General features: G+C 43.3%; 1 protein-coding gene and 1 pseudogene across 1 annotated transcript; one reads left to right on the top strand and one right to left on the bottom strand.

The window, feature by feature from the left end:
• The first annotated feature begins 20,531 nt into the window (after window positions 1-20,531).
• Window positions 20,532-48,423, top strand: LOC115776587 (alpha-2,8-sialyltransferase 8F-like). The gene is made up of 7 exons (XM_030724313.1): window positions 20,532-20,693; window positions 44,176-44,250; window positions 44,371-44,445; window positions 45,540-45,684; window positions 46,285-46,397; window positions 46,472-46,564; window positions 46,642-48,423. Exons 1-7 carry the CDS (start codon window positions 20,593-20,595, stop codon window positions 47,117-47,119), a joined length of 1,080 nt encoding a protein of 359 aa, XP_030580173.1. The 5' UTR covers window positions 20,532-20,592; the 3' UTR covers window positions 47,120-48,423.
• A 5,944-nt stretch (window positions 48,424-54,367) lies between these two features.
• LOC115776547 (low affinity immunoglobulin gamma Fc region receptor II-like) lies at window positions 54,368-66,274 on the bottom strand (annotated as a pseudogene).
• Window positions 66,275-72,089: the final 5,815 nt, after the last annotated feature.

A 72,089-nucleotide genomic window follows, 5' to 3' on the forward strand; every position in this document is an offset into this window, starting at 1 on the left:
TAGACGACTCTGGCTCTGGTTTAAAGTCTGAACACAAACACACAGTTCAAACAACAGGAAACATGATTACAAGCTTTGGAGTTCAATCAAACAGACAAACCTGTGGGGTTGCAAGATGGCACCAGTGTGTACACCAAATGGTCTATCACTCTACTTTGTTTGTTGTTCCTGTGCATCATAAAAAAAAGTCACGTCACTGTTAGTGTATGATCATCAAACACTACAGGAGCTTCGTCGGGTTGCTGGAAAACTTGGGCAATACCACCACGAAGGACAAGATTCTTTGTCCCCGCCCTTGTCAGGAATACCGGCTTTTCTCTACCGACCTCCAGGCCCACCTTACTGGAGGAAGTGTCACAGACGTCAGGGTAAGCGTGGTGGGCAGTTGGTGAAGCTAAAGGTCTATTTGGCCCACTCTTCCAGAGCTTTCCTAGCCCAAAATGAACCTAGTCCTCTTTTTTTTTTCTTTGTAGTGCTCTCTGGATCACGTCAACTCCTGGCTGGTATCTGTTGTTGCCCCGGATCAGGTTATCCGACCCCTGCGCTGCTACCCACTACACCTGCGCTGGTGAGGAGTGAACCTCCAGAACCAACGGCCTCTGGCACGTGCTCCCCCCACTAGTGCTGTTCTGGATCCAGCTCCCATCAGGATGGGTCTGGTGAACGCCAGATCTGTAACGAACAAAACTTTTATTATAAAAGATTTCTTCATTTCCCATGGACTGGATTTCCTCTGCGTGACTGAAACCTGGATGTCTCCTGGTGAGTCCCAGCGCCTTTTCTGAACTGTTGCCGCCTGACTGCTTGTACTTTTAGGTTTAGCGACTGTTTTCAAATCAAACTTTGAAGCAGACAACTGCTTACAGTCATTCTCTTATTCCAGCTTTGAGTCCTTCTGAGTTGGGCCGCTCTCCTGCACTGCTGTGCGTGGTGGTTTACCATCCACCAAAGTATAATAAAGACTAAGTGACTTCTTTGATCTCTTGGCTGAAATCATGCCAAGATATGACCAAGTTTTAATGGTTGGGGATTTTAATATTCACTATTTTGTCATGATCGTGGGCCAGTGGCCCAGTGTTTTGAGTTCTTTTTGAGAAGCTCTGTTTTGTTCTATTTCTAGTTTTGGTTATAGTTTAGTATCAGGATTGTAGTTTGTCTTTGTTTAGTTTTCCATGTTAGTCCTGGTCTTCCCAGTGTTCCTGTGTGTATTTTCTGCATCTTGGCCCTTTTGTGTTTGGTTTGACATCCCAGTGTTCCCTGTGTGTTGTATCTAGTTTTCTGTTTTGGTCTGGTTTAGATTCCCTCTGTTAAGTTTACATGTGTGTCTTGAATTGTCACTTCCTGTTTTATTTTGACAATCTTGTGTTCCTTGTTCTTTATGTTTAGGTTCACTTCCCCTTGTCTCGTCAGTGTATTTCGTTCACCTGTGTTGTCACCCGTTTCCCTTTTCCCTCATTATCGCTCAGTGTATTTAAGGTCTCTGTGTTGTTTAGTTCCTTGTCGCGTCATTGTTGGGTTTTCCCTGCTGTGTGCGTTATGCCACATTCGTGTTTATGCCACATTCATGTTTATGCTATGTTCCAGTACTTTTGGATTAAAGCTTTAAGTTATTGTTATCCTCCTCGTCTGAGTCCTGCATTGGGGTCCTCTGCCACGCTGGCCACAGCCGTAAACCTGACAGTACGACACGACCCGGAAATGGACCCCGCGGACTATGATCGACAGGAGCGCAAAGAGGTAATGGAATATTACCTGTGTGAAAAACAGAGGTGGAAGCCTTGGCTCGCCCCTGAATGCCAGTCAAAGTTTGTTGGCACTCGCCTGGCCCTGGGTGGGCCGGCTAGTTGGCAAAGGTCCTAGCAACGTCGCGCTCCACCTCAGCCTCGAGCCTAAGCCTCACCATGGCAGCTCATCGCTCCGCCAGCTGCAACCCCCTCTGCCTGTTTCGACGGCAATCACAGTGGGTGGCTACTTCTCGTCATTCCCACCACGGATTCTGCCATCCGTCAACTCGCCGCAGTCTCCGCCAGCTTCCGGGAGAAGGAAGCCTGGTTTTCGATGAGGGAATCGGCAGCCCTAGTCTGTCGCACCTGTAGGCACTGCAGAGCTCCAGTCTGACTTCGCTGCGAGGTCTGTGCACCCTCAGGACAATTTCGTTCACTCGCCCCTGTGTGGCGGCACCGGGCATTTTGTGAGTAACGCTTCTGTTTTGCCATATTCAGTGACTGATTTTGCAACAACTGAAATACCGAGAGGAAGACTGCAGTGTTATCAGAAAACTGTGAAAGCTGCTAGGTCGAAATTCTTTTCAGATATCATTGTCTCTAACTCCCACAAACCCGTGTGCTTTCTACCACACTGAACTCTGTCCTAAATGTCCATGAACCTGTCCATCTGGAAGTTTCCAGTGAAATTTGTGATCGATTCCTTCACTTCTTTTTAGAGAAGGTGATAAGCACTTGGGTGCCAATTTCACGACTTTCCCATGATCCATCTACCCTAATACTCTGTTCAGCTGAGTTTGACCACAGCTGGTTTGAAGCCATCACAGTCCCCATTTGATGTTGTTCCCTCTCAGCTCCTTGAACAAATTTTTTCCTACCCTTGGTCCATTTATTCTCATCATTATTAATAGTAGTTTGACCTCTGGTGTGGTGCCAAAAAGTTTTAAACGTGCTGTTGTGCAGCCCTTACTGAAGAAACCTGGCCTAGACTCTTCTGTTTTAGCAAACTTTAGACCCGTCTCCAAAATTGTTTTCACCCAACTAAAGACCTTCCTGGATAAACATGCAATTCTGGAAGGGTTCCAGTCTGGGTTTAAAACTCATCACAGCACCGAGTCCGCTCTGTTAAGGGTTTTTAACGATATTCTGTTAGCAACCAACTCTGGTGACTGTGTGGTACTTGTGTTATTAGACTTAACTGCTGCGTTTGACACTGTGGACCATGAGATCCTCATTTCCAGGCTAGAACAGTGTGTGGGCATCACAGGTGCCGCTCTCCAGTGGTTTAAGTCATACCTCTCTGGCCTCTGCTCTACTGTTCTCCTTATACCTGCTGCCACTTGACACTATTTTCTGGAAACATATTTCTTTTCACTGCTACACGGATCACTGAAGTTTATTTCCCACTGAAACAGAGGTTCGTGCTCTGCCCAGCCTCTCCTTGACTGCCTTAGGGATATTGAATGAGTTTGAATGAAACAAAGACAAAAATCAAGTTGTTTAGACCCAGTGGCACCAGCAGTACCCCCTGTGTTGACCTCTCCTCTCTGGCCCCATATTCTCACTAATTTAGGTGTGAAAATGGAGCCAACTTTAAGGCTTGACAGTGGTGACATCCTGCTGCTTTCAGCTGAGGAGACTGTCAAAAATCAAGCTTCTTCTTTCAAAAGGTGACGTTAAAATGGTAATACAGTGTTCAAGCTAGCAGTTGATCGCCGGGCATTGCTCCTTGCTGAGACGCTCTTGTGCTGGGCTGAGGATTTCACCGCTTCATTTTCGGAGCTCTGCTGTGACTGTATTCAGCGCACTCCACCCCAGCTAGGTCACTGCTATTATCGCCACTTGTGTCTATCATTTGGAAAAAAGAAAAAAAAATACACTTTAACATGAGTGGATTGCTGAAAAGTTGTTCCATGCCCCCACTGCTCTGTGCTGTACTGTAAGTGTGCATGTGTTGTGCTCACTATACAGAGAATGCGAGCTGTCACTGTTACTTTTTTCTTTACTTCAGCTGTAGCCACCAGAAAGGATTGCTATAACCAGCTGAGCTTTAAGGTTTGGCCTCAGGCCAGAAAGAATGCAGAAGGGCCTTTTGCAGGCTCTCTTGCTTCCATATAAGGCATGTCTACTATAGGTTAGGGGGTTGAAGCTGTTTTCATAGCCATATATGGAAAGGCAGGATGTGGGGGTTTGCCAACACTATGGTATATAATCTTTGTGTTCTCTTTTTTGGGGTGTGCAGAAGATCATTGGCTCTCTCTGTCACCCAGATGGCTCGAGGAGCGTCTGTTTTGATATTGTCTTTTTGTAATAAACTTTGTATATATGCATTAAGACTTTGTCAGCGAAGGATTTCTTCAAACACAACATTATGGCATCAAGATCAAGAAACAACAGCTGCAATTAACAGTAGCTATTGTTCGGTGCTGTTCAGTTTCACACAGAGAAAAACTGCAGTGCTGAAGTTAAAATATGCAGATGAACTGTTAAAACAGAAAATTATTTCTTATCCCATTACTTGATTAATTGATGGAGTAATCAATAGCATACTTGATTACGAAAATAATCAATAGTTGCTGCCCTATACTTGTATTCAGAAAGCCATAGTCAAATATTGGTTTTCAGCACCAGTGGAGCTGTGAAAGGCCTTCAAGAAAAACTGCAGGTGGCTGATATTCGAATGCAGGAAATGTTTTTAGCAGCTGATCAATAAAAATCTGGATTATGGTTTTTTTGTGTGTGTGTGTATATGCTTTTTACGTTATTTCTGCAAACCCATTAGTGGAAGGAAACGGCACTCTGGGACACATTAAATGCATGATATATAAGTTTAACTCTGCTAAATTATATGCAATAAAATATATGCAATTATATGCAATATGCCCCTCTTCCAACATGGCGGCGCACAGACACAGCAGCTCACGGCTCTTCCTTTCGGGGCTTTTTTTAAATACTTTTTGTATTTCTTATTTGTCAGTTTTTGTGCATCTGTCTCCGCGAACAACTACACTACACTCATAACATCCCAGACGACATAGCGAGACCACCGGGTGCTCCGTGGATTGTTATCGGGTCTGGAAGGTGCCGACAACGGCGGAGGGAGAGGAAGCAGAAGCGGGGCTGCAGGTCCGACCTTATGCTGAAGCTAAAACGCCAACCACACAGGTCTCCTCTGCTGAGCCTGTATTTCTCCAACGCCAGATCCATGGTAAATAAAACGGACAACCTCGAGTTAGAGCTGGCTGGAAATCGCTATGTTCGTGACTGTTGTGTAATGATTATCACCGAGACCTGGCTTAACCCGCAGATTCCTGATGCTAGCGTGCAGCTAGCAGGCTGCACTGTGCTACGCGGGAATCGGACCAAGGACTCCGGTAAGAGCAGGGGAGGGGGTCTCTGTATTTACGTGCATGAGGACTGGTGTAACAACGGAACAATCATAGACAAACATTGTTCCCCAGACCTCGAGTACATGTCTGTAAGATGTCGGCCTTTTTTTCCTGCCTAGAGAGCTAACAGTAGTGATCGTCACAGCTGTGTATATAGCTCCCGATGCTAATGTTAGCATGGCGCTCTCTCTCCTGCTGAACGCCATTAACGAACAGCAGCGGGTCCACCCCGACGGTGTTCTTATTATCGTGGGAGACTTTAACAAGGCCAACTTGAATGGTAAATGGACTAGTTCTTATATAGCGCTTTTCTACTCAGTCAGAGCACTCAAAGTGCTTGCACAACACGTTTACCTTTACCCATGTACACCCATTCATACAAGCACTTCCATGATTAATTAAGCTTTAATTAAGTGCTTTAATTATCTAACATTCACACACATTTATACTCCGACAGTTGCGTTGGAGAGCAACTTGGGGTTAAGTATCTTGCCCAAGGATACAATGGCATGTAGCCTGGAGTAGCCAGGAATCGAACCGCTGACCTTCCAATCAGTAGGTGACCTGCTCTACCTACTGAGGTACAGCCACCCCAAGACTGAAGACTGTACTCCCGAAATTCCACCAACATGTCAAATGTTCTACAAGAGGGGAGAACACTCTTGACCATGTTTACTCCAACATTAAGCACGCCTACAGAGCCAAACCCCTCCCCCACCTCGGCCAGTCCCACCATTTTTCCCTGCTGCTCACCCCAGCATACACCCCCCTCAGACAGAGAGCCAGGACTACTGTAAAAACCATTACAACCTGGCCTGAAAACGCACTCTCCGACCTACAGGACTGCTTCACACACACAGACTGAGACTTATTTGAACACAAGGACCTGGAAAAATTCACAGGGACGGTATACACATACACATAAACAGGGATGGCAACGATGACGGCTCAGCCTACAGAGAGGAGGTACACCAACTCATCAACTGGTGTGGTATTAACAATCTGCACCTCAATGTCAACAAAAAAAAGGAAATAATTGTAGACTTCAGGAAAAATCACAAGCCACACACCCCTCACTGTCCATAGCAGTGCTGTGGAATCAGTGAAAAGCACCAAGTTCCTGGGGGTGCAACTCACTGATGACCTGACATGGACGATCAACACCATCTCCCTTGTTTAGAAAGCACAGCAACGCCTCCACTTCTTACGCAGGATGAGGAGAGCCAATCTCCCCCCTTCAGCACTCACCACCTTCTTCAGGGGTGCCATTGAGAGCATCCTCACCAACAGTCTCTCAGTCTGGTATGGCAGCTGCTCTGTTGCTGACCAGAAGGCCCTACAGAGGGTGGTGAGAACAGCAGAGAAAATCACCAGATCAGCCCAACCTTCCATCCAGGACCTATACCTATACATCAACATCATCAAAGTCCACACACACCCTTCACATGAACTGTTTACCCTCCTACCATCTGGCAAGAGCTACAGCAGTTTGCGCTGCAGGACTACCAGACTCAGAAATACCTTTTTCCCACAGGCCATCAGGTTGCTCAACTCACTCATGAAAACACGCATAAAATGACCAGTAAACTGTGTAAATGGCAGACACAACATCTGAAAAATACTCTTTTTATGCACATATGTTACTAAAACCCAGCTATCTCCATGCTGCTATTCTGCACTTTGCTATATTGCACTTTGTATTGTTGTATGAGTGCTATTACCACTGCACTCGAGTAACATACCTCAACCTGACTACATTCTGGTACACTGTGCTAGCCTAGAAACTGTATACCAACTGCCTGTCTCATGTTGTGTGATCTGTTATTTATCTACATTTTGTGTCTAGTAGTGCTTTATATTTAGTCTATGCTTCAGACTTTAAGCTTAGTTGTGTGTCATTTTTGTTTATATACTGCACATCTTGGGGTTTGGAGAAACAAAATTTCAGTCATCTGTGTAATGTACTATTACATGGTTTGATTGACAATAAAAATTCACTTTGACTTTGACTACATTAAGTTCCGTAACAGAAATGTGACTGTTAGCAAAAGCATCCGGGTTTTCCCTAACCAGAAACCCTGGATGAACAGCCAGGTCTGTTCACTCCTCAAAACCCGCGATGCTGCCTTCAGGTCAGGTGACAGAGCTCTGTACAGTGCTGCTCGCACTGCTCCCACAAAGAACTCCAGTGTGTTTCTGTGAAGAAGAGAAGTGGACAACCACAAAGCTGCCGTTTTCTTTCAGTGCACACTCACACATTTAACCACAGAGTGCAAAGAAAACACTTTCTCATAACATGTTTGCTATTTTTAGGCAAGCTAGAACATACTGTGGTGAGACTTCTCACCTACCAATTCTTGTTCATATGTTCCATCTTCAGAAAATGAACTCACACTGTAGTCACTTTTTTACATACACACTATAATGCTGTCATAAACACAAGTGTGTATCAATCCACAACTCCAAAACAAGTCTCCAAGTTTCCTGTTTGAGGAAATATTTATGAAATAATACTACTACATCCATCCATTCCATTTCGCTTATCCTGTACAGGGTCAAGGGGGGCTGGAGTCTATCCCAGCTGACATAGGGTGAGAGGCAGGGTACACCTGTACAGGTCACCAGCAGAGAGACAGACATCATCAACACTCACGCTCTCATTCACACCTATGGGCAATTTAGAGTGACCAATTAACCTAACCCCACTAACTGCATGTCTTTGGACTGTGGGAGGAAACCCACACAGACACAGGGAGAACATGCAAACTCCACAGAGAGGGGCCCGGGCCGAGGTGGACTCGAACCCAGGCCTTCTGGTATTCTAACTGTGAGGCAGCAGTGCCAACCACCGCGCCACCGTGCTGTCCAGTAAGTGTTAGTGGGAACTACTTGTATTCACAATAATTTAATGTGGTGGTGAACATGAGAAACACTGCCAGCATGTATTGTGGATATAAAAAAGTAGACACCCCTTTTAAAATGCCAGGTTTTTGTGATGTTAAAAAAAAAAAGACTGCAATAAGTCATTTCAAAACTTTTGCCACATTTAATGTGACCGATAACCTGTGTAATTCCAAGTGCAAAACAAATCTGTACAACATATATAAAAAAATAAAAACATATAATAAATTAGTTGCCTAGCAAAGCCTCAGTTCCTGGCTCAACTGAACCATGTCTGGGACAAAAGGGAGCAGCTGTACCTCTTATCTTTGACTGTTTTTTCTGCTCTTTGATGATGATTTGTCCATAAGTGACGTCTTCAGTTCTTACTGCAGCTGGATCACTTTCTGTACAATAAAAAACACACAGAGGACATCAGTGCAGATACAACAGCTGATTGCAAAGCTGCTTATATATAAACTGATAGATAATTTTTATGAAGACGACTTTAGGTTCAGTGAAACGATGGCTGCTGCTGTGACTCAAGCAGACCCGATACAGGAATAAATGACAGCGCTGAGCTTTCATCAACAGGATGAATGTATCTGTTCAACATGTCAGGACGTCTCACAAACTACTAAATTATTATTAACTTCATAAATATTATAAAATTAAAATGTAAATGTGGATACTTAGATTAAATTTTAAGTGTGGGAGATTATTAAAAATGAAGCAGAAATTTAAATGAAAAACAATACTGTGGTAAGTAATGCAATTTTTAAAGAGACATTTTTGTTTTAAATTCATGGTCTGTGTGCAGAATTCACAGAAATATTTTTAGAAACAATCTGTACAGTTTTCCCTCCTCTTTTTAAAGCTAACAGCTCTGCAGTGGAGCATCTTCAGCCTACATATTTGTTTAGCAGAAACAGGATGCTGGATGACTGCAGAGCTGTTAGCTTCAGTTAACCACAGACCACAAACACGCAGTCCAGCGCACAGTCAACAACAATCAGTAAGTACAGTGTGAAACCCACATGACTGCATATGACTAAAATGATGTTGTCATGTCTTCCTTACATAAATTTAAATAGAAGTATGAACACTGTATCATTAAATGTGTAAACATATGTATATATACACTGCTCAAAAAAATGAAGGGAACACTCAAATAACACATCCTAGATCCGAATGAATGAAATATTCTCATTGAATACTTTGTTCTGTACAAAGTTGAATGTCCTGACAACAAAATCGCACAAAAATCATCAATGGAAATCAAATTTATTAACCAATGGAGGCCTGGATTTGGAGTCACACACAAAATTAAAGTGGAAAAACACACAGGCTGATCCAACTTTGATGTAATGTCCTTAAAACAAGTCAAAATGAGGCTCAGTATTGTGTGTGGCCTCCACGTGCCTGTATGACCTCCCTACAACACCTGAGCATGCTCCTGATGAGGTGGCGGATGGTCTCCTGAGGGATCTCCTCCCAGACCTGGACTAAAGCATCCGCCCACTCCTGGACAGTCTGTGGTGCAACGTGACGTTGGTGGATGGAGCAAGACATGATGTCCCAGATGTGCTCAATGGGATTCAGGTCTGGGGAACGGGCGGGCCAGTCCATAGCTTCAATGCCTTCATCTTGCAGGAACTGCTGACACACTCCAGCCACATGAGGTCTAGCATTGTCCTGCATTAGGAGGAACCCAGGGCCAACCGCACCAGCATTTGGTCTCACAAGGGGTCTGAGGATCTCATCTCGGTACCTAATGGCAGTCATGCTACCTCTGGCGAGCACATGGAGGACTGTGCGTCCCTCCAAAGAAATGCCACCCCGCACCATTACTGACCCACTGCCAAACCGGTCATGCTGAAGGATGTTGCAGGCAGCAGATCGCTCTCCACGGCATCTCCAGACTCTGTCACGTCTGTCACACATGCTCAATGTGAACCTGCTTTCATCTGTGAAGAGCACAGGGCGCCAGTGGAGAATTTGCCAATCCTGGTGCTCTCTGGCAAATGCCAAGCGTCCTGCACGGTGTTGGGCTGTGAGCACAACCCCCATCTGTGGACGTCGGGCCCTCATACCATCCTCAAGGAGTCGGTTTCTAACCGTTTGTGCAGACACATGCACATTTGTGGCCTGCTGGAGGTCATTTTGCAGGGCTCTGGCAGTGCTCCTCCTGTTCCGCCTTGCACAAAGGCGGAGGTAGCGGTCCTGCTGCTGGGTTGTTGCCCTCCTATGGCCTCCTCCGCATCTCCTGGTGTACTGGCCTGTCACCTGGTAGCACCTCCAGCCTCTGGACACTACGCTGACAGACACAGCAAACCTTCTTGCTACAGCTCACATTGATGTGCCATCCTGGATGAGCTGCACTACCTGAGCCACTTGTGTGGGTTATTGAGTCCGTCTCATGCTACCACGAGTGTGAAAGCATCACCAACATTCAAAAGTGACCAAAACATCAGCCAGAAAGCATAGGTACTGAGAAGTGGTCTGTGGTCCCCACCTGCAGAACCACTCCTTTATTGAGTGTGTCTTGCTAATTGCCAATAATTTCCACCTGTTGTCTATTCCATTTGCACAACAGCATGTGAAACTGATTGACAATCAGTGTTGCTTCCACAGAAGTTTGATTTACTTGGAGTTATATTGTGTTGTTTAAGTGTTCCCTTTAATTTTTGAGCAGTGTACATATACACACCAAGAGTACTTCAGCTACACAATCTGCTTCTACCAGACAAGGATGGCCAGTGATTACACTTACAGCCTTAATAATTTACGAACCCATCTGTGAAGTCATCCTGAGCTCAAATTTAACTCTTACCAGTTTAGTTTTTGGCTTTAATTTACTTTACTAAGTCTTTATTATTGTTATTATCATGATGATTGTTGTTTTTTCACTATTTTATGTGTGTGCAAAATTATTTATATATTTATTTATATTTACATATTTATTACTTACATACTGTATATATTCATATGATGTATATATATATTTGTGTGTGTCTGTTTGTGTGTGTCCATACATACTATATATTTAAGTTTATTTTTGTTTCTTGAGTCTTAATTGTACTCTATGCTACACTGTATCACTGCTGCTCCTTTTACCCCCAAACAGTGCTCAAGGCGAGAAATGAGAATAGTGTGGTCAACAGTATCGAAGGCAGCTGTGAGATCTAAAAGCATTAAAATAACAGAATCCTCAGAGTCTGAGGCCAATAAAATATGATTAAAAACTCTTGAAAGAGCTGATTCTGTGCTGTGAAATGCCTTAAAACCAGACTGAAACACCTCAAGGTTGGAATTGCAGAAGAACCACTTTCTCTAAAATCTTAGAAATAAATGGGAGTTTAGAGATTGGGTGAAAATTGGAAAGCACTGACATGTCAAGATTTGCTTTTTTTTCATTGTTTTAAATATAAGGGAACAACACCACAAACAAGACTACTGTTTATAACAGACTATATATTAGGCTGCCCGCCTGGCCCGGCCAAGCAGCACGGTGGCACAGTAGTTAGCACTGCTGCCTCACAGTTAGAATATCATCTAAAAGGCGTGGGTTCGATTCCACCTTCCAGGCCTCTCCCTTTCTTTGTGTGGAGTTTGCATGCTCTCCCCGTGCTTGCTCCGGGTACTCCAGTTTCCTCCCACATTCCAAAGACTTACTGGGGTTAGGTTAATTGGCTACTCTAAATTGCCCATAGGTGTGAATGTGAGTGTGAAAGGTTGTTTGTCTCTCTGTGTTGGCCCTGTGACAGGCTGGCGACCTGTACAGTGTGTACCCTGCCTCTCGCCCTATGACAGCTGGGATAGGGTCCACCCCCCCGCGACCCTAAACAGGTTAAGCGGAAATGACTGGATGGATGTATATTAGGCCTAATGGTGTCCCAAACTTCCCTGAATAAGCGAGTCGGGATAATATGAGTGGGACAGGCTCAGGGTTTTAGCTCAGAAATTATTTTCTCAGCAAAGGGAGAGACACCGGTTCAAATTGACTGAAAACAGCAGGGCATTTAACAGAAACAGACGGATCAATAGTTGGAGCCAAGATGTTTGTTCGGATCATAGTAACCTTATCTACAAAGAACCGGAGAACTTTTTCGCTGGAGGCTGAAGGAGAATTAAAAGATTCGTATTGGGGGGGTTTAAGATAAGAGTTAATTGTATTAAATAACACATGAGGTTTGTGAGCATTATTTAAAATAATACCAGTGACATGCTTAGTTTTTTCAGCCTTCACAGCTCTCTGATAGCTCGGCCAGCTTTCCTTGAGAGCATCATAAGACACCTGTAGTTTATCCTTATTCCATTTGCATTCTACCTTCCTACATTCGTATCTGGCGGCACGAGTTATATCATTTATGCACGGCTCAGGTTTTGGCCTCAGCCGTATGGTTTTAAATGGAGCAATAGTATCAAGGATGTTTTTACAAGAGGAGAGAAACAAGGAAGTGAGCTCCTCGGTATGTAAACACGGGGAGGGCCTCTCGGTTTCAGTATCAGCGTTAAAAGATGCAATAAATTGAACAGCCATTGTAGGTTTAACCATACGACAGGTGCGAATACACTTATTAGGAATCAAGCAGGGAAGCGAAATCTCAAATAAAACTGAGTTATGATCTGAGAAAACAGCTTCCGAAACTGCAACATTGGTAACAGTATGATAAAACGAGGTCTAACGTGTGACGTGCTCGTGTGTTGGATCAGTGACAGACTGTACAAGGTTAAAAGCATCAATAAGATTTAAAAAGTCCATGGACAGGAATATCTGTGCTGAGGATGACCTGGAAGTCCAGAGGTCAAAATGGGATATGCACCCAAAGGTGGCTGAGAACAACAGAGCTAAGATCCTGTGGGACTTCCAGATACAAACAGACAAACTTGTGGCGGCTAACCAACTGGACATCGTAGTGGTGAACAAACAAATGAAGAAAGTCGTGGTGATAGACGTTGCAATACCAAGTGACAGGAACATCAAGAAGAAGGAACACGAGAAGCTTGCCAAATACCAAGGGCTCAGAGAGGAGCTGGAAAGGATGAGGAAGATGAAGGTAACAGTGGTCCCTGTTGTAATCGGAACACTCGGGGCAGTGACCCCCAAACTGGGAGAGTGGCTCCAGCAGATTCCAGGAACAACATCTGAGATCTCTGTCCAGAAGAGCGCAATACTGGGAATACTGCACAGGACCCTCAAGCTCCCAGGCCTCTGGTAGAGGACCCGAGCTTGGAGGGCAAAAATAGACCGCCCGTAGGGGTGAGCTGGGATTTTTTTATATGTATATGGGACTAATTTATTAGTGGGACTAATAAAAGTAGTCATAGTGTTGGTAGTGTTTATATATATTTATATTCCTCTGTGAGATCATCTGTGTCCTCAGCAGAACCCGATCCATCTCTAACACAGGATTTATTGTTTACTCTTACTTCCTGTCTCACCACCATTTAAAGGGATCATTTCCTGCAGCGTTTGGACTCAAATCACTGAAACATTCTGACCTCATGTCTGTATATCATGTTCAGATTGATGTCATTGTTATAAAGTACACTTCATGAGTTTCTACAAAAAGCTCATCTTTGTTTTCCCTCCTGCAGTAACTGTGTGTACTTTACTGCAGTACAGTTACAGTTTCAATTTGTTGTACCAACATTTATTTAAGGAGGAGGAAGTTTATTAAATATTGTGTATGATGGTCAAGGTTTAATCCTTTGGCCCACAGTGCACAGAGGTGAGAGGATCCATAAGAAAATGTTGAACTATCCCTTTAAGCCCAGCCTGAGATGACTGATATTGTGTGTGTTTGAGACCTCGTAGCAGATGACGGCCTATTATAAAATAAACCTCTGAAGCAAAGTGTGAAGGAATGAGGGGTGGCTCAAGACTTTTTCACAGTAATGTACTTCTGTTTTTTGTTCTATTGACCCAAATGTAACTCCAATAAGAGGAGGATGAGAAAATGAAAATAAAAGGACATCTTCTGATTTCTGAATGAAACCTCTCCGTCCTCCTCCCACTTCACTGCTCATCTGATGATTTTAACCTCTTATTATTAAAGCAGCTGTTCTGCTGCAGCACTCAGATTCACCAGTAGGTGGCAGCAGAGTTTAAATATAATTGATTGAACTTCACTAACTTTTAACGGGAGGAGCTCTGAGCAGGATCAGGATCCTGAAGGAGGTCCAGACTGAGTCACATGATCATCAGTTAGTAGTTTCTCAGACACTGAAACATCTCTGCTGTTTTCATCCTAAACTACAGACTGAGACACTGACTAATTCCCAGAGAGGAGTAAATAAAATATGATGCTCTGTTATAACCAAAATAAACTCTGAAACAATGCTCACAGCCTCAGGTTCACTTTCTCTTTGTCCAGGTAAAATCATACATAACTGCATGATGTGGTCAGACGTAATCTGAGTATTCCCCAAAGCCCAGGTTAACTTGTTCCTACTGCAGTGGATGAATGAAGCTGGGCTCAAACACACTGAATGATGATCCTGCTGTTTTCAGTCTGTGGTTGAGCTTCAATGTTTCTGCACTGATGTGTGCGGGTCAGCCACAACTAAACCAGAACATCTGAGACCTTTGTGAAACCCTCAGAACCACAGGAGAAAACACCAAAACTGTTGCAATGCATTGTCGGATTTGTAGTTGAAGTGGTGGGAGTGCTATTCAGCGATGAGCCATTAATAATAGCTAAATGAAATCATCCCATGGGCCATATAAAATTATATCGCGGGGTGGATGTGGCCCGCGGCCCTCGAGTTTGACACGTGCACTAGGGCTGATGCTATATATGATTATGTAGTGCTCTCAACACTGATGGCATAATTCACTTTCGTATACATGTCCGGTTATGGTTAGGTTGTTTGTTCACCGTCTTTAATGTTGTGATTCATGTAATGGTCGCGGTCTCTTTAAGAGTCCCGATGACGTTTTTTTGCTGTTGGAGTTTTTTGGCTAGCTCTTGTCCTGTGATAATAAACACGACTCACGGAGTCTTAAAGTGAGAAGTTTCCCGTTCGTTTTTCCACGCAAGGATAACTTCCACAATTATTCTGTCTGTGAGTCCATTAGAGTCTGTTTGGGTCCCAGTGACAGATTTCATCATGAGCCTCTGAGGGTCCATGTGGGAGTCTGCATGCCTGCCTGCTTCTCCTGACTGCACACACCTGCTACAATGCAGCAGCTACACTCCCAGCAGGCCTGCACAATTACCCTCTGGAGTCCATGGACGCGCCGGCGCGTCAAAAGGACATCGCCGATTTGAGATGACGTAGCATCGGCACGCAGCTGCCCTGAGTCTCCATTTCAACATGGCTCGAAAGTACAAACTACGTACCAGTTTTTAAATTACGTTGATAGGCCAAGTAAAACCAGAGTTACGCTCAATAATTTAAGCCATGCTTTTTCCTGTATAGTGTCCTCACCTTCGATCCGCGCTTTGTGCAGAAATAAACGGCGAAAACGGGAGTTTCGCTAACAGGAAGTGCTTGCTAATTAAAACAAAACAAAACAATTCCCGACAACCCCTCTCCTATTGGTGGAAAAATGCACACCATCAACCAATCAGAAAATTATGCTGTAACGTGGTGCATTTGGGTTCATTTTGGTGCAATTGGCTGCTGAGGAGCAGGTGAAAAAGTGATGAAAGAGACAATATTGCTGGCAAGTCTGTGGCCTGTGATGGCCCCTCAGTCTTGTGGAGGACAGAAACAGTTTTTTGAGGCAGCATAAATAGTTTGTGTAGCCTCTTAATGTGAGTCCTGATTGCTCTGGAAATAGTTGTACATAAAAACGCCTTTCCTGCATTTTAATGTGAATAGTTGTATATAACTTTATTATTTACTATATTTTTACAACTTATATTTGCATTTTAAGTTGTAAAACTAATTCGTTAAGCATGTTTGTGATTTTTAAAGTAAAAAAATCAAACTTGTGTTAATACAGTATGTCAAAATGAAAGAATAACTACAGTCACACACATGAGGTGGTGCTGAAAAGAATGATACCAAACAAGGCAAGGTAAACAGTTTCTAAGGTCGACTATAAAGCTAAAAACAAAAGTAGTCAAAAATGGCCAAATATACCCCGGACCCCAGAGGTTAAATGAATTCAAAGAATTCTATAAATAAGGCTGAGTGATATTTAAATTGTGGACTGTGCCAAACAACAAATGGAGCACTCACTAAATCACTGAGTGATGACATGTTGGTCACAGCGCTGTGTTTGTAGCTTCTGGAAGAGTAAAACTGCATTAAAATATACAAGAAAATCCAAATACGAGGCAGAGACGAGCTCATCCTTCATCATCATTTGCTGCCTGCAAATATTTTGGTTTCAGTGACGTTAACCAAGAACAAATCGTGCAAACAGAGTCTGCACTGCAGAGCAACACAACTAACTTTCAATTCAACCACACAGAAGCACACAGCGCACTGCAGCAAGATTAATGCAGGAAGACCAAGAAACAAAGGGAAGCATGGTGGTGTGGTGCTTCGTACTCCTGTCTCACATCTAGAAGGCCTGGGTCTGATTCCACCTTGGCCCAAACCTCTCTGTGTGGAGTTTGCATGTTCTCCCCATGCCTGTGTGGGTTTCCTCCCACAGTCCAAAGACATGCAGTTACTGAGGTTAAGTTAATTGGCTACTCTAAATTGCCCATAAGTGTGTATGTGAGTGTGAATGGTTGTCTGCCTCTCTGTGTTAGCCCTGCAACAGGCTGGCGACCTGTACAGGTCCACTCCCCACCTCGCGACCCTGAACAGGATAAGCAGAAGAGGGAGGATGAATGGACCAAGGAAACATCTTGGTCTGACAGTTATTCTGTTAGAACATTTCATTTGATCAGAAATTTAAATTTCCTGATAGGAAGCAGATCTGACTCCTGGGTCAAAGCAACTAGGTGGATGTTAACAGGTTAGATTGTGGATATAAATCCAGGATTTGGGAGTTCTCTGGAATATTTTTAGGTTTTTGTTTTTCATCTGCTTCTGTGTTAAATTCACACTTGTTTAGACTTCTGAGCCGTGTACATGATTCTCAGCTGCTTTGGTTTTAGATGAAAATACCCTGCAGACCTGCTGAACCGGTTGATGCAGCCGGGGCCAGTTACATATATGTGCAAACAGGTTGAGTGCAGTGAACCAACCAGCTGTATGTAAACAGATGGAACCTGTTCTTTTATTTAATGTAAACCGAAAGTCTCTCCCTGTGACAACTAGATTCGCTCAGTCAGCACACATGAAGGAGGAGCTGTGGAGATGGACAGATGGTATTTGAGAACAAAAAAAAAGGTTTGTACAAACATGAAACACACACTAAAGCCTTGATTATCCTTTCTGCATCCAGCACACTGTAAAAACTGCAGCATAATTCATGCATGAAGACCAAGAAAAACAGTCTTTACTAATGTCAATCATCCAGCATCAGTTGAGAAATCTGTACAGTAACACAGACACAGACCATCAATCACAGTCACACCTGCTAACCCTGCTAACCCCACCGACTGCATGTTTATGGACTGTGGGAGGAAACTGGAGTGTTGGACCTTTGCTGTTCTTTGTTCACCAAGCCAGCAGAGGAACCCACACCCCTGGGGGGCAGGAGGAGGCAGCCAGCGAGGAGCATAAGGGAGGCAAGATTTTTAAAATGTAAAGTGCGTTATAAATTAAAGGTATTATTATTATTATTATTATTATTATTATTATTATTATTATTATAAGGTACAAGGCCCAGACCCAGGTCCAGCCATACATACAAACACACACGCACATGACCAGTAAGAAAACAGGCAACCTGGAGGAAGAGAGAGCCAGCTGTCCACTGGCTCAATAGTCACCCAGACCGCCCGCACCCCAGCACAGGGCAGGGGGAGGTGAGCCTGGGGCTGTGGAGACAGCATCACTGAGCACCGCAGCACCTGAGACCGGTGCTGCCATCCCCACTGCAGAGGGTAGCCTGCTCACACTAGACGCCTATTCACTCGACAATAGACACAAACAAGAGACAGGACAAACTGGCCTGAGTGGGAAACACCATGCCCCCCAACCACCCCACACCCCCACCCACCCAATTCAGGCACCCCAGAGTCCCAAAAGCGCAGACCGGACACTCCGACGCAGGCCAGACCAACCCAGCCCACCTGGTGGCGTGCCCGGGACATAGAGCCGGCCCGAGGGATAGGTGACATATGAGGCTGCATAGGGCCCCCTGGCCCCAGGGAGCCCTCAAATTTGTGATGAAATTTTGTTATTTTTTTTAACATTCCAGCATCCTAAAAGAAAGAAGAAACTATTCCACCTCTTCATATGTGCAGGTAAGCCACAACTAAACCAGAACATCTGAGACCTTTGTGAAACCCTCAGAACCACAGGAGAAAGAGACCAAAACTGCTGCAATGCATTGTTGGATTTGCAGGGTCCATGTGGGAGTCTGCATGCCTGCTTCTCCTGACTGCACACACCTGCTACAATGCAGCAGCTACACTCTCAGCAGGCCTGCACACTTTATACCATTTTAATTTGGAGCTCCCAATTAAATTAATTCAATAAATAAGGCTGAGTGATATTTAAATTGTGGGCTCTGCCAAATCAAAGCAAACAACAACAAATGGAGCACTCACTGAATCACTGAGTGACGACATGTTGGTCACAGCTCTGTGTGTTTGTAGCTTCTGGTCGAGTAACACTGCATTAAAATATACAAGAAAATCCAAATATAAGGCAGAGACGAGCTCATCCTTCATGATCATCTGCTGCCTGCAAATATTTTGGTTTCCAGTGACGTTAACCAAGAACAAATCGTGCAAACAGAGTCTGCACTGCAGAGCAACACAACTAACTTTCAATTCAACCACACAGAAGCACACAGCGCACTGCAGCAGGATTAATGCAGGAAGACCAAGAAAAAGCCAGCATGGTGGGTTCGATTCCACCATGGCCCAAACCACTCATTGTGTGGAGTTTGCATGTTCTCCCCGTGTCTGCTTGGGTTTCCTCCCACAGTCCAAAGACATGTAGCTAGTGGGTTAGGTTAATTGGACACTCTAAATTGCCCATAGGTGTGAATGTAAGTGTGAATAGCTGTCCGTCTCTCTGTGTTAGCCCTGCGACAGGCAGGTGACCTGCACAGGTCCACTCCCCACTCCTGCACCTGCATAACTTTGTTTAAATAATTATTGCACACTTTCTGTAAATTCTGTAAATAATTTCTCCGTCGCTGCGATCTAGCAGTATGTCCGGGAGCTGAAGTAGAGAAAAAATAACAGCTGAAATTCTCAGCACAGCGAGCACAACACACGAACACGCAGAGAGCGGTGAAGGCGGAAAAACATGTCAGCAAAGGGAATCCGTCACAGTGATGGAGAACTTTATAGAATCTGAGGAGGGTTTTTTCTAACTCCTGATCCACTCCATTCCAGTAGGTGGCGGTAATGCAGCTCTAAGCTGGTTTGGTCAACCGCAAACCCACAAGAAGAAGAAGACGAGGAGAACTGTAATGCAGCTAATATGAGCGAAACCTTATTTAATGTATCGGATTACATTTTTTATTTCTTTCCGATCCAGTAATTTAGGCCAGTATCGGACCGATACCGATACTGAATATCGGATCGGCGAAGTGTATATATGGCTGCAGGCACAAAATACATTTCACTGTGCATTGTAGTGTGTATAACTGTGCATGTGACAAATAAACATTATCTTATCTAATCTTATTGTTTTTGTCTGACCTGCCAGGGACTGCAGATGGAATGTAGCCTGGCATATTTACATTTCCATGTTCATCAACATGCATTGTCCCTTTCAAATAAATAAATAAATAACATCTTAAAAAATATAAGTGGGAAGGAAAAACTCCCTTTAACAGGAAGAAACCTCCATCAGAACCAGGCTCAGGGAGGGGGGGTCATCTGCTGTGAGGGGGGAGAGACAGAGATTAGCTCTCAGTCACACCCCACATAAGTGTTTTTGTTAAATTTGATATTCTAGCATTAAACAATAGAGGACAAAATCACATTGTAAATCCTGCATAATGACAATAAAGGCATTCTATTCTATTCTAAAATTGATTTATGTAATGTGGCTCTAGGCAAAGCATTAGTTATTAAGTTATTCCATAAAGTTCATTTGTAGTTCTAAGCTTATTTAGGATGTTTCCTTCTTCACTGTTTGTCTCTCCAAAGATGTTAGTCCTCTCTCCTACAGTCTTGATAGCAACTACATGCAATTGAGCAAACATGCAAATTAGACAATGACATCATATAGTGTCTTCTCTTTTCAGTGGAGGAAAATTTCTGGTAAATGACTGTTGTTTGCTGCCGAACTTCACCATGGACGGGTTAGACAAGCCAGGCAGGAAATGAGGGAGGTGGGAGTGATGGGTGTGCAGAACAGCAAACAGACATGAAGCAAAAAGAAACAGTCATCACTGAGTGTAGTGTGAGGTGCAGTGAGGCAGAGCAATCTGAGTGGAGAAACCTGAGAATACAGGCAGCAGGACAGGACAGATAAAAAAAAGTGCTGTGAAAAGTAAAAGCAGGACAAGGAGGGGGAGAGAGAGAAAAGGGTGAGACTACCAGGAGGGGAGAGGTATGAGGGGGCAGCTCCTGAAGTTTTTCTTCTCGTTCATGATCATTCTCCTCTGTCTGGGGAGTCTGATGACCATGTTCATCTGGTACACGTCGGACTACAAGTGAGTGCATAACTAACTTTGTTCCTATGGAGCAAAAACTAAGGCTCCAAGAAATATGATGATCAGCATGTATGAGTAGCAGGACCACCCTGTGAAATGAAGTACAGATTTATGAACGTGAAGCTCAAGCATCACAAGTTAAACATTTGTTCATTATTTCTGTTATGATGTTTTTGAAGAAGTGTACTGTTGGGTAGTTCAGTTTACAGCAGTGAGTCATAAAATCAAACTTTTCACACACACTGAAAAACAACCGTGTGTCCAAACTTCTAATAATTATTCAGCAGCATTTCATTTTTTCTTAACGTTTAGACACTTTCAGTAAAAATAACTGCCCACATTCTTCAAGTATACTGTACAATACTGTACAATACTGTACAATACGCATTCAAATGTGTTTTGTCTCTACAACAAGGCCAGGCTGCTCGTACCTGAAGCTTTAAAAAGCCCTGATGTTGTGCTAGATACAAAGTAGTAATAAGCACAGCTTTGTTATTTTCCCCAAATATTAAATAAATACTGAAGTAGTTTAGTGTAATAAGCTTAGTGCACACTGTAGCATCCCGGTTGAAAAGATGGTCTCTCCAACTGATGGTTCATGATCCTTTTATTTGCAATGCCTTGCACGTGAACACACGTAAAAGCTACAAAATATACAGAATAAATATACATTAATAACTCAAACAGTATGTTGCCTTTAACCTTTTCCTTTGCCTTAAATTATTACAACCTTTTAACATCATTTTCTATTATTTCCTGCACCATGAAATTAAAACAAGATATGCCATGTTCAAACATTATATGACTTTACATAACCCATAACACCGAAGCTTGTGACCCTTAGCATGACTAATTTACATGAGCACCCTCTACTGGATGCGAACGTAATTGCAACACTTAATAACAACCTGTATGCTTCATGAAATATAACTAAATACGTTTTCACACAACAAAATGCAAATACCAACTGTTCTGTCCTCAATACATGTGCTGTATATATCTCTGGACAGACAGATAAACTCTTTTCTACTTCAAGACTCTGAAGACGTTGTCAGCTTGTCCACAGGTTTATTGAAGACTCAGAAAAGTGTGAAACTAAAACACATGAAAACACAAAACAGTTATATACTAATTTCTCTTAACGTACGTAAGCACAACAGAAATATACACAATTACATGAACTGCATATCTTAACATCACTGTATCTATAACCTCTTCAGTCTAGAAGATATGTTAACTTTATCAACTAACAAGTTTAAACAGTTATCATAGCTTGTTGACACACTGAACAATGTGCTCCGGCGCTAAGCCGTTCCGATCCGATTTCCCGTTACCGTCAACAAAATAACACTCGTTCCAAAAAATACACATCTCAAAATAAAGTTGTCTTAGTGTAAAGCGTACATACCCAAGATGCAATCACCACGCCTAAGATGAAAGGCAGATGTTACGCGATACTCTTACATGTGGTATCACAACTCCATGTTTCTTCCGTAGCCATGCTCTCACTTCCTGAGTTAGGTCACATGACCGGAAGCTCCGTAGCTCTCTTAAAGCGACAGTACAAAACTGAACTCAATACATCATGCACTAACGTATTCCGTTAATCGTGTAACAGAACACTCCCCGCCTGACGTGGTTACACGTCACCCAAACAGTTATCATCTTAACTAATACAAACATCTAAACATCAGGAGAAAAAAGAAGAACTGTCTCTGAAATAGGTCTAAGAAAGAACGCGTTTCCACCAGGTTTCATGGTTTTCACTTCCACCTGGCGTACTCTTCCGTCCTTACTCGGAAAAGTCTTGGTTACCAGTCCAAGGGGCCACTCATTTCTCGGTGCTTGCACGTTCTTGAGAAGAACAACACTTCCTTGTGTGATATCCGGATGAGTGGAATGCCACTTCTTGCGAGGCTGTAGAGTTGGTAGGAACTGCTTCCGCCACCTGTCCCAAAAGGTGTTGGACAAGTGTTGCACTTGACGCCACTGACGTTTGTAGAGGTCCGACTCTCCAAATTCTCCTGCAGGAACTGGAACACCGCTAACCTTCTGCGTTAGAAGAGCAGTTGGCGTAAGTATGAACCGATCATCAGGATCTGTTCCCACAGGAATGAGAGGTCTGGAATTTATAATAGCTGTGACCTCCGCCATGAAGGTCACCAACACTTCATGAGTGAGTTTGTCTTTGAGTTGAAAGAACATGGAATCCAGAATCCTTCGAGCAAGACCTATCATCCTTTCCCATGTACCACCAAAATGGGATGCGTGTGGTGGATTGAAGGTCCACGAACAACCTTGATTTGACAGGTAAGTCTTCACCTTCGTCCCGTCAATGTTCGAAGGAATCTTCAAGTCTTTACAGGCACGGACGAAGTTTGTGCCGCGGTCAGACCGAATGTGTTTCACAGGTCCCCGCACAGCGAGGAAGCGTCTCAGGGCGTTGATGAAACTAGAGGTGTCCAGAGTCTCGATGACCTCTATGTGAACTGCCCTTACACTCACGCATGTGAAGATCACCGCCCATCGCTTGCTGCATGAGAGACCTCCCCTAATACGCCGTGAGGCAACGACCCATGGACCAAACACATCCAAACCTACATTTGTAAAAGGTGGGTCTGTTGAAAGACGATCTGATGGCAGACTAGCCATTTTCTGAATGCAAGTTGGAGCTCTTAGTCGTCTACAGGTGACACAAGAGTAGACGATGCTGCTCACTTTCCTTCTCCCGCCAACTATCCAATAGCCAGCTGCGCGGACAGCACCTTCTGTAAACAACCGCCCTTGGTGTTCAGTCTGTTTATGATAGTGTCTGATGAGCAGCGTAGCAACGTGATGTTTGCCAGGTATGATCAACGGATTCCTTTCATTTTGATCAAGGCTTGAATGGTCGAGACGTCCTCCGACTCTCAGAAGACCATGGTCGTCGATATAAGGACTCAGTTTCCTAATAGGATTGCTTTTGTTAATTTCCTCCTGCCTCTGGATGCATTTGATTTCTTGCTCATACTCTTCCTCTTGTGTGGCTCGGATGATGATTGTCAGCGCTTGTTCCGACTCGTCTGCTGTAAACTCTGAGTTGCAGTAATGCCAGCCCTTACAAGAGCCCTTCGCCTTCCCTGCGGTGTTGAAGGCTCTGACTATGTGTACAAGACGAGTAATAGCTCGAGTTACTGCCTTCCAACTGGAGAACTTGGCAAACCTTTGAGACCCAAGTTGGTTGGCTGAAGTTGCAGTACTCAGGGTAGACACAAGAGGTCGAATGTCTGGGTCTGAAGTAGGATCAACCAGACCAAAAGCATTTCCAGACTTGTTTGTTTTTCCTGAGGTCAAGAATGGTGGCCCGGTTAACCAGTTTGTGTCCGTCAAACGGCTTGCTGGGACAAAGCGTGTTGCATGGTCTGCCGGGTTTTTGTCCGTCGACACATAACACCACTGGTCTGGGCTGGAAGATCTCCGGATACGAAGTACCCTGTTGCTCACGTAGACGTAGAAACGTCTAGTCTCGTTATGTATATATCCCAAGACTACCTTGCTGTCTGAGTAGTAAGTCACTGCATCAAGCTTTAGGTCCAGTTCTGTTGAGATGAGTTCTGCTAGCTCCACAGCAAGTACTGCTGCACACAGCTCTAACCTAGGGATCGTGTGCTCTGGTCGGGGTGCTAGTTTTGCTTTCCCCATTACAAATCCCACGAAGTTGTTCCCAGCTGAATCTGTGACCTTCAAGTACGCGACTGCTGCGATGGCCTTAATTGAAGCATCACAAAACACACATAACTCTCTTCTCACAGCACCGGAGGTTGATGTTGGGGTGTAGGGCCTCGGAACTGAAAGTTTAGATAGCTCTGTCAAAGAGGCTCTCCATGATGTCCAAACTCCTTCCATCTCTTGAGGCAATGGAGCATCCCAATCCCCGTTCTCCGCTGTAAGCTCCCTGAGGATAGCTTTGCCTTGTATTGTGACTGGCGCTGCGAATCCTAAAGGATCATAGAGGCTGTTGATGGTGGACAAGACACCCCGTCGAGTGTATGGCTTAACCTCCTCTGAGACAGTGAAGAGGAAATAGTCGGTTTGGAGGTCCCACTTGATACCCAGACTGTGTTGTGTCGGTAGCACGTCTGCATCCAGGTTAAGATCTTTAAAGTCGCTTGAATGATCGCTCTGCGGAAAAGCCTCCATGACCTTTCTATTGTTCGCTGCGATCTTGTGGAGTCTCAGGTTTGACTTTGAGAGAGTGTCTCGTGTCCTTCTCAACAAGCTAACAGCCTCCTCAACTGTGGGCAACGACGTCAAGCCATCATCCACATAAAAGTCTCGCATCACAAAGTGCTTGACATCTGGGTCCACATGGAAGTCGCTGAGCTGGACTGACTGGTGCAGGCAATGAATAGCCACAGAGGGTGATGGGCTGTTCCCAAACACGTGTACTCTCATGCGATATTCTACAACGTCTTTGCTAAGATCGTTGCCCTGGAACCAAAGGAACCGCAGGAAGTTCCTGTCTTCTTCCCTTACCAGGAAACAATAGAACATCTGTTCTACGTCTGCTGTGAACGCAATCGCTTCTCTTCTGAAACGAATCAGGACACCAAGCAGTGTGTTGTTCAAGTCAGGTCCCGTTAATAGGGTGTCGTTGAGCGACACACCATCGTATGGGGCACTTGAATCGAACACCACCCGGATTTTGTCTGGTTTTCTTGGGTGGTAGACGCCAAATATTGGCAGATACCAACGTTCTTCATCCTTGCCGAGAGGAGGAGCTAACTCCGCATGACCATTTTCAAACATCTGCTCCATGAACCTGAGAAAGTGATCCCTCATTTCGGGTTTCCTGTCGAGGTTGCGTTTAAGCGACATAAGACGTTTTAGTGCCTGGGGCCTGTTGCCAGGGAGACGTTGGCGTGGCGATTTAAAGGGCAACGGAGCGATCCAACTACCGTCTGGGTCCCTTGTTAATCCTTCATCCATTATCCTTATGAATGCAATGTCCTGGACTGAGGGAGCCACTTGGTTGTCATCCTTGCTGCGCTCAAACACTGTGCGTCCCAGGTGACCTGTGTCACAAGGACTGCCTTCTTCAGGTGATGCTGGCGGATGTTTGAGGACCTGAATGTCACTGTATTTCTCCTTAGTGTGGAACACATTAGGACATGGATCAAAGAGGGTAGGACGTTCCAACTCTGTGGTGTGTGTATAGAACGCCCTGACTGTAGGTGGTCTGTGAACTCTTCCAAGACACACATTACCAACAATAACCCACCCAAGATCCAACTTCTGAGCATAGGGTTGGTTGTGCGAGCCATTCACCTGCTTGCGGACCTTATGGACTCTGATAATGTCTCTGCCCAAAAGGAGAATAATTTGAGCCTGTGAGTCAATGTCTGGGATGAGATGGGCTACTGATTTCAGGTGTGGGTGATGAACAGCTGCGCTGGGGGTTGGTATTTCATCCCGGTTGTTAGGAATGTCATTACATTCAATGAGACTTGGTAGTGGGATCCTCACTGTTCCATCTAGTGATTCCACTTCAAAGCCACTGGCCCGTCTTCCCATAGTCTCCTTTTCTCCCGCACATGTCCTCAACACGTAAGGAGCACTTGGGCCTTAGTTGTTAAACAGATCGAAAAACTGAGAGCGAGCCAGCGAGCGGTTGCTCTGTTCATCCAATATTGCATACAGCTTCACTGCCTTTTCTCGCCGGCCGGCGGGGTACACATTCACAAGACAGATCTTAGAGCAAGATCTACCTGATAGATTTTCACCACAAACCTTAGTGCATTTGCTCGTGACTTGCGATTCCGAAAGGTTGTCCTCCTCCCCGCCGTTCTCTTGAGGCGAGGCTTCCTCTCTAGTCCATGGAGCAGGTCCGGGGTGAAGTGCTGAGTTATGCCTGTCACTCTTACATTCTGCACACTGGACTTTAGTTTTACAGTTTCTGGCGATGTGTGTGGATGAAGCGCAGCATTTGAAGCAGACTTTCTTCTGTCTCAGAAATGTTTTACGCTCCTCCATGGTCTTTTCTCTGAATGCACGACATTTACTTAAGGGGTGTGGCTTCCTGTGGATAGGACACTGTTTCTCTATGTTTTCTGAGTTTGTTGGAGGCTCACCAGTCTCTGTCGCCGTTTTGAAAGACGTCTCAGTTTTGTGGACGGAGACCTCACTGTATTTGTTTTGTTTCCAGACTGACTTCTCTGTCTTTGGGAGAATGTCTGTGTAAGAGGTGAATTTAAAGCTTGGGTCATTCCTTATCCTCGCTTCCTGACCGATGAACTCTACAAAGCACACAAAGGGTGGATAAGAAACATGATTTTGCTGCTTGTAACATGCACCAACTGAAGCCCACTTTTCCTGCAGATGAAATGGGAGTTTTTGAACAATCGGGTTGACCCCTCTTGCTGTGTCGAGGAAGGCAAGACCAGGTAAGTCTCCATCTGCTTTTGCTGCCTCGAGTTCCATTAGCAAATCACTTAACCTTGTCAGTTTTGAGTAATCCCGGCTTGTGATTTTAGGGAAGGAGTCAATACGCCTGAACAGGGCGTCCTCTATCGCTTCTGGTGATCCATATATTTGATCGAGTCTGTCCCATGTCATAGCAAGCCCTGCTGCTGGGTGGTTAATATGAATTGCTCTGATCTGCTCCACGTGCTCTGCAGACTCCTTACCAAGCCACCTGAGCAGTAGATCCATTTCCTCACTTGGCGAGAGGGTCAGACCTGCAGTCACGGTGAGAAAGGACCGTTTCCACGCTCTGTAATTCTGTGGCCTATCGTTGAACTGCAATAAGCCTGTAGCCACTAGCTCACGACGCGCTAAGTACCTCACAAAGTCGTTCGTGTTTATGCCACCGTCGTTGACGTCAGGAGATACTGGGTACGATGTCAAACTCGGGCGCTGCATGGGGGAGACAAAATCTCTATCAAACTTGACTTTACGTGATGCCGGGCTGTACTTATCTTCATAAGCGTAGGGCTGCTGTAAAGTAGAGTGAACTGCACCGTTTCGCCCTGGCACGAACGGTTTTGCTTTTGGCTTGAGGTGTGAGGCGCTGAAGCCTGTGCTTGGCTCTGCCTTTACAGGAGAAATGTCCTCGCCTAGCTGTTCAGAATCCTGTGAAAGTTCTGAACCTTTGACTTTAGCCTGGTCGACCACATATTGTCTTGTGCATTCCGTGGCTTCCAAGGGAGAGGAGTCGAGATTCAGTTTGCAGCTGTGTTTCTCACTTGCTCCATTGACAGCTGCTTCAAGTGCTTCTGCCTCTGCAATGGCTGCAGCAGCTTCTTTTTTATGACTCAGCATTTCTATGCTTGCTTCTAGCTTAGCTTTCTCCAGTTTTAAGCTTACTTCCTCTTCTAGAAAGGTAAGGCGTGTCTTAGCGGCCTCCGCTCTTGCTCTGGCCTTGGCTGCCGCTGAGCCAGTAGAAGATGCTCTGGATACTGATGTTGCAGCTGACACTTGAGAGCGTGTCTTTAACGATGAAGCTTTTTCTGCCATGGCGTAGGTTAGCGTTGTAGCTCCACTTTACTGCTTCCGTGATGACTATTCACATGCCACATGTGACCAGGTAAGTAACACTGCGCGGTCTTGTCCGCTAGAAAGCCTTGGTTTCACTGTTCTGTCCTCAATACATGTGCTGTATATATCTCTGGACAGACAGATAAACTCTTTTCTACTTCAAGACTCTGAAGACGTTGTCAGCTTGTCCACAGGTTTATTGAAGACTCAGAAAAGTGTGAAACTAAAACACATGAAAACACAAAACAGTTATATACTAATTTCTCTGAACGTACGTAAGCACAACAGAAATATACACAATTACATGAACTGCATATCTTAACATCACTGTATCTATAACCTCTTCAGTCTAGAAGATATGTTAACTTTATCAACTAACAAGTTTAAACAGTTATCATAGCTTGTTGACACACTGAACAATGTGCTCCGGCGCTAAGCCGTTCCGATCCGATTTCCCGTTACCGTCAACAAAATAACACTCGTTCCAAAAAATACACATCTCAAAATAAAGTTGTCTTAGTGTAAAGCGTACATACCCAAGATGCAATCACCACGCCTAAGATGAAAGGCAGATGTTACGCGATACTCTTACATGTGGTATCACAACTCCATGTTTCTTCCGTAGCCATGCTCTCACTTCCTGAGTTAGGTCACATGACCGGAAGCTCCGTAGCTCTCTTAAAGCGACAGTACAAAACTGAACTCAATACATCATGCACTAACGTATTCCGTTAATCGTGTAACAGAACACCAACCTTGTTTCCTCATCAACCAGGTGCTAAGGAACCATTGACAACTTAAAACTATTATGCAAGCTAATGAACCGCCCCTGCGGTGAAGGATGTGGCCGTAACAGTGGCATGGGGTCAAAACAGGGCTCTAATGTAATAAAACACATTCCTGCACTACGCTCTCGCTCTCCTACCTCGTGCTCACCTTACCTGACGAATTTAATTCCTCCCACAACTTATGACATCACTTTCTAATTATGTCTAATTACACTGCTCAAAAAAATAAAGGGAACACTCAAATAACACATCCTAGATCTGAATGATATATTCTCATTGAATACTTTGTTCTGTACAAAGTTGAATGTGCTGACAACAACATCACACAAAAATCATCAATGCAAATCAAATTTATTAACCAACTGTAATCTGTGGTGCAACGTGACGTTGGTGGATGGAGCGAGACATGATGTCCCAGATGTGCTCAATCGGATTCAGGTCTGGGGAACGGGCGGGCCAGTCCATAGCTTCAATGCCTTCATCTTGCAGGAACTGCTGACTCACTCCAGCCACATGAGGTCTAGCATTGTCCTGCATTAGGAGGAACCCAGGGCCAACCGCACCAGCATATGGTCTCACAAGGGGTCTGAGGATCTCATCTAATGGCAGTCATGCTACCTCTGGTGAGCACATGGAGGGCTGTGCAGCCCTCCAAAGAAATGCCACCCCACACCATTACTGACCCACTGCCAAACTGGTCATGCTGAAGGATGTTGCAGGCAGCAGATCGCTCTCCACGGCGTCTCCAGACTCTGTCACGTCTGTCACATGTGCTCTGTGTGAACCTGCTTTCATCTGTGAAGAGCACAGGGCACCAGTGGAGAATTTGCTAATCCTGGTGTTCTCTGGCAAATGCCAAGCGTCCTGCACGGTGTTGGGCTGTGAGCACAACCCCCATCTGTGGACGTCGGGCCCTCATACCATCCTCATGGAGTCGGTTTCTAACCGTTTGTGCAGACACATGCACATTTGTGGCCTGCTGGAGGTCATTTTGCAGGGCTCTGGCAGTGCTCCTCCTGTTCCTCCTTGCACAAAGGCGGAGGTAGCGGTCCTGCTGCTGGGTTGTTGCCCTCCTACGGCCTCCTCCACGTCTCCTGGTGTACTGGCCTGTCTCCTGGTAGCACCTCCAGCCTCTGGACACTACGCTGACAGACACAGCAAACCTTCTTGCCACAGCTCGCATTGATGTGCCATCCTGGATGAGCTGCACTACCTGAGCCACTTGTGTGGGTTGTAGAGTCTGTCTCATGCTACCACGAGTGTGAAAGCACCACCAACATTCAAAAGTGACCAAAACATCAGCCAGAAAGCATAGGTACTGAGAAGTGGTCTGTGGACCCCACCTGCAGAACCACTCCTTTACACTGTAAAAAGGGATTTGGGGTTTTAGTCAGCTGGACTCATGTAATTATGTTGAGTGAACTAATTGCCCATTACAACTAACTAAGATGAGTTACAACAACTTCAACTTGAAAAAATACTTAAAAACTCAAAATAATCTGGTCAGTTAACTAAAGAAATCGCATTAGGATTCGTATTTTATGTAATACGCATGCGCCCTTAATATGACGTCATGGTCACATGATGCTCACAGTCGCGGGTCACATTTGAAATTTAGTGAAGAACCTGGCAGCCATGTTGGTTAAGAAGTGGACTGTACGTTATTATCAAGTAAGTATTTCTAGTTTTTTTTTATTCCAAAGCATCAAACATCCATACTCTGTCTCAGTCAGTCACCACAACTTTTAATGCATATTTCATGTTCGTTGTGGCTTTAGGCAGTACAAGTTTGCTCGCTGGTTAGCTAGCTGGCAAAACCTGTGTACTTAACGTCAAATTTGATTAAATCTGCGGTTAGTTTTGGTGAGTGGATATAGTCGTTATTATAAATTTTCCCTTCTTGATATTTAGCTGTCTCGGATGAACGCACAAACCGTTGCTGCTCCCACTCCCTCTGCAGAAAGGGTTTCTGCATTTTGTACTGAACAAACAAAAACGGCTGTCGGTGATTTGACGAGAACGCGCACACATGCACACGCCTGTCTCTACTGATGACTGTCTGAGGTTCTGTAATGTGATGTTAAAGTTATATAAGTGTGCATGCTGTAAAGGTTGCTGCATGTCTTTTAGAATGGAGCCACCACCATCATCATCATCAACCAAAGTCCTCCTCCTGTCTGCTGTCAGCGGCAGGAGGAGGACTTTGGTTTTCTCCATCATGGCTTTGAAACTTAAATTCAGTTAAGTGAGATACAGAAATTGGGTGATACTGTATATAACCACGGTTAATAATTGGTGAATTGATGGTTTCAGTTTTCATAAACAATTATATTATTATTGATATTAATTAGGAGTACTAATATCCATCCATCCATCCATCCATTCGCTTCCGCTTATCCTGGTCAGGGTCGCGGGGGGGCTGGAGCCTATCCCAGCTGTCATAGGGCGAGAGGCAGGGTACACCCTGAACAGGTCGCCAGCCCGTCACAGGGCCAACACAGAAAGACGAACAACCTTTCACACTCACATTCACACCTATGGGCAATTTAGAATAGCCAATTAACCTAACCCCAGTAAGTGCATGTCTTTGGAATGTGGGAGGAAACCGGAGTACCCGGAGGAAACCCACGCAAGCACGGGGAGAACATGCAAACTCCACACAGAGAGAGGGAGAGGCCTGGGCCAAGGTGGAATCGAACCCAGGCCTTCCAGATGGTATTCTAACTGTGAGGCAGCAGCGCTAACCACTGCGCCACCGTGCTGCCGGAGTACTAATATGTGTAATGTAATTACTTTGTTTCTCATTAAGTCATTTTGTGACACAAAGTATACGTTATATAGTATATAATAAAATACACACATCATTCTATCATATTTCATAAGGCATGACAATCAGCTGTGATAGTAATTTATAAAAATCAAATTATAGCAGCACTGATTACTGGTTCAAAGAAGGTGATAATTATTTAGTTGTTTCAATGTAAAAAAATAATGCATTAGCTAAAGTTTGTGTATTAAGTTATCAAAGTGTTACAGTGTTACAGATAGTTTGATCATCTCTTTCTTTGTGCAGTTGCAATTTTTTAGAAGCCAAGCTGCAGTCAACACACAGAAGCAAAAGGTATTGTTAAATTTTAATGTATTTGATTTTTCTATTCATTCATATCAATTTTGCTACAGTAAAATCATCATTAAATTCAGTGAACATTATTATTTTTGCTTCTGTTTTTGCAGTGTTATCACTTGTCATTCAGTGTAGTTTCTAACAAACTGAAGTGTCTCCATATCTAAATACATTAAAACCTGGAAAACAATTCTTTTTTTTTTTCTTAGTGAAAAATGATTTTATACTTCAATACAGACTGTGGAATGCAGTGATCATGCATGTGTTGTATTTAGAGTACTTTGACTGGGTGAGGACTATTTGTTAATTATGCATTTTTTGAATGTTTGCTAGACAGCTTACTGTAATGTCACCTAACATGGACTAAAATGAAAATATTGTACTAAAATTATGTAATGTCACCTCTTCATATAGGTCCTCATGTAATTCACAAGGCTGATGGACCTCAGTTCATTCTATGAGCATCTGGACAGCCGTCTATTCAGTGGTTCAGGTCAAATGAGGGGGATAAAGAAATTACACCAATACTGGAACGTCTTCACAAGGATGTGAGTACATTTCTTTACTTTGAAATTGTTTCAGTGCAATAGAGACTAGAGACTTGCCAGTATACTCAGTGTTTGTCACAAGCCCAGATAAATGGGGAGGATTGCATCAGGAAGAATATCCGGTGTAAAATCTTTGCCAAATCAAACATGTAGATCAGCAAGAATGAGAATTCTATACAGTATCAGCTGGGGTTGTCTTATGCAGAGCTGTAGCAGCTACAGATAAAGCTGAAGAGCCATACCATGAAGGTATGGGAAAGAGTTGTTGAGCAGCAGGATGGATTCATGCAGAAATTGAGCACAACAGTAGAAAGCCAGTAGAAGAGTAAAGAGAAGGTTTATAAGACGGTAGTGAGACCTGCTGTGATGAATGGTTTGGAGATGGTGGGTGGAGGTGGCTGGGTTGAAAATGTTCACCTCTCCATTGGGAGTGACCAGGATGTAGAGGATCAGAAATAGTGACATCAGAGGTAAACAACTTAGTCTCCAAACTGCTTAAACTGAGCAGATTAGAGACAAGATTAGAGAGGCAAGGCTGAGATGGTTTGGACATATGCAGAGAAGGGATAGTGGATATACTGGACAAAGGAAGCTGAAGATGGAGCTGCAAGACAGGAGAAAAAGAGGAAGACCTCAGAAGATTCATGGAAGGCGGACATGAAGAGGGTTGGCATGGCAGAGGAGGATGCTCGGGATAGGGTGGGATGGAGGCAGGTGATCCACTGTGGTGACCACTAAACGAAGCAGCTGAAGAAGGAGAATGTATCAATAGGGATAAGGCAGGAGGATGAGAGAGAGGAGGAGGAAAGATGGAAATGAAAGAAGTGAAGGGGATGGGAATTAGGAGAGAGGGCGAACCTAAATACTAAAAAGGTAGATATAATGTCACTAAGTCCCATCTCTGTTCTACTTGCCTTAATCATGTAATGCTTCCTTAATTTTTTTCTTTTACATTTATTATTAGTTTGTATATAAAAAATATTTTTTATTAAATAAATATTGTTTTGTAAAATTCAAGCATCACAGTGTGGAACCAAAATGTGTACTTGAAATCACTTGTGGACTGATGGGCTCATATAATTCTGATGGCAGCTGTGTGCTCTGTTGGCAGGCATCGAATCAAAGACAGTTGGGCAGCAGTGCTGCAGGGCCTACCAGGGTACATGAGGAAGAATCCTGAAGATGTGTGAGGTAAGAGTTTATCATTCAGAAACAGACAACAAAACAAAACTAGTTCACAGTGAGCAGGGTAACACTTGTGCCCCCTGAATGCTGAGTGATATGACAAATGATTACATAAGCACTGACGCCTTTGTTTTGTTTTTCATGAAGCCCACAGATCCTGAGGAGGACATCAAGGGAATGATCACTGGAATATTTTATTGGTTGAAGATGAGAGGGAACCTCTTCCAGCTTCCTACAAAGATGTCGACATTGTAATCGAGGAAAAACTCATCATCCGTCACCTGCGTGATGCCCCCAATGCTTTAGTGAACCTGATGGGACTGCTGAACATTCTAAACCTTGAATATCCAAAAGACTTGAAGAACACTTTTGAGGTAATTTAGCACCTGTTTATGGGAGTGACTCATTTACTGCAGGAGTCCACTCTGAAGAATAAATCGCTCAGGGATGGGAAGATATATCTGCACTTGTCCTAAAGTTACTGTACTCGAGATGTTGTCCTTTGGTGCCAACATCATGTTAGGAAACCAGGATTCCTCCGTCCCGTTTCCTCCCAGGCTCGTTGATAAAGGAAGGTAAAAGTCAGACTTTCAGTTTCATTCTTAAAATTTATTAATCACCACACATAATACATGGCGGCCAAAAATAATGCAGAATTAAACAAGCATGCTTAGAGATTGCAGAACAATATTCCCTTACCGCATTTACACTTTCCTCATCCCAGAAGGACCCCGGCAATCTGTCTGTTCGCGCATCCTTTTTTTATGCCCCTAGGACATGCCCTTATAAGGAATTGTTTTCCCTCTCGGCCAACTTTCCGCCAGTTATACGACCCCCACTGCTCCCCTGTCAGCTGTATGCAGTGGGAGAAATACTCCCCTTTAGACTTCTTAACCTTCTTTCCCTGATCAGTAATAATCAATTCCTTCAATCACTGAAGAGCTTTATAAATCTACTGCTACTACATACTGCAGGTTGTGTGTTCTCTGGAGTAACTGTCTTTGAGAGACTTGAATTTATGAATTTTGAACAAGTCACTTGTTGAATGCAATAAAATTCTTGACTGAAATACAGCTTGAGATATTTTTGTGTGCATTATAGTTACGTTTAAGATGGATTTGTTCATTGTCGAATTATAGTAGTTTTGTAGGTATTAGTTTTCTCATTGAAATAAGCTTTTCCAAAACTTAAACTGTAGCAAAGAATTAATTGACTCAACTTGACTTAGTCAAGTAAACTTGTTGCTTTGACTCAGTTAAGTTTTGAAAATGTGAAGCTTCGAATAAACTACACTTAAATAAATGAGTTGATCCAACATGGTGTTTTGTTGACTTAACGTTTCATATAAATTAATTTGGACTAAAAATGATTAGTTAGTTGAACTGAAAGCATGTAATCTGAACTCAGTTTATCAAGTTCAGATTACATGCTTTCAGTTCAACTAACTAATCATTTTTATTCCAAATTACTTAAGTTCTTATATAAGGTCAACAAACAGCATGTTGGATCAACTCATTTATTTAAGTGTAGTTCACTTGAAGCTTCACATTTTCAAAACTTAACTGAGTCAAAGCAACAAGTTTATTTGACTAAGTCAAGTTGAGTCAACAAATTCTTTTTTACAGTGTATTGAGTGTGTCTTGCTAATTGCCAATAATTTCCACCTGTTGTCTATTCCATTTGCACAACAGCATGTGAAATTGATTGTCAATCAGTGTTGCTTCCTAAGTGGACAGTTTGATGTCACAGAAGTTTGATTTACTTGGAGTTATATTGTGTTGTTTGTGTTCCCTTTATTTTTTTGAGCAGTGTATTTTAACCTCATTTCACCATCCAATTTTAGCACTTATTTTAATCAATTTTTACCAGTTTTATCCTTAACTAGAATTTGCGCATTTGTTTGATGAAGAATGCCGGAGGTGCTCGATTAATCTCCAATTGTGTTTATTTGCCATCAAACGAATAAGTCAAATACAGAGCCCCAGACCAGACTACGTCTCCCTGACCGCTAATACAATCTCCACATCAGTTCACGAAGTCTGGTGGCCTCTCTGCCACTGGGTCCAGCTTTTATTACTGTTACACAAAGTCATAAAAAAGGTGAGTGTATTTGCTTCTGTTTTACAACTGTCAGGGGTTATCTCCTTTTTATAACCTCTGGTTGCAATCCAGCCTTGTGATCTTCCAACCCCCTTCGCTTGTTTCCTGAGTTCCTGCTTCACAAATCTACTACTACCACTACTATCTGCAAATGTACTACTAAGGAAATGGGTTCAGTTTACTCTCCTAGGAACACTTCAAACCGTCACCACATTCTACTCCACTAATGTAAGCATGCCATGTACACTGTAAAACTTAACAGTAAGTCTTAATAAAAGAAGTAAGTTCATTAACTTAATCTGCAAAAAAGTTGGAGCCACTCATTCCCATCAATCATGTAAATCATCATCATGTAATGCAGCTGTGACAAACAAAAAACTCTCTCCAGACAAGACCTGACAGGGAGAGATGTGATTAAACTTCGCATGACTTGTTAGTCACGCATGTGACACAGCGGATGCACGACTAATCATGTGACAAGGAACTAAGGAAACATCGACAATATATTGTACAGGGTTCATACACCTTTTCCAGAATCAAATTCAAGCACTAGTTAAGCACTTTCAAGGTCAATTTTCAAGCTATTCCAGCACATTAAGGGGTCATTCATAATTATCAACACTTTCCAACGTTTACAAAAGTACTCTTTTTTAGACCCCCCCCCCCCCGCCCAAAGAAAAAAAAGTGTACAAAGAAAATGTTTATCTTTTTTTGTAAAATTTCATTTCTCCTGGTTCTTTGGTATTTTAATGAATTAAAAACACATCCTGGTGTTGAAAAATTCTGGAAATCTTGGTATCAAATATACTCTTTCCTATCTATTAAAACACGTAAACAAAATGTACATGCCGCCACACTGTACACAGTGGCAGTGGAGCAATTTGTCATCTGAGGAGCCGGTCTTGTGCCAAAAAGTGATTTCCGGTATTTGCCGAAACATTATTGCTGGTATTTATATTGTTGTAAATTACTTGATGACCTGTAATATATCAAGCATGGGGTGTCATCAGGGACTTTTGGAGAGTTTTGGAGATATGCTGGTGTTGTGCCAAAAAGGGATTGGGTTGTATTCAAATTGCTGTGGATTCATTTTGGTCTAAAATCTGTGAAACGTGTCAAACATATCTCTAATTAATGACATTATTTCATTTTGAGCGAGAAATAACACTCCTGTCACAGAAGCTGCAAACAGTTCTTGGCAAAGTGACTTTCATATATTCTTTATTAATGAGGGTAAAAATTATCATTGACATTAAAAATATCTTTTATCCTGCGAGATCTGGCCACATGGGCTGCGACAAATATAACATTACAGTTACAGTGGTGTGAAAAAGTGTTTGCCCCCTGCCTCATTTCCTGTTTTTTTGCATGTTTGTCACACTTAAGTGTTTCGGAACATCAAACCAATTTAAACAATAGTCAAGCACAACACAAGTAAACACAAAATGCAAGTTGTAAATGAAGGTGTTTATTAGTAAAGGTGAAAAAAAATCCAAACCATCATGACCCTGTGTGAAAATGTGATTGCCCCCTAAACCTAATAACTGGTTGGGCAACCCTTAGCAGCAACAACTGCAACCAAGCATCTGCGATAACTTGCAATGAGGCTTTTACAGCGTTCTGGAGGAATTTTGGCCCATTCATCTTTGCAGAATTGTCCCAATTCAGTTACATTAGAGGGTTTTCGAGCATGAACGGCCTTTTTAAGGTCGTACCACAACATCTCAATAGGATTCAGGTCAGGACTTTGGCTAGGCCACTCCAAAGTCTTCATTTTGTTTTTCTTCAGCCATTCAGTGGTGGACTTGCTGGTGTGTTTAGGATCATTGTCCTGCTGCAGAACCCAAGTACATTTAAGCTTGAGTACACGAACAGATGGTCTGACATTCTCCCTCAGGATCTCTTGGTAGACAGCAGAATTCATAGTTCCATTTATCACAGCAAGTCTTCCAGGTCCTGACGCAGCAAAACAGCCCCAGACCATCACACTACCACCACCATATTTTACTGTTGGTATAACGTTCTTTTTCTGAAATGCAGTGTTCCTTTTACGCCAGATGTAATGGGACACACACCTTCCAAAGAGTTCCACTTTTGTCTCATCGGTCCACAGAATGTTGTCCCAAAAGTCTTGGGGATCATCAAGATGCGTTTTGGAAAAATTGAGATGAGCTTTAATGTTTCTTTTGCTCAGCAGTGGTTTTCTTCTTGGAACTCTACCATGCAGGCCATTTTTGCTCAGTCTTTTTCTGATGGTGGAGGCATGAACGCTGACCTTAACTGAGGCAAGTGAGGCCTGCAGTTCTTTGGACATTGTTGTGGGGTCTTTTGTGACCTCTTGGATGAGTCGTCGCTGCGCCCTTGGGGTAAGTTTGGGCGGCCGGCCACTCCTCGGAAGGTTCACCACTGTTCCATGTCTTCGCCATTTGTGGATAATGGCTCTCACTGTGGTTCGCTGGATTCCCAAAGCTTTGGAAATGGCTTTATAACCCTTTCCAGACTGATAGATCTCAATTACTTTCTTTCTCAATTGCTCCTGAATTTCTTTGGATCTCGGCATGATGTGTAGCTTTCAAGGATCTTCTGGTGGACCTTACTGTGTCAGGCAGCTCCTATTTAAGTGATGTCTTGATTGGGAACAGGTGTGGCAATAATCAGGCCTAGGTGTGGCTAGGGAAATTTAATTCAGGTGTGAAAAACCACAGTTATAGTATGTTTTAACAAGGGGGGCAATCACTTTTTCACACAGGGCCATGATGGTTTGGATTTTTTTTCACCTTTACTAATAAACACCTTCATTTACAACTTGCATTTTGTGTTTACTTGTGTTGTCCTTGACTATTGTTTAAATTGGTTTGATGTTCCGAAACACTTAAGTGTGACAAACATGCAAAAAAACAGGAAATGAGGCAGGGGGCAAACACTTTTTCACACCACTGTATATAAAGAGTAGCCAAAAAGGACTGGACTGATTGTAATACAGATACAATAATACAATCAAATATATTTGCAAAACAAGTCATTTCTTCATTTTATATATAAGTCTTTATAAATCCTATGCACCACAGTCTATTTACTGATATAAGCAAAGATGATACATTAAACAAAATCATAAAATATGTTTTGACACAACACCAGAAACCTGAAAACTGTCGCTGTGTTTTGTGCACATACAGCGCTTGTACTGCGTCCCTTCCTACGCTAAGGCATCGCCTGGACCTCGCTTCAACACCAAGGGGTACACAGACGTCCCCCGGAAATCGATTTGTCCTTTAGCAACTTTTGAGACAGTCAGCAGCGAGTTTTCCTCCACAAAACTAGGCAACAGTGCCGGCCACCAATCACCAGATTACGCACAAATAAAAGCATAGATGAAAACAGGCCAGGAACATGTCGAATTAATATACATACCTTCTGAATAAAATCCATTTTTGATTCAGCTTTTTGGAACAATATTTACACTTGTTGAATTTATCTCCGGCGACTTTGGCTGCTTTCCACACCTGCTGCCCCGCACTCACAGCTTGTTCCTGCCTAATATTATCAGCAGTCTTTCTGTGAATCGATGATGGCCTATTTTAGAGAATTCAATGAGGCCTTCGAACTGATCCCCCACAACAGAGACCATATCGCTGCAGACCACACAATGGTGCAGTGGTGTAAAGTGAACAAGAGTGGATGCCTCGATGGACGCACAGCTGCTGACTTCTACATTGTTGAATTTACTCCCGAGGAATAGATACCTGTGCTCGGGGAATGACATTATGTGCATTTGTGGGTATTGTCTTTTTTTTTCAATGCGGGACTTTTGACTTCAATATAATTCCATATTCCTCTTATCCATAATTGGAATTTGCAGTTTTCCAACTGAACACTAATTAAAATGGCAACTCTGTCTTCAGGGGAGCGGCGAGGGCACAAACAGACTGACGGGTCACATGCAGAGGGGCAGGCCAGGCCCAGGCAGAGAAATTTTCATTTTAGACTTCGTGACTCATTTTGTTTCTCTGTTTCATAACCCAACTATGCAATCAGATCAATTTTTTTTCAAGCACTATATCCAAAACTCAAGCACTTTTCAAACCTTGAAAGGACAATATTAAAATTCATGCATTTTCAAGTATTTCCAGCACCGGTACAAACCCCAATACTAAGAGTAACAAGACAAGTGGAAACAGCTGGGTAAACAGGTGAACCAAATTACACCGACAAGACAAGGGGAAGCAAACTGAACACAACACACAGATACAAGACAACTCAAAATGAAACAGGAACAACAGGAGGCAGTGACCAGGCTAAACTCTAAGCTAAAACTGAGAATCTAAACAATAAGAAAAATAATAAACATAATAAGGACCATGACAACCCCTTCCTTGTAAAGATCTTTTTTATACGTTTATCCCTGATTAGTGACTAAATATGGACCTGCAGCAGAAACGTATTTAGGAGAATGCTTGTGAATACAAAGTATTACCAGATTACGCTCACACAGCCCCCAGGTGTTCAACATAAACACTGATAACACAACAACAGCAGCAGTCAGCTGTTTATGTGCACTCTGTCCCTGCAAAGGAGCGGAGCCGTTATAGAGACTGTGAGCTCAGGTGGAGCAGACGAAATATTTTTCTAGCGTCCAGAACTAAAAGACTTCGATTTTGTTGTGTGAGAGACTGTTGACATCTGTAAAATGTATCCAGGTATTTAAAAACAATTTTAAAAAATAATAATACAAAAAAGATAAGATTTATATCAGTATTGTCAGATATCCAAATTTAAAATATCGGTATCTGACATACAGAAGTGGTACTGTGCCATCCCTACTAATAACATAATGGAAGCAAAACCAAACACAGCACATACCAAACAGGAGACTGGCAAACAAACAGGAAATGTGAAAATGAGGAAACAGAAACAGACTTGACACCACTCACAGGGAAGCATGGGGAACACAGAAGGACACTCAGAGAGACATGAGGCTGCCACGGAAAACTAAACACAGAAGAACACAGGGAGAAATAAATAGACAAACTGAACAAAGAAAAACTCCAAAACACAAATCAATGGGTCATACCCCAGGAACATGGCAGGACTAGGGGTGCATTGTTGTACTTTGCTTGAGTTTTTCCAATGTTGAATTTTTAAGTACTGTACGATAAAACAGCACTTTCCTTGATCATGGTTGTGAACATCCACCTAGGAAGTGTTTGAGCCGTTATTTGTGCATATCTGATGAAAAGACGATTTAACTTTCTCATATCATAACTCTGGAGACCAAAGACCATTGTCAGCAGGTTTAATGACCATTACTCTGTAGCTTCACTGTTACTGCTGCTCAATAAAGTTTCATTTCAATTAAAATTAAAGCCGCAAGCGTTAAAGGCCCTAGCCGCCTGTGCGCCCGCCAAACCCTGCGCGAGCCGCCTGTGAGCCCCCACGAACCCCCAGCAAGCCACCTACAAGCTCCGCAAACCCCCAGCCAGCCGCCTGCGAGCCACGCAAACCCCCAGCAAGCCACCTACAAGCTCCGCAAACCCCCAGCCAGCCGCCTGCGAGCCACGCAAACCCCCAGCGAGCCACATGCAAGCCTCACAAAACACCTAGCGAGCCGCTTCTTCTGCCGAATGTAAAACTGGAGTTAGAGCTGTTACTGCACGTGTTTACAGTAAGTGGCGCTGCAACTGGCATTCAATAATGTCGTGCATGTGCTCAGGAGTGGACCCATATCACACTTGTGAAGTTTGATGCAGTTTGGACAATGTGTGTTTAAATTAGAGCAACTTCCTTTTTCGACTAGGTGGCGCTGTCACTGTCAATCAATGTCATATGGATGTGTGCAGGGGTGGGTCCTTATCACAGTTGTGAAGTTTGGTGCCGATTGGACAATGACTGTTTGAAATAAAGCAACTTCCTGTTTCCAGTAGGTGGCGCTGTCACTGTCATTCAGTGTCACCTGGATGTGTGCAGGGGTGGGTCCTTATCACACTTGTTAAGTTTGGTGCAAATTAGACAATGAGTGTTTGAATTAGAGCAACTTCCTGTTCCACTAGGGGCGCTATAGGTGCATTCAATAATGTCGTGTATGTGTTCAGGAGTGGGTCTTTATCACACTTGTGAAGTTTGAGGGTAATCGGACAAAGTATATGAGAATGAGAGGCAATCGAAATGTCATGGCGAAGGATCGAAGCTCGCCATGGCCACGCCCCCTGCAGTGTAACATCATCATGGGCTTTAATGGAAATGTTTGTGGTCAATGTACAGCTCAAAAGACGTGAATAAAGTGTGTCATGCAGAAATGTTAGGTTTTGCAAAATGAGGGTGCAAAATGAGGCATGGGTCTGATTGACTTTTTTGATTAGGGTGATATACAGAATGTGTAAACCAAATTTCATAATTGTAGGAGTAACTAAATTATTTGACATATGTAAATTTTATTTTTATTATGTAGGGGCGCTATAGCAGGAATTGCCATTGTTTCTCCATTTGGTCTGTGGATTCAGGAGGAACAATGCGGTTTTCGTCCTGGTCGTGGAACGCTGGACCAGCTCTTTATCCTCTCAAGGATATTCGAGTGTGCGTGGGAGTTTGCCCAACCAGTCTACATGTGCTTTGTGGACTTGGAGAAGGCATTCGACCGTGTTCCTCGGGGTGTTCTTTGGGAGGTTCTGCGAGAGTATGGGGTGTCTGGCCCATTGTTGCGGGCCATTCAGTCCTTGTACAACTGCAGTGAGATCTTGGTCCGTATAGCCGGTAATAAGTCGGATTTGTTTCCTGTGGGTGTTGGACTCCGTCAGGGCTGCCCTTTGTTACCGATTCTGTTCATAATTTTTATGGACAGAATTTCTAGGCGTAGCCAGGTGGCGGAAGGCTTCTTCCTTGGTGGCCTCAGAGTCACATCTCTGCTTTTTGCAGATGATGCGGTTCTGTTGGCTTCATCACGGGGGGGCCTCCAGCTCGCAGTGGAACGGTTCGCAGCCGAGTGTGAAGCGGCTGGCATGAGAATCAGCACCTCTAAGTCTGAGGCCATGGTCCTCAGCCGGAAAAGGGTGGAGTGCCACCTCCGGCTCAGGAACGAGTTCTTGCCTCAAGTGGAGGAGTTTAAGTATCTCGGGGTCTTGTTCACGAGTGATGGGAGAAGGGAACGGGAGATCGACAGGCGGATCGGGGCTGCTTCTGCAGTGATGCGGACGCTGCACCGGTCCGTCGTGGTGAAGAGGGAGCTTAGCGTAAAAGCGAAGCTCTCGATTTACCGGTCGATCTACGTTCCTACCCTCACCTATGGTCACGAGCTTTGGGTAGTGACCGAAAGAATAAGATCACGAATACAAGCGGCAGAAATGAGTTTCCTTCGAAGGGTGGCTGGCCTCTCCCTTAGAGATAAGGTGAGGAGTGCGGCCATCCGGGAGGGGCTCAGAGTAGAGCCGCTGCTCCTCCACATCGAAAGGAGCCAGTTGAGGTGGCTCGGGCATCTGATTAGGATGCCTCCTGGCCGCCTCCTGGGTGAGGTGTTCCGGGCATGTCCCACCGGGAAGAGGCCCCGTGGTAGACCCAGGACACGCTGGAGAGATTATGTATCTCGGCTGGCCTGGGAACGCCTTGGGGTCCCTCCGGATGAGCTGGAGGAGGTGGCTGGGGAGAGGGAAGCTTGGGCTTCTCTGCTTAGGCTCCTGCCCCCGCGACCCGGCCCCAGATAAGCGGAAGAAAATGGATGGATGGATGGATGGATTTTGGTCAATTTTGGTGAAACTGGCGATCGTTTACTCAGAAAGAAGAAGAAGAAGCAGCGGAATAATAACAATGGAGAACTCCATTTCCAATTCCAATTAGGCGCTTTTCCAGTCACCCACATATATACTTTTTCGGAAACGTCTCAACATAGCGCACGTCCCCATGAGGTCCGGGGTCACTTGCGACTGCATCCCATGCCACCGCCCCCATTTTCGCACCTCCCCCCCCTTACAATCACTATAGGCTCCTCGCCGACCCTTCGGGTGGCTCAGGCCTAATAAAAGGTTGCCAAGTTGCAATACCTGAAAAGAGCACAAGAGGGCAAACTTTCCGCTTTTTGTCCTGCATGGATGAAATTAGTTTCTGAAAGCATAACTTTAGCAACTTTATAACAGAACAGTGTCAACAACTGATAACAGTAATGAAATGCTGTTGTAATATTTAATCTCTTTTATCTGCATTTTTCTGACATTTCTCACCTGTTTTTCTTTTTCCAGTCATGTGAAAACTTACCATCCGGCCCCTGCAAGGAAACGTGCACCAAAGCCCTCTGAGCTTTGTAAAGGCTGCAAGTGAGAAAACATAATGTCGTAGTTTTTCCCTGTGCAACCTCTTTGTTTATGCCATCATCAAAATGTCATGTCAGCCATGCAGGTATGATGGTACTGATTGTCTGGATGTGTGTGTCACAGGGAAATCATTGACAAAATAAAACAACGTTACAATCAAACCTGGACGAAGCAGGAAGAGAATAACATGAAATTGAGGTAAATTTTCAAAGCCAAAATACAAATTACAAAATACAAGCAAAAAATAACAAAGATTTATGCAGATTTGCTGTAGCTCAGCTCTATCCACCTGTGAGGAAATGTTCATTGAACCTTGGCTGGTTTACATTTCTCACAGGAAATGAAACTGACATGTTTTAAAGAATAAATAAAAACTGTTGTGTAATTTGTTTGCTTTTATATGAACAAGTGGCTAATGCTCCATTTTAATAATGCATTTATTTATTTTTTGCATTTTTGTCATGTTTTTAATGGGCAAAGGCATAACAAGAAATTATGTGCCAATCCAGATGTTTTGTAATTTGAAAAAGCAAAAAATCTGTATCAGTTAATAACTGTGAATCATCTTGTTGGGTGAACAGCCAACCAGTGTCAACTAGGGGAGTGCAATATATTTATGTATTTATTTTTAGGGGTGTGCGATATTGACAAAAATATTTTCTGTAATTTTGTCGCTAACAATAATAAACATTTAAAAAAAAATGTGTTTGTAAAAGACGTGGAAGCTAGAAAAATATAAGTTAAATCAGTGTTTTTGACACGTTAACTTTAGCAGTTTTTCAAAAGCAATCACTCAGTACAGAAGACCTGAGAGAAAAAAGAGAGAGAAAAAGAGGCTGTCCAGGCGGATTCCCCCTACAGATCACAGAAACTACACATGTGATCAGAAAAACACTTTTTGGCAGCTTCAGCGTATTATCCCAGGCTCCAAACTGGTGAGCTCTGACAACGTTGCTGGTTCATGACGCAGTGATTGTAACATACCTACTTTAACTTAATGGATGGATGAATGTTAATATCCTTTATCTTCCTCACTCATTTCCAGCTTTAGGTGTGTTGTTTAGGCAGCTATGCTAGTGCACAGTATGGGCACTCTCAATGGACACGCGCAGCAGCCTATACTAAAGTATAAAGTAGTGAACGCGTGGAGCCGAGGCATTTTTTTTCTTCCCAGTCATCGGCATACTTGATAACATCAGCTTGTACATCGTTAACACGTTACAATATTATCGTAGACGATATATATCGCGCAGCCCTTGTTTCAACAAAGTGTTTGTACATGTTTCCCCCAGAGCTGAACTGAGACTTAAGTGCAATGGGTCTGATGAAGCCATCATTACCCAGAGCAACACTCCGGTGGGATCGAAGCTTGTTTATGATGGTGAAAAGAAGAGGACTATTGAGGTGAAACAGGACCTGTTCAACATGTTTATTAAGGTAGACTATTTTTCATTCATGGAAACTAATACAGTATGTGCTGCTTCTCTGATTGTTCCTCAAATGTTTTATTTTATCACAGTGATTATTTCATGTTATTTCTCTTTGTCCTCAATAAGTCTGGTCATGTACGGTCTTGTATGGTTTACTGTATGAAGTAAAGTGGTTGAACTCAGTCAACAACCTCTGAAATCCATATTTCTAGAAAGAAACAGTTTGATTGTTTCTTTTCCATTTAAAAGTTTTTCCAAATATTAAGAAACACAGCCTCACTTTGCCTTATAAAGGGCACCACTGGTAAATATTTAATAAATACACCTCATTCATAACCAGTAACATATAAACTACTGACCTCTCCAAGATGTGAATCTGTGTGTCACATAAAACACATTTCTCTCATCTCCTGAATGATTGAAGAACATTATTTAACCAGAGAAGCAACAAATATTGATCTTGTGTAGCATAAAAAGTAAATAGAAAACACTTGTGAAGAGGAAACATCTGAAAAAGTAACTCTCTCTTTCCTTCTTGAACAGTCGACAGTAGCAACAGTGTAAATTTGGTGTTTTTGTAATGGTTATGTGTTGCTGTCTATTCCAGAAACATCCTTTCTCAAATAAAATATGGGACACCTGTTCAGTTGTTGGGAATAGTGGGATCCTGTCTGACAGCGGCTGTGGAAAAATGATTGATTCGGGTGACTTTGTTGTCAGGTGAGAAAAGTGTCCAACGTAAACCAAAATCAGAGCGGAAATTCCACCTAACTGCTCTTTGTTTGGTTGTTCAGGTGCAACCTACCTCCATTGGACAATGGATATGAGAAAGATGTTGGCACCAAAACTAACCTTGTGACAGCAAATCCGAGCATCTTATTCCAGAAGTGAGCAAGAAAATGAATCCTTGTCAGTCTACATTGTGTATGTATTGTTGCTCAAATAAACTGTTTCTTTTGTGCAGGTATGGCTCGCTGATAGGACGTCGCCGTCCATTCATAGATAGTCTTCGCCAGTATGGCAGCTCTTTGCTGCTCCTTCCTGCCTTCGCCTTTAGTGGACATACTGCAGTGTGTCAGCGGGCTGTTTATGCAATAGAGGACTTTGAAAGCCCTCTTCAGCCTGTTTTCTTCAACCCTCAGTACCTTCAGAATCTGTCCCAATTCTGGCGCTCTCAGGGCCTGAAGGAAGTACGGCTCAGCACCGGATTAATGGTGGCTAGCATGGCCCTGGGATTTTGTGAAAATGTGCACCTGTATGGATTCTGGCCCTTCAGTAGTCACCCATATGGCCTCTACGCCCTGACTAACCACTACTATGATGACAAACCAGCTAATAAAGGCTTCCATTCAATGCCGGCTGAATTTGACCAGTTGTTGCAGCTGCACGCTCAAGGGGTAATAAGGCTTCACCTGGGAGACTGTAAAGCTGATGGAAAATAGTTCCCAGGGACAGACAACACCACCGAAGCAAAGTGTCACCTCTGTAGCCTTCAGATGAAACCAATCACTTAAATCAATTCATATGCTTTTGAATAAAATGACCTATCACTTTTGACTAGTGGAAAGATGGAAAATACCTACTAGCAGCCAAGACATTTTTAACTGAAAAACTGGATCTTCAACCCTGTTTATTACCTAGATGTTCCACCTGGAGTCTGGAAGTATTTCAGCATAAGTGGGATGCCTTTGTAAGGCCGTTGTATTCTAATGCCTTGTGAAAAATTGGTCTCAAATTGTTCTGAAGTACCTTCGTTACATGACAACGTTCATCATTGAAATATGGCCTGTTTAATTCATCAGTTAGGCAGAATCTTGAACAGGCTACATTCTTAAATGTTCTTGATTATGGTGACTTTATCTATATACATGCTGCCTCCTCGGCACGTCGTAGTTTAGGCTCAGTTTATCACAGTTCTTTATGTTTCATATCAAATTTCTTATGCAGTACAGATCACTATGTACTTTATAATTTGGTTTCTTGGCTTTGATTAAGTTTAAGGCGACAAGTGTGATGGTGTATATTTTATGTACAAAGCTATCTTAGATAAAGTTCCTTCTTACCTGTGTAAACTCTTAATACTTTCAAGTAGCTGCTGTGATTTGCTGGGCACCAGTTGGCTCCTCTTTAGGCTACCCAGGATTTTTTCTGAACTTGGTGGAGAAGTGTCTCTTATTTAGCACTTTGGTCATGGAATCACCTTCAGAGTACATTACAGCTGAATGAGACCTTAGAGCTCTCCTAAAGAGTGTAACTGCTCTTCATAATCTGATCCTAGTAATATTTTGACTGACATGTTTGTTTATGTGTTTTGTTGTTATGTTTGATTTTAACTTGTAAAACTTTAGCTGTGTCCAAATTCAGGGGCTGCATCCTTGGAAGGCTGCATTTGTAGGTCGATTACGTCACGGTGAGGTGACAAAGACTCCTCCAAATGTGGTCAATGAATTCATCCTTATTTTCCCAAATTTGAAGGATGGGTTCGGTGTATCCTTTGTCGTCTACCATTTCCCATGATTCATTGCGCATCAAAACTCAGACTCAGCAATGGCAGAAGATAGCAGCCAAAAAGTTTGAAATATGACTGTTTCTGTGTCGCTATACCTGCAGGGAACACCCGACTGTCGGCACATCCTTTTCAAATCCCCGCTGGCTTTCACCACTGAGTGGAAGTTAAACACAGATCTAATTCACTCAGATGATCTCAATCAGCTGATGTTTGAATTTGGACAAAACGTTTATTGCTTTTTTGGCCAGGTCTCCCATTATGTTAATCTCAAGGGATTTCCTTGTTAAACAAAGGTTAAATTTAAAAAAATGCATAATCAGAGTAGGTTTTTGGAAGTCTTGAAGCTGGATGAGGGCCAAGGGAGTCAAAATGAATAAATATTGATCAAAAAGTTTGTGATGGTGTGTGTGGTTTCATTCACTTATGTAACCAGGTGGCAAATTTTACTCTAAAAATTTCATTTGCACGATTTTGTCAGATTTTGATCCTGGGGTTTGAATCAGCGTTCTGTTTTTTAGTCTCTCCTAGTTTTTCTTCAATAGTTTTTTTTTTTAGGTTGTTCATGGTTTCATTTCTCACCTTTCTCACATTTCTTTCTTTCTTATTTTTCTGTGTCCCCTTATGTCTTGTCTGAGTACCTGTGTGTTTGTATCCTGCTGTGTACCTGCTTCCCCATGTTGTGTTAAAGGGCACATATCCTGCTTTTAAATCCTTCCTTTCATATATAAATCATTCATTGTGGTCTGTATTGAGTAGAACTGCAACGCTTTGGTCTGAATTCCTCGTTATTGCAGCTCCACAGACCCCTCTTTTACACCTGTTCTGAGGATCAGATCGTTTTCATGCGGTCTCTTTAAATGTGAATGAGACATTTCATGCCCCGCCTCCTTCCAGGCAGCAGAGCGTTCCACTCCACCCCGTTCGGCCATTTTTGTAGTTTGATAGCAGCGATACGATTAGCTACCAGCAGAGAAACAAGCACTTCAAAGAGGCTCTGATGCCGGTAGTTTGAGGTAGTCCAAGCCCACTCTCATAAACAGGAGTGGGTTTGGACTCGTGCACTCTCTGGACAATAAACTGCTCAGTTACAGGGTCGGCCTGGGAAGACGTCTCTGCTCCCGCCATGAAGGGACTGTCCTTATATGGTTTGATCTGACACACAGCTGCTGAGCCTGAAGAGGAAACACTGATGCAGAACAGAGGACACGGACCTCAGAAACACTGAGGAGAAACAGGCTGAAGATTTCTGCTGAAACCAGAGACACACGTTTGGCTTGAAATGTGGAGGGCCGAGAGAAATGTAACATAAAAGTAAATTCGGACAATGAAGAAGTGAAGAAATTATCTACTGCACTCTGATCACAGACACACTGAACTCTGCTCACTCACCTGGAGGATCAACAACTCTCAGGTAGATGATGCTGAGGAGCCTCAAAGGTTCTCCGACAACACGACTATCGTATGTTCCCTCATCGTCACATCCTTCAGAATCACAGACACGTCTCCATCCTTCATCTGTCTGTCCTGCAGATCCACCCGGTTCTTAAAGGATGGATGCTGCTCATCTGGAACAAACTGTTCATCCATGAACAAAAGGACATACTCTGACCCCAGGTCAGCTCCACTTTACAACTATGATGTTGCTGTTTGGAGCTCGACATGTCAGAGTGACATTCTGTCCTGGATCAGCTGGGATGGTTTTCTGCTCTGAAAGAGGAAGCAACACAGAGCAGAGAGGTTAAAGGTCAAAGTGCAGCTGTTCATATCTACAGCAGCTACACACATCATTTAAACTGTACAGTTTATTAACATATGTCATTTATTTTTAGCTCTGTGTTACAGACTGTCACTGATATTAAAGCAGTCATTGGTGTGTTTGCTGTGCAGTTTATTTGGATCATCTTTATGTCACATTAAGATTCAAGATTCAAGAAGTTTATTGTCATGTACACCACAAAACACTGTGGTTATGCTGAGCAATGAAATTCTTACTTGCGACTGCTTTACAAACAATTGAAATAAGCAACTAAGTTAAAATAAAATTTAAGAACTAGTATATTAGGAAAGTAAAAGTAGAAAATAAAAATAAATAAATAATAAAGCAAGTGCAATATATACAGATATATACAGATGAAAGAAAGGCAGGTAATCACAGTTTGGTAATCAGTCAGTGGTTCAGTAGCCTGATGGCCTGTGGATAGAAACTGTTTTTTAGTCTGGTTGTTCTTGCTTTCACACTCCTGTAACGTCTGCCAGACGGCAGGAGTGTGAACAGTGTGTGCTGTGGGTGGGTGCGGTCCTTGATGATGTTGTGTGCCCTCTTTATTACTTTAGTATTATAAGTGTCCTGTAGTGATGGGAAGGCAGCTCCACAGATGAATTGTGCTGTTTTGATGACACGCTGGAGAGCCTTCCTGTCCTGACTGGTGCAGTTTCCATACCACACCGTGATGGAGTTTGTCAGGATGCTCTCCACAGTGCATCTGTAAAAGTTGCTGAGGAGCTTAGGGGATAATCCGAATTTCCTCAGTTTCCTTAAGAAGAAGAGTCTCTGCTGAGCTTTCTTGACAGTCTGTGTTGTGTTGTAGGTCCAGGTGAGGTCTTCACTGATGTGGGTGCCAAGGAATTTGAAGGTCTTCACTCTCTCCACCTGAGTCCCGTTGATGAATAATGGAGCATGCTGGTCTCTTCTCTTCCTCGGGTCAATAATCATCTCCTTAGTCTTCTCTGTATTTAAGGAGAGATTATTTTCCTGGCACCAGGACACCAGCTGGGCCACCTCTTCCCTGTAAGCTGCTTCCTCTCCCCCAGTAATCAGCCCAATGACGGTGGTGTCGTCAGCAAACTTGACGATGGAGGTGTTGCTTTGGGAGGGGATGCAGTCGTAGGTGAAGAGGGTGTACAGGAGAGGACTGAGAACACAGCCTTGTGGGGTCCCAGTGCTCACTGTCTTTGTTTCTGATGTCCTGGTACCAACTCTGACTGCCTGAGGTCTGTCTGTAAGGAAGTCCAAGACCCAGCAGCAGAGGGAGGGTGGTAATCCAAGGGTGAACAGCTTTTCAACCAGCCTGCTTGGGATGACGGTGTTGAAAGCTGAACTGTAGTCTATAAACAGCATTCGAACATAAGTGTCCTTATTTTCAAGGTGTGAGAGGGCTGTATGGATGGAATTAACTGGGATGTTCCTCCCAGTTAATTCTGCCTCCATGCAGATGCTGGTGTTCAGAGTGAAAGAGGAAAGAAATCCAAACTCTTGCGTGTCAAACACACACTGAAGCTCTTCTGTGCAGTTTGATGCTAATTGTTTGCTGCAGGTATCAGTGAGCCACAACAAACAGGAACTACTCAAACTTTAGGATTTGAAACCCACACGAGGAAAACATGAGAGAACAGACGTTTATTAATCTGCAGGGAAACTAAACTGCTGCTGTGAGAACAAGAGCACAAAAATATTAGTGACATTTTATCAAATTCTGTCATCTACAAATGTTTGTATCTATAAATAATACACATTTAAGAATCCGATAAAAGAAGATTTTTGACTCAGATCAATCTAATTCAATGAGAAAGACATAAAACATAAAAATGTTGTTAACACATGGATGGTCTGTGAGGTGCTGGGGGAGCAGTCAGAGAGCAGCAGCTGGACGTCAGTGGTTGGACTGGTGGATACTTCAGTGAAGAGTAGACGACGTCTGGCTCTGGTTTAAAGTCTGAACACAAACACACACAGTTCAAACAACAGGAAACATGATTACAAGCTTTGGAGTTCAATCAAGACCTCCAACCTGCACCTCTCTGCATCACACAGTCCCAGTTCAGACTGTACTGGGACCAGTTCAGTACAGTCACAGAGCTTCATGCTGCTCACACTGTAACTGCAGGTAGAAACACCCAGAAAAAACCTGGGAAATAATCATAACTATAAGTTTGAGTAACAGCCACGCATTTAGGATAAATATACATGTTTATACCCACATAAACAAACACATAATAATAGATTTTACCAGCATGAGAGAGCACCAATCACAGTTAACTGTGTGTACAGGGAAAATTAATCCTTCTGTAAATGATAATCAGTGGACATGAATGATCAGATTATCAGCTGAAAAGGTAAAATGTATTCTCTGTAGCCACTCCGTCCTTTTTTTTTTTTGGGGGGGGGGGGGGGGGGTCTGTTTGATGTGTAATTAACAGTAACAGCAGAGTAATAAAGTAGTAACTAATAACTAGTTTAAAAGTAGCTTATATTACAGGCTGTAATTATTCCTTTAAACTAATCAGTGTTCAGATTGATTGGGGTAAATTCAGTCTGATCACTGTGAGTGAGTCACACTTCATAACGATCTGCCAAACTGATGAATGTGAGATCTCAGAGATCCATAAAGGTTCTTTGTCTGTCCCAACTGTCCTCGGGGTCAGAGACAGAGTACCTCCAACAGGCCATCATGACACAGTGAGGCACACCTGGTCAGAGCTGCTGATGAACACAGCACGCCTGCAGGAGAACATCCCACAGAACTGACCAGGAACCTCATCCAGCAGGAAACCCTAACCAGCCTCAGTCCAGTTCTGGATTTGGACTCTTTATGTTATTCTGGACCTTGGTGCAGCCTCTCAGTTCATCATCTGAATGAAAGGGTTTCTTTTAGCTCTTCCCCTTTAAAGCCACCTCTCCTTTAAGCCAGCTTTATTCTGACTGGCTGCTCCTCACAAACAGGAACATCAGGTGGGTGTATGGGAATTTAGAGCAGTCTGAAACCTGAGCTCGTGTTTGCTCTGCGATAGAGGGGGAGGCCAGGGAGCTTCCCCCTCTGTGACAGCTGGGATGGGCTCTGGTCCTGATGAAGGCCACGGGCTGAAACACTATAGGCTGAGGTACCCCGTGATCCTGAGCTGGAGGAGAGTGAGAAAATGATGGATGGAAGGCTGAATGAAGATTATTATAGATCAGATCTTCAGTGTTACTTACCAAAGCACTTAAAGCACACACACATTCATCAGCACCTTCAACACTAAACTCCTGCACAGTTTCCTCTCACTCTCGTCCTCTGCTGCTTTGTCTGCAGCAGCTTTTCTGTTTTTCTGCTCTCATCTCTGCTGAGAAACAAAGTGACCACAAAGACCTGGGGGATGCTTCTGCAGCAAGGAAGCTGGATGACCACAAAGCTGCTGTAGAGCAGACTCACACACTGAAACAAAAATGTTCCCACAGCATGAACACTATTGTTGGCCTAACTAGGACGCACTGCAGTGAAGTGAGAAGTCTCACAGCTTCAGACTACAGGTAACTACAATCAGCAACAGGAAGTAGCTGCAGCCCTGGTTTTATGTACACAACTTTAAAGAAATGATTCATTGTGTTAAGGTTTGCTTTTTTCAGTCTGCCTGTGACAAATTAATCTCACTGATCTAGAAAACTATGTGTGTGTATTTTATTCCTCCTAAAACACATTTATGGCTTCACTGCTGACATGTTCATCCATGACCGTGAACACACTAACACAACATCATGGCTTAATCACCTGCTGAGAAACTCCCCAACAAGCACTGTACTTCCTTCCTTTATGATCAAGCTTATAGTTAGGGCTGGATCAGGTGACCCTGAACCCTCCCTTAGTTATGCTGCTATAGGCCTAGGCTGCTGGGGGGTTCCCATGATGAACTGTTTCTTCTCATTCACCTTATTTACTTTGTTTATACTTCACTCTGTATTTAATCATTAGTTATTATTAATCTCTGTCTCCCTCCCCCCTCAGCAGATGACCCCCCCCCTCCCTGAGCCTGGTTCTGCTGCAGGTTTCTTCCTGTTAAAGGGAGTTTTTCCTTCCCACTGTCACCAAGTGCTGCTCATAGGGGGTCGTTTTGACTGTTGGGTTTTCTCTGTATTATTGTAGGATCTTCACCTACCATCTGCTTGATTTACCATTGAATAAATAATAAGCAACAGGCCTCACCTTGCATTCAAACTGCTTGTCAGTCAATTCTACTGTTACTTATTTCTATCTCTAAATTAACAATTTCTCTTGACTTTCTTAAAGCAACTATAAATACCTGCATAACTAATATTCCCATTAGTCTGCTGTTACCACGTGTTAGCATGCTAAGACAGTGAACAGTACACCTGCTAAACATCAGCACGTTAGCACTCTGATGTCAGCATTCAGCATGAAGCCAGGCCTCAGTGTGTGTCTGTAGGTGTGAGCCAGGATGGAGACAAAGAAGAGCAGCTGTACCTCTCATCTTGGATCTGTTTGTCTTCTCATTGATGATGATTTGTCCATAAGCAACGTCTTCTGCTCTCACTGCTGAGTCAACCTCAGCCAGGTCGCTCTCTGCACAATGAACCACATAGACACAATATTCAGATTAGTTTTACACTGAATTACTAAGTATCAGTAAACAGGAAGCCAGAAAAGCATTTCCATGGGACACTCGGACTGTGTGTCATGGTCCCTGGGTCTATGACCCAGAGTCTTTGTAATGTTTCTATATTCTGATCTTTAGTTAGTTTCTGAGTCCTCTTCTCAGTCACCAGTTTGCATTTAGTTTCTATTTCCTCATATTTCTATATTCAGTCCTTGTCTTGTTCCTTTGTTTAGTTTGTCTTGTGTATTGTTTATCTGGTGTCCCAGTATCCTGTGTCTTAGTCAGGGTTTCGGTCAGTCATATTTAGTCACTTCCTGTTTTATGTATACTCTTTTGTATCATGGGTTTGATATTCAGTTTTGCTTCCTCTCTCTTGTTAAGGTGTAATTCTCTTCAGCTGTGTTCCCTGTCCCATTTCCCTGATTTCCCTGATGTGTATTTATTGTCTGCATTTCCCTTTGTTCTCTGTTGTGTTCTTGTTGTAGTTTTCCTCCTGCTGTGTGCTCTCTGCCCTTGTTTGGTTCCAGGTGAGTTTGTATTTTGCTCTGCTGGCTCCCATCCAGTTTTGTTTTGCCCTCAGTTTCCAGCAATAATAGCTGAAGTCTTAAGATTCAGTTCTGTTTTAGAGTCCTGCTTTGGGGTCCTGCCACTGTGGTACATGACAATGTGGTTAAAAAAAAACAACCTTTGAACAAAAGGTAGCCTAATAGAGCACAGAAACAAGAAGGAATCCCGTAGAACAAAAGATAAAAAAGGTAAGTAGTCCTTTAAATGTTTTTAGAAATCATGCATGGACTTATTATTGTGTAGTCTGATTCCTTTTACATTTGTTTTTTTCTTTGTGGTTTTCCTTAGTATCTCTAGGGCAGGGATCCTCAAACTCCAGGCCTCGTGGCCCAGTGTCCTGCAGGTTTGAGATGTGTCCCTGATCCAACACACCTGAATCAAATGGCTGAATTACCTCCTCAGTATGCAGTCAGGAGCTGTGTCCAAATTCAGGGACCGCATCCTTCGAAGGCCGCATTTGTAGGCCAATTACGTCAGAGTGAGGCGACGAAGGCTGTCCAAATTCGAAGACTTCTCCAAATGTGGTCGACGAATGCGTCCTTCTTTTCTCGAATTTGAAGGGTGGGCCCGGTGTATCCTTCGTGGCCTACAGTACCATATCCCATGATTCATTGGGCATCAAAACTCAAACACAAAAATGGCGTAGGATAGCGGCCAAAAAGTTTGAAAAATGACTGTTTCTGTGATAAACTTTTAAGATGTTTTGAGGCGAGAATGTAAATGTGTAAACCTCAAATATCAGTGTCATGGAATGGCTGTGTGGCAGGCAGGAAGTGGACCCCAATGCAGACGAGGTAAGATGAATATTGTCTTTATTTGGGTGAGTGCAGAACGGAAACAGGGGCGAAAGCAGCAAAACAGGAAGATAACCAGAACTGAAATCCAAGAACTACAGAGAACTACAGAGAGACACAGCAGGGGAACGAATGACAAGGACGCAACGTCAGGCAGAGAAAACATGGGACTTAAATACACAAGGATAAGGAGGGGAGTGGGAACAGCTGGGAAACACAGGAATTGCTAATCTAATGACAAGACCAAGGGAAGCAAAACTGAACATGACAGACAGAGACCAAATGACTATCAAAATAAAACAAATCGTCAAATGGGGAAACAAGGACACAGACCTGACACATCGAAACACAACGAACTAGAAAACAAACTGAGCACAATTACAAAAGATAACAAAAAACACTGGGTCACCGGCCCAGAACCATGACAATCAGCTCGTTTTATCAAGATATCGCTTAATTGCAAAAAGTGCTCCGCTGTTTTCGGAGCGGTCCGTTGCCGCTGCTCTACCAGCAGCTCGCCTATCTAGCTGTCAGCTGACCGGGATATCGAGGTTTGCTTTAGTCAAGTCAAGTCAAGTCAAGTTTATTTATAAAGCACATTTAAAACAACGACGTTGACCAAAGTGCTGTACAAGATCTGTAACCCCAAGGACTATACTAAATAAAAATAAAAATATATAAATAAATAAATAAAATAATAAAATAAAAATAAATAAATAAAAACATTAAGAACAATAAATAACATAAGAAAATTAAAAATTAAAACGTTTAAAACAAGTACCATAAAATACCATAAAACAATCATCTAAAAGGAGGTAGCACTGCAGCCAAATGCCAAGGAAAAGAAATGTGTTTTTAATAGAGATTTAAATGTGTGTATCGTCTGAGCTGTGCGGATATGGAGAGGTAGATCGTTCCATAGCTTTGGTGCTGCTGCTGCAAAAGCTCGATCACCTCTCTGTTTTAGTCTAGTTTTAGGCCTCTGTAAGAGCAGCTGGTTCGATGACCTCAGAGCTCTTACAGGGGTGTGACAGTGAAGCAGCTCAGACAGATACAAAGGTGCCAGTCCGCTTAAGGCTTTAAAAGTAAGCAATAAAATCTTAAAATCGATTCTAAAACGGACAGGGAGCCAGTGAAGGGATGACAGGACTGGGGTAATGTGTTCATGCTTTTTTAAACCGGTTAAAAGACGAGCTGCCGCATTCTGGACTACCTGCAGGCGGCGCACAGATGATTGATCTATGCCAAAGTACAGAGAATTACAGTAGTCCAGGCGGGAAGTAATAAAAGCATGAATAACTTTTTCCAGGTCCTGCTGTGGGAGATAAGGTTTTACCTTGGCAATGACTCTGAGTTGGTAAAAACTGATTTTGGTAACAGCACTTACTTGCTTCTCCATTTTAAAACTACTATCTAAAATGACACCCAGATTTTTCACAGCATCACGACAGTGAGGAGCCAAATGACTCGGAGTGCCAGAGGAGTAGCTTGAGGGGTCAAATTTACCAAAGCATATGACCTCGGTTTTGCTTTCATTAAGTTTTAGGAAATTGTTTCTCATCCAGGACTTGATGTCACTTAGACAGTTCAGCAGGGGTTCCCATGGATCTCTGCTGTTCAGTTTGATGGGCATATACACCTGGATGTCGTCAGCAAAACAGTGGAAACAAATATTATGTTTCCTAAAAATCGACCCTAGAGGCAACATATACAATGAGAAAAGAATTGGGCCCAGAATGGACCCCTGAGGCACTCCACAAGAAAGCTTTGCTGTGGTAGAAAAACAGTTTCCTAGATGGACAGAGAAACTTCTATCAGTAAGATAAGATCTGAACCAAGTCAGAACCGTGCCTTTAATGCCAATTTCATGTTCTAGGCGGGATAGAAGGATCTCGTGGTCCACAGTGTCAAAGGCAGCTGACAGGTCTAGAAGTACTAAAACTGCAGGACTACCAGAGTCCACAGTTAAAAGCAGATCGTTAAAAACTCTTAAAAGAGCCGTCTCTGTGCTGTGACGCATTCTAAAACCTGACTGAAACTTTTCCCACATTCCATGTTCACTTAAAAATGCTTGAAGTTGCTTAAAAACAACTTTTTCAAGAACCTTGGATAAAAATGGTAATTTAGAAATTGGTCTGTAATTTGAAAGAACATCAGGGTCAAGGTTCTTCTTCTTGATTAGAGGCTGTACAACTGCATGTTTAAAGGCAGCTGGAACACAACCAGATGCAAGCGCTTTAGCCGGAGAGAACGTCCGACTGCCAGCACATCCTTTCCAAACCCCCAATGGCTTTCGCCACTGAGTGGAAGTTAAGCACAGTTATAACTCACTCAGATGATCTCTAACGGCTGATGTTTGCTTTGTTTCAGTGTTTCATTTGTTCCTCAGCAAATCGGTTTGTCTGAAATTAAAGTTAAGCATCATAACTGGATAGTTTTAGTCAACATTAATGTCTCACTTTATATAGTTAGAAAATTAATCATTCGCTCAGCTGTATTCTTAAAGTTGAAATGTGTTATACTTGTTTTAACAGCTTATTTTGAATTAAAGACTTAAAATTGAACCACAAAAAGGAGCAAAAGTTTGTTCTCCGTTTAACCAGCTGCTTTTCCACAGCTGTGCTTTGCACTGTCACGGTTGCTAGCCGACATGAGCTATGCCGAGGTGAGGGCAGATGGCACTGATATGAAGGCTAGACCGTCCAACTTTAAAGCCGCTCACTTCTGACCTTTGCGGTCTTCGTGGGCTGCGACGGACCCGGACTGTGTAGGACGGGGTGAGGACTGTGAGGAGGAAGCGTAGTCCTAAGCAGCAGAAGCCCCGGGTATACCACCAACCTGTTCACGTCTCTGACCATTTTTGTCCACTCAGTGACACACCCGCCGAGGAACAAACTCTGGTTATTGGCGACTCTGTTTTGAGAAAGCTAGAGAAGCTAGAGACACCAGCGACCATAGTCAAATGTCTTCCAGGGGCCAGAGCAGGCGACATTCAGACATGAAACTGCTGGCTAAGGCTAATCGTAGATTTGGTAAGATCGTTATTCACGTCGGCAGTAATGACAGCCGGTTACGCCAATCGGAGGTCACTAAAATTAATATTGACTCGGTGTGTAACTTTGCAAAAACAATGTCGGACTCTGTAGTTTTCTCTGGGCCCCTCCCCAATCAGACCAGGAGCGACATGTTTAGCCGCATGTTCTCCTTGAATCGCTGGCTGTCTGAGTGGTGTCCAAAAAACGACGTGGGCTTCATAGATAATTGGCAAAGTTTCTGGGGAAAACCTGGTCTTGTTAGGAGAGACGGCATCCATCCCACTTTGGATGGAGCAGCTCTCATTTCTAGAAATATGGCCAAATTTATTACCCTAAAACCTGACTACCCAGGGTTGAGACCAGGAAGCAGAGTTGCAGTCTTACATGCCTCTCTGCAGCTTCTCTCCTCCTGCCATCCCCCCAAAACCCCATCCCCATAGAGTCGGTGCCTGCTCCCAGACCACCAAAAAACTAAGAATAAAAATTCAAAAACAATAAATAATACAGCTTCATCAACTGCACCAAAGAATAAAACTATTAGATGTGGATTATTAACAGTGTTAATTTTGTTAACGAAATATTTTCGTCATAGTTTTCATCAACGACCCTTTTTTTCATGACGAAAACGAGACGATAACTAAATAAAAATTACCTAAAAGGATAAAAACGATGATGAAATTAATTGACACTTTTGTCAACGAATGAAAACGAGATGAAAATGCTTGGCGGGGACGACAGCCAATCAAAACTGATTTAATTTTGTGACAGGGTGGGACAAGTTAATGTAGGAAAATATCCAATCAAACGCACAATTGCACAAATTTGCTCTAAACCCGGTAAGACCAAACTAGCCTGTGATTGGTCGTTACTTCCGATAGAACTAAGTTATGTAACCAATGTCAGCAGGGAGAAAGAGAAGAGCCGATGTATGGACGACGTTGTGACAAACAAAACGATGTGTAAACCATGTGGGGCGACTATCTCGGGTAAAAACACGACAAATCTTAAACGACATCTGCAAACCAGTCACCCAGATCTCCATGCAAAGGTCAGCATTTTAATGTCATGCAGGGTAAAGTGTTTTTCCCAGTTTAGCATTTGTGTTGAGAGAAAATCTCCACACCGCGGTGGATTAGCCTTTCCTAATCTTAGTCCTGAACACTGCCCTGTACCTTTCAGAGCGTCCTGCTGTAAAACGCTCGGATTATCTCAGTAAGGTGGTGTTAATGATCAGGTGTGTGGGAAGCAGGTGAAACACTAATGTTAATATTATTAATAACATTCCATAACTTTTAATAAATGTTTAATTTTGCGTGTGTATAATGACTAATTCAAGGGAACTGAAGAAAAAGCATTTACATTTTACACCCTTTATATTTTAGACTAAATCGACTGTAGATTCAGTCAACTATATTCTTACGATAATTTCATTGACTAAAACTGAAACTATTCAGATGACTAAATTATGACTAAAACTAAATCAAAATCCATCCATCCATCCATTCGCTTCCGCACATCCTGTTAAGGGTCGCGGGGGGGCTGGAGCCTATCCCAGCTGTCATATGGCGAGAGGCAGGGTACACCCTGAACAGGTTGCCAGCCTGTTGCAGGGCCAACACAGAGGGACAGACGACCTTTCACACTCACATTCATGCTCTCATTCACACCTATGGGCAATTTAGATTAGCCAATTAACCTAACCCCAGTAAGTGCATGTCTTTGGAATGTGGGAGGAAACCCACGCAAGCACGGGGAGAACATGCAAACTCCACACAGAGAGAGGGAGAGGCCTGGGCCAAGGTGGAATCGAACCCAGGCCTTCCAGATGGTATTCTAACTGTGAGGCAGCAGTGCTAACCACTGCACCACCGTGCTGCACTAAATCAAAATTTGCTGTCAAAATTAATGCTGATTATTAAAAATTAGGTCTCTCTCTTCCAAGTCCCTATTAGTAAACGATTTAATAATTGATCAACATAATGATTTATTCTGCCTTACAGAAACCTGGTTAAAGCAGGATGAATATGTTAGTTTAAATGAATCAACACCCCCGAGTCACAGTAACTGTCAGAATGCTCGAAGTTCAGGTCGAGGAGGAGGATTAGCTGCAATCTTCAATTCCAGCTTACTAATTAATCAAAGATCGAGACAAAGTTTTAATTCTTTTGAAAGCCTGACTCTTAGTCTTGTCCATCCTAATTGGGAAAATCAAAAACCTGTTTTATTTGTTATTATCTATCGTCCACCTGGTCCTTACTCAGAGTTTCTGTCTGATTTCTCAGACTTTTTTTCTGATTTAGTGCTCAGTTCAGATAAAATAATTATAGTTGGTGATTTTAACATCCATACAGATGCTGAAAATGACAGCCTCAACACTGCATTTAATCTATTATTAGGTTCAATTGGCTTCTCTCAAAATGTAAAGGAGCCCACCCACCACTTTAAACATACTCTGGATCTTGTCCTAACATATGGCATAGAAACTGAAGACTTAACAGTATTCCCTGAAAGCCCCCTCCTGTCTGATCATTTCTTAGTAACATTTACATTTACTTTAATGGATTACACAGCAGTGGGGAATAAGTTTTATTACAGTAGAAGCCTTTCTGAAAGTGCTGTAACTAAGTTTAAGGATCTAATTCCTTCATTATTATGCTCTTCAGTGCCAACACAGTACAGAGCAGCTACCTAAACTCTGCTCCCAGTGAGGTTGATTATCTCGTCAATAGTTTTACATCCTTACTGCGTATAACTTTGGATACTGTGGCTCCTCTGAAAAGGAAAGCTTCAAATCAGAAGTGCCTGACTCCGTGGTATAATTCACAAACGCACAGCTTAAAGCAGATAACCCGTAAGCTGGAGAGGGAATGGCATCTCACTAAATTAGAAGATGCTCATTTAGCCTGGAAAAAGTTTGTTGCTCTATAAAAAAGCCCTCCGTAAAGCTAGGACATCTTACTATTCATCATTAATTGAAGAAAATAAGAATAACCCCAGGTTTGTTTTCAGCACTGTAGCCAGGCTGACAAAGAGTCAGAGCTCTGTAGAGCCGAGTATTCCTTTCACTTTAACTAGTAGTGACTTCATGGATTTCTTTACAAATAAAATTTTAGACATTCGAGAAAAAATTATTCATAACCATCTCAAAGATTATTCTTCATGTTCGGCTGCTTTCAGCACTGCTGGTATTTGTTTAGACTCTTTTGCTCCAGTTGATCTTTCAGAGTTAACTTCAATAGTTACTTCCTCCAAACCAGCAACATCCCATTCCTACTAGACTGTTCAAAGAAGTCTTTCCAATTATTGATGCTTCAATCTTAAAAATGATCAATCAGTCTTTATTAGTTGGCTATGTACCACAGACCTTCAAGGTGGCTGTAATTAAACCTCTACTTAAAAAGCCATCACTGACCCAGCTGTCTTAGCTAATTATAGGCCAATCTCCAACCTTCCTTTTCTCTCAAAGACTCTTGAAAGAGTAGTTGTAAAACAGCTAACTGATCATCTGCAGAGGAACGGTTTATTTGAAGAATTTCAGTCAGGTTTCAGAATTCATCACAGTACAGAAACAGCATTAGTGAAGGTTACAAATGATCTTCTTAGAGCCACTGACAGTGGACTCATCTCTGTTCTTGTCCTGTTGGACCTCAGTGCAGCTTTGATACTGTTGACCATAACATTTTATTACAGAGATTAGAGCATACTATAGGTATTAAAGGTACTGCACTGCAGTGGTTTGAATCATATTTATCTCATAGACTCCAATTTGTTCATGTAAATGTGGAGTCTTCTTCACACACTAAGGTTAATTATGGAGTTCCACAGGGTTCTGTGCTAGAACCAATTCTATTTACATTATACATGCTTCCCTTAGGCAGTATTATTAGAAAGAATTGCATCAATTTTCATTGTTATGCAGATGACACTCAGCTTTATCTATCAATGAAGCCAGATGACACATCAATTAGTTAAACTGCAGGAATGTCTTAAAGACATTAAGGCCTGGATGACCTCTAATTTCCTGCTTCTAAATTAAGATCAAACTGAAATTCTTGTGCTCGGCCCCACAAATCTTAGAAACATGGTGTCAAAGCAGATACTTACTCTGGATGGCATTACTTTTGTAATGCCATCCAGTTTTGATTGTTGGGTTTTCTCTGTATTATCGTAGGGTCTTTACCCACAATACAAGTTGCCTTGAGGTGACTGGTTGTTGTGATTTGGTGCTATATAAATAAAATTGAATTGAACTACCGCCCTCTGATGTAAGGAAGCATATTATTCATTCAAGTTGATGTGTTATTTCATGAGTGGCTAACTAAAACCAGTAAGGAATATAAGGATGCCATGGTGGACAGACTTCAAAGACTAGTTGCCTGCTTCCCTTGGCTTTTTTACTCACTGCATGTTTTAATAAGGGATTTTCTGGTCAACACGTTGCACCTTCATCTACCTTCTGTGACTGTTGCCCATGAATTGCCCACTGCAGGTATTGTTTCCAGTCCTATTCACGTAGAAACTGCTTGTGTTGTACCTACGATAAAAATTACAGACCTCTCCATTCTTTGAAGATGGGAGACCTTGAAAAAAAAATGGCTGTTTATCAAATACTTATTTTCCCCACTGTACGAGTGAAATTCATGTGCCAGCCTCAATAGACTGTGGATATGAGTTTTCTGTGTTCAAGCTGGCTGATACAAAGGTTATGAATGATGCTCACATGTCCAAGACCAATAAAGCTATCCAGTCAGATTTACAGCTTGAAAGGGAATTAAAGCTTTGTTGCTACACAGGCAAATTTTGGGACTGGGTGTTATCCTGTCAACTCTGACAGTAATGCGGTGGGCAGCCCTGTTGTGTGGCCCCTCAGGTGACTACTCTGCCCGAAGTGTCATGGCGTGTGTGTGTGGCAGGCAGAATTGGACCCCAGGATGCAGACTCAAAAAAACAGGATTTATTGGAAAAATACAAAACAACCTATACGGGGAAGGAACTAAACCAAAACCTGAGGAGGAGCAGGGAGACACACAGCGAGGGAACACTGAAGACGACGCGACAAGAAACAGATGAACACTGAGGGCTTAAATACACAGCAGGTAATTAGGGCAAGAAGAAACAGCAGGGAACAACAGGTGAAGCAAATGAAACTAACAACATGGGAAGCAAAACTAAACACAAAGCACAGGGAACATACGACTGTCAAAATAATACAGGAAGTGACTAACCAAGGCGCACGCAGACTACATACGGGGGACTGGCACACAGACACGGGGCAGAGACACAGACTAGTCACAACACTAGGAATAAACTCAACATGAAAACACAGGAGGTCAGGGACAAGACATCATGACAAGACCATGGAGCAGGGGAGACAGGGACGAGGGGAACAAACGTATCAAAACAACTGAAAAACAACAAAACTCAGGGAAGACAGAACTAAACACAAAATGCTGGGCAGACGGCCCAGGACCATGACACGAAGAGACTAAAACTGTCATCTGTTTTAGATGAATCATATTCTCAGTCATTTCGTTATGTGTTTTATGCTCAACCTGTTCATAGTGAGACATTTGTTCACACTGAGTTGCTTGTGCAATCTGTTTTAAGCATGCCATTAGCTCTGTTCTTTCAGCTTGGGCTGACTTTTGGCAGTTCCTCTAGGAATACTGGGAGTATAAGAGACCCAGAGTGAGGACAGCCAAGGACTGCCCTGTCCCTGCACCCATTATTGTTCTGTGGGTGGGGGCAGCCAGAGCCCAACCACAGCAGCCTTTGTTCTCTCGAGTGCCTTTTCAGTGACCTGAGCCATGGCATGAGATGTCAGTGGTATGTCACTCGAGTAACATACCTCAACCTGACTATTTATGCTTCGTCTATTCTTCGGTTTTTATGCTTAGTTGGGTGTCATTTCTGTTTTTAATACTGCACATTTTGGGGTTTGGAGAAAGGAAATTTCAGTCTTCTGTGTAATGTACTATTACATGGTTTGACTGACAATGAAATTCACTTTGACTTTGAGGAGTCACCTGTGTTACCTGCAAAGCCTGAGCTGGAGCTGCAGCAGCCCCAGTTTTTGTCAGAAACTTTGTCTTCGCCACAGTTGTCAAAGCCTTCACCCTCACCTGCAGTGTCACCACCTACAGCACCGCCGCCTTCAAAAGCGTCTGTACCACCACTGCCTTCAGGTATACCAAAGCACCAACCAGAGACCACGTCCATGCCAGAGCTCACAACCGAGACCAGACAAAATAGGCCTCCCCTCTAGCGCACCTGTTGTTAATTTCATGAACACCAAAGCAGCTGAAACTGATTAACAACCCCCTCTGATACTTGCCTGACCACATCAATATCACAAAATTTTAACTGACTAGGTACTACACTGTGAATTATTTTGAGCAGTGTATTATTTCAACGCTGAAATATAAAATACTTTTAAGATAATTAGAAATTAAGTTGAGACATTCACCTTCTAAATGTTTGTGAATGATAAGTCTCACCTTGAAGTTTCCTGTAAACACATCGTCTCATCAGCAGAACCAGTAACACCAGTAGAACCACAACACAGACTGATCCAACAATTGGCAACAAAGGGAGAAGAGGAGAGAGTGATGTAGGTGGAGGTGTGGTGGTGTGTCTCTCTAAAATAAAGCAAACACAGTCATTAAGTTCTGGTCACATTGTGAATGTTGAAACCTGCAGAAACACAGACAGGTGAGTGTGTCACCTGTGACAGTGATCCAGCTGGATGGAGACTCTCCATGACCGCTGATGTCACACTTGTAGAGGCCTTCATCAGACCTGGAAACATGCTGGATGGTCATGTGACCTGTAGGCTGCTCCCTGATGAGGGAGCCATCTTTATAGAAAGCAGCTGGGAGGTTGGAGGGAGTGGTCTTTGTTTGACAGAGCAGAGTGACGTCATCTCCCTCCATCACAGGGAGGACAGGACTCTGCAGGATCACTGATCCACCTCAACACAGAGACAAACTACAGCATTTCATCCATTTACACACAGCTTCATCAACACTAACTCCACACACTCAGCTTACCAGAGACTGTGAGATTAACCATGTTACTGATGGCACCCTCTCTGGACTCACACCAGTAAACTCCACTCTCCCATGTGTAGATGTAGCTGATGTTACAGGAAGAACCAGCAGCTTCTCCCCACCCATCCCTACACTCAGTCCTCTGTTCTGTGCTTGTGTTCCTCCTCAGAGTCCATCCAGCAGAGCTGTCGTCCTCCTCACAGCTCAGAGACACAAAGTCTCCTTCAAAGAACTGAGATCTGCTGGGACTCACAGTCAGACGAGCTGTGAGGGTTACAATGAAACATGAAGCCAAACAGGTCATATTAGTGAGCATTTATCAGGTTGAAGCTGTGACAGAAGAAGGTTACTGACCTTGGTTTGTTGTGCAGCTCAGCAGTGAGATCAGAACTAAAGAGAAATGACACTCAGGTTGGTTTGAGGTGAACACAAAGAACAACTCCACACAAACACGTAAAATATTAGAAAAATAAACACAGACAAAGGCAGCCTGTCACTGTGTGGGGTATAAATGCCCAACACAAAGCTAACTACTCACACTCTCACATCCAGAAAAACAGCAAACTCCTACATTAACCTCAGATCTTTACTGAAGATATTTTTACAACATTTTACACCATATGACGTATAAATAAGAGTTTGGTCTCTTCATGCTGTGTTCATGTAATCAGTGAATGATTTGAGCTTTTCACTGCCTGCTGTGTTTCCTGGACTCCTGAGCAAAGATAAAGAGTCAGTTCAGACCTGCAGTTGGTCCTCATGGTGTTTGAACTTGAATTCAGCCTGATTAGTTTTTCATGTCTTCTCCTCCATCATCAGTTATCAGGAGAGCAGACAGTCAAAGGTCAATAATTCAAACAAACACAGAGATTCTACTTACAGAGCAGACACAGCACAGATGTTTCCTTCATCGTCCTTCTCACTCATTTGAGCTTTTTTTCATTTCTCTCACTGACACTAAGTAAAGCCCCGCCCTCTTCCTCTGAGCACCAGCTTTACTATTGGTGCAGAGGCAGTGGGGGACTCACTTTTTTTCTTCTTTGTCTAAAGACAGACATTTGTACAACTTAGAATACATCTGAAAATCAAACGTCCTCTGGTGTCAGTGAGCTGTAGTTTGGTTCCTGATCAAATCCATTTCCTTGTAGTGGACGTCCCCTTCAGTGAGAGAGGCAGATATGAGCTGAAACACAGGAATCAAACCAGGGACGCTGCTGTTATGGAGCTGAACTGTAACCATTCACACACTGAGGCCCTCCACACATTTTAATTCTGTGTTTTCCTCCCTGTACGGTGTCCCGGCCAACTTCAGCAAGATCTTCAAGGACCTGTACTTGCAATCGAGCTGTTGCGTCAAGACCAGAAGCGGCCACACCAACTTTTTCGAGATCACCACGGGCGTTAGACAGGGCTGCATCATGTCGCCGCTGCTCTTCCTCATTGTCCTCGACTACATCATGAGGCGAGCTAGCGCCCGCATTGAAGCCGGCATCCATTGGTCCGATCATGATCGCCTCGGTGACCTGGATTTTGCCGATGATATCGCCCTGATCGAGGAAAGCGAGACGAAGTTACAGCACGCAACGACTGATCTGGGAGGAGAAGCCGGCAAAGTTGGCCTGAGGATCAGTGCCGAGAAGTCGAAGGTCATGTTCGTCAGCCCCACGGACCCACGATGGGGGATTTATGTTGGGACACAGTGGCTGGAAGAAGTGGAGAAGTTCACCTACCTCGGTAGTGTGATTTCCCATGATGGTGACACGGAGGTGGACGTCAAGTGCCGCATTGGGAAGGCGGCCATGGTATTTCGGAGGATGAACAAGATCTGGTCCTCCCCGACCATCTCCCTCAAGATCAAGTTCCACTTGCTGAATTCAGTAGTCATCCCAACTGCCATCTACGCCAGCGAGACCTAGAAGTCATCGGCCAGCATCAACACCAAGCTGGACGTCTTCCAACAACGGTGCCTTCGCCGGATTCTGAAGATCCACTACATCGAACACATCACCAATGAAGAGGTCCTGCAAAGGAGTGGCTTGGTCAAACTCCACAACATCGTCGCACGTCGAAGACTCCGACTGGCCGGCCATGTCCTTCGCATGGATGACTCAAGGATCCCGAAGATGGCGATGCGCTGGCAGCCCCCGGGTGCCAAAAGACCCCGAACACGCCCCCGCAATACCTGGCGAAGGTCATTTCACCAAGACCTCAGAACATCGAATATTCCATTGGAAGATGCCAAAACACGGGCACAAGACCGAGCCCAGTGGCGATCGTTTGTCGCCCAATATGCCACATAGGTATGGGAGGTTCTCAGTCTCAGTCAGTTTTCCTCCCTAGACCATCACTGACTCACCACCAAACCAGCGGGTCATGCTGAATGATGTTACAATGAGCTATTACCATTCTAAACAGTTTCTCCAGACCCTTTCACATCTGTCATGTGCTCACAGTGAACCTGTTCTCATCTGTCAAAAACACAGTATACCACTGGTGGACCTGTCAATTCTTGTATTCTATGGCAAATGCCAATCATGCTCCATGGTTCCAGGCAGTTAAATTTGTCAAGTTAAACCAACTTAATAAATTAAGTTGCATAAATTTAATTGAATTACTTGTTACCAATTGAAGCAATTCAATTAAGTTGGATCAACTATTTTCTTTTTTCAGTGTAGTGGAAATGTAGCTTTTCAACCAGAAAGGTAAGACTCACACACCCACAGGGCAAGAGGTGGGGTGGACTCAAACACACTGTGACTGTTGGTTGTCTAACATGAAGCCTTTTCCAGCTGTGATGTTACTGATGAGTTCAGCATGTTGCAGCATCAGAGTAAAACCCAGCAGGAGCTGTGCATTAACTGGGCTTTAACTGCTGGAGACTCAGTTTCCAGCATTTAACATTAGTGGACTCTTGGTGTCTTTTCAGTGCAGCAGGTGAAAATGCCACAGACGGGCTCCTCCAGTTCATTTATCAGTTCCACAAACCCAGCAGAGGAAAAGACGGAGTCAGGGACTTGATGACAGATCATTTGTGACACCGTGCAGGAAGTGCAGAAGGACCGTTCCAGGAAAACTGATGTCTGCTTGGTGCCTTCAGAACCTCAGGATGAGGTTTACATCTCACACATCTTCTTGCTGACCGATTGCAGACCTTACCGAAGGACTAAAGCGCTTTGAGTGCTCAAGAAGGGGATTAAAATTATTTATATGCAAATAACTGCAATAAACTGCCAGGAAACACCATAACTCTATGCCACTAAGTGATGGCAAAATACTAAAACACAAATATAATTATGGCACTATCTAACATCATCTGGGAATGTGTACAACTTACTCATGGATGGCTGTGTCAGACATATATACAGGAAATTTCCACCAGAGGATGCATGAGTGATCTGGACAGACTCACAAGGTTATGAGAAAAGTTTCTGTTACTTTAAGTCCTACGTGCCATCACAGGCATGTGATGTACCTTCAACAGTGGAGACATTGTTACCTGAAGTCAAAGTACTTGAGTAAAAGTTTCCCATATAAACACATACATAAAGCACACATGTTTATGTAGGTATGATGACTGTACCACAGAACAAAGAGGCCATCAACACAAAAGTACACGTGTCAGAGACAGTACTGAAGTCAGAGACAGTACTGAAGTCTGAGACAGTACTGAAGTCAGAGACAGTACTGAAGTCTGAGACAGTACTGAAGTCAGAGACAGAGACAGTACTGAAGTATGAGACAGAGACAGTACTGAAGTCAGAGACAGTACTGAAGTCAGAGACAGTACTGAAGTATGAGACAGAGACAGTACTGAAGTATGAGACAGTACTGAAGTATGAGACAGAGACAGTATTGAAGTATGAGACAGTCAGAGGACATTGGAATGCTTTCTTTGTTTACAGTCACATGAAAAGATAACCTGTTCAGTTTGTGTAGCACACAGCTGCCTTTGTGTCTGGGTGGAATTCTGCCAGGACACCATTCCTGCTGCTGTCTGGAAAAGTCCCTTCACACTGCAGTGGCTGCATGTGATGCTCTGCGCTGGGACACAGTGTGTGTGTCTGTGAGTCCCTCAGTGCCTGGGATGTAACGGCCACATCACAGCTGATGTGATAACTGTATAACACAGACTTTCACAACATCTCCCACCTTGTCTGGATGACCCTTCATTGGCCTTCTAAGGACACGCTGTCTGACCACCAAAGCACTAAAAGAGTTTTCTGTGACCTGACGTGTCCTTCAGTAACTCTGTGGCCCAATCAGGACCTGGTGTGACAGGAAACACAACATGCTGCATGTCGCACATGTAAAACAACACCATTAGTTTCTTTTAAAAGTCAAAAGAGGATTTTTGCAGTACTTCACTGTATGTTCATTGACTGTGACTGTACATGTGGTAGTACTATAGTAATGATACTAACATGCCCCTGCAGGAATGACACAGGGACTGATGATGATGCTGGGAAAACATGCCGGGGCAGGAAAGTGTTTTCCAGCAGGTTTCTCCTAAACTGACTTCCTGTGAACCATCCTCCATCACTCTCTCTGCAGAGTAGCCGACATTTTCAGTTCTTTCACATATTTCAGACACTGCCCTTTGACCAGAAGCCTCTCTGCAGGTAGACGGCAGTCCCCAGATTGCTGTCTACCTGACTGGTTGAAGCACATGCCCTGAAGACCACCTCCACTGAGAACAGAGCTCTCTGGAGGTAGGTGGGCCCTCCTTGGACTAGCAGTGGAGAGCAGCTGCTGCTTGAAGCTGAATTTATGGTTCAGATGGGGTGGTGCGTTCACAGGTTACAGTTTGGGGATGGCCTGGGTTCCCTGAACGTTCACCTGTTTACTATGTTGTATACATTTCTCATAATGTGTTTAAATGTTGTTGCACTGCTGTGTGAACTACACTGTGTTTTGTTGTGTCTTCGGTGCAGTGTTGCTCCATCCTTAGCATGGATGAAATGACAGCAGCAGGGATTCTGCAGCAGAGCCTGTAATCTGCATTCCTGAGCAGGTGAGCAGGAAGGTGCCCCTGAGGGCTGCTGTCTTTGTCATTGTGTTGAATGTTCATGCAGCTGGAATGTGTCTCAGCCACGCCCAGTCTATTCACAGAGTTAGCAGGAATCAAACGGCAGCGACTTACATGGAAAGTCCCCAACGTCACATTGGCCCACAGTAATCATCACTTTAAAAATGATCAGTTTTTCTCACATTAACCTCTGTTACCTTCTTCTTCTTTACTGATTAAGTTGATGGTACAGCAGGCAGGAAGGAAATATTAGACTCTGCAGCTACAGGAACCTCCTCTGGTTTTATAATACTGTAATAACACTTTGTAAACCGCCAGAACCTGATCGAGAGATCCTGAACGCTACCAGGCAGCTTATTAACTGTTTGTAATCCACAAACCTGAAACTGTTTGCAGATATCTCAGACCTTCATTCCTTCCTCTGACTCTGTAATTTCTTCTTCTCTGGTTCGGTCTGCGTGTAACAAGGTCGACTCTGATTCTAATACTGCCACATTTACAGCACCTACATGAGTATATGAAAATATAATCTTCTGGATTTATGCTTCATACGATTGTAACTATGAAGCTGATCTCCACAGTCTCAGATCGAGCCAAAGAGCAGCCATCTGTTTTATTCAGTTTCTATTTAGTTTCTATTAATCTGATTAAAACCAGTTGCTCCATTTCACAGGAAGAGACTCAGAAAGGCTTCGATTCTGATTTTAAAGAAATAAAAGCCTTTCACCTTCGTCCATCACAGGAACACTGAAACAAGACAAACACTGAGCAGGTTTAATCTTTATTAAAGAAGCTGAAGACGAGAGGAAACTCACCCAGTGACTTTATTAGTTTCACTGAAACACTAACAGATCCATAAAAGCAGTTTGAAGGCTTCACGGTTCTGAATCAGAGGGACAGAAATCTCTGAGTCTGCAGCTTCATAACAGATTATTCAGACTCTGTAACTCAAAAAGATGAACCAACATCAACCAAAGAGAAGGTTGTTAAACAAATGCTGTTCCCAGTGTGTTAAGTCTGAGACAGTACTGAAGTCAGAGACAGTACTGAAGTCTGAGACAGT

The sequence above is a fragment of the Archocentrus centrarchus genome, unplaced genomic scaffold, assembly GCF_007364275.1.
Source record: "Archocentrus centrarchus isolate MPI-CPG fArcCen1 unplaced genomic scaffold, fArcCen1 scaffold_33_ctg1, whole genome shotgun sequence".
Taxonomy (NCBI): Eukaryota; Metazoa; Chordata; class Actinopteri; order Cichliformes; family Cichlidae; genus Archocentrus; species Archocentrus centrarchus.

Excerpts from the sequence above, each read along its gene's own strand:
- LOC115776587 (XM_030724313.1), top strand. The coding sequence starts at position 20,593 with ATGAGGGGGCAGCTCCTGAAGTTTTTCTTCTCGTTCATGATCATTCTC. Across the intron at positions 45,685-46,284 it reads TGTTCAACATGTTTATTAAG|AAACATCCTTTCTCAAATAA; the intron begins GTAGACTATTTT and ends TGTCTATTCCAG. Across the intron at positions 46,565-46,641 it reads CCGAGCATCTTATTCCAGAA|GTATGGCTCGCTGATAGGAC; the intron begins GTGAGCAAGAAA and ends TCTTTTGTGCAG.